The sequence below is a fragment of the Aegilops tauschii genome, chromosome 6 (genome assembly GCF_002575655.3).
Source record: "Aegilops tauschii subsp. strangulata cultivar AL8/78 chromosome 6, Aet v6.0, whole genome shotgun sequence".
Taxonomy (NCBI): Eukaryota; Viridiplantae; Streptophyta; class Magnoliopsida; order Poales; family Poaceae; genus Aegilops; species Aegilops tauschii.
Genome location: NC_053040.3, coordinates 411,930,425 through 412,002,513, shown reverse-complemented (window position 1 = coordinate 412,002,513; position 72,089 = coordinate 411,930,425). Strand labels below are relative to the sequence as shown.

Genomic DNA, 72,089 nt, shown 5'->3' with positions numbered 1-72,089 from the left:
TAGGACTTCCCATATATAAATATTTACCTCCGGACCATTCCGGAACTCCTCGTGACGTCCGGGATCTCATCCAGGACTCCGAACAACTTTCGGTTAACCGCATACTAATATCTCTACAACTCTAGCGTCACCGAACCTTAAGTGTGTAGACCCTACGGGTTCGGGAGACATGCAGACGTGACCGAGACGACTCTCCGGTCAATAACCAACAGCGGGATCTGGATACCCATGTTGGCTCCCACATGTTCCATGATGATCTCATCGGATGAACCACGATGTTGAGGATTCAATCAATCTCGTATACAATTCCCTTTGTCAATCGGTACGTTACTTGCCCGAGATTCGATCGTCGGTATCCCAATACCTTGTTCAATCTCATTACCGGCAAGTCACTTTAATCGTACCGTAATGCATGATCCCGTGACCAAACACTTGGTCACATTGAGCTCATTATGATGATGCATTACCGAGTGGGCCCAGAGATACCTCTCCGTCATACGGAGTGACAAATCCCAGTCTCGATTCGTGCCAACCCAACAGACACTTTCGGAGATACCCGTAGTGCACCTTTATAGCCACCCAGTTACGTTGTGACGTTTGGCACACCCAAAGCACTCCTATGGTATCCGGGAGTTGCACAATCTCATGGTCTAAGGAAATGATGCTAGACATTTGGAAAAGCTCTAGCAAACGAACTACACGATCTTGTGCTATGCTTAGGATTGGGTCTTGTCCATCACATCATTCTCCTAATGATGTGATCCCGTTATCAATGACATCCAATGTCCATAGTCAGGAAACCATGACTATCTGTTGATCAACGAGTTAGTCAACTAGAGGCTCACTAGGGACATGTTGTGGTCTGTGTATTCACACATGTACTACGATTTCCGGATAACACAATTATAGCATGAACAATAGACAATTATCATGAACAAGGAAATATAATAATATCCATTTTATTATTGCCTCTAGGGCATATTTCCAACAGCTCGGACACCGGAAGTGTTTCGGGAGGTTTCGGACATATACCGGAGTACCGGGGGATTACCGGAACCCCCCGGGGAGTATAATGGGCCTATTGGGCCTTGGTGGAGAAGAGGAGGGGCGGCCAGGGCAGGCCACGTGCCCTCCTCTTGGCCGGCCGCCTCCCCCCTAGCTCCTTTATATACGGGGGCAGGGGGCACCCCAAGACACAACAATTGATCATTGATCTCTTAGCCGTGTGCGGTGCCCCCTCCACCATAAGCCACCTCGGTCATATCGTAGCGGTGCTTAGGCGAAGCCCTGCGTCGGTAGCATCATCATCACCGTCACCACGCCGTCGTGCTGACGAAGCTCTTCCCGGAAGCTCTACTGGATCATGAGTTCGCGGGATGTCACCGAGCTGAACGTGTGCTGAACGCGGAGGTGCCGTACGTTCGGTGCTGAGGATCGGTCGATCGTGAAGGCATACACTACATCAACCGCGTTGTTATAATGCTTCCGCTTACGGTCTATGAGGGTACGTAGACGACACTCTCCCCTCTCGTTGCTATGCATCACCATGATCTTGAGTGTGCGTGGGATTTTTTTTGAAATTACTACGTTCCCCAACAAGACAACACCTGCTTCGTTAGTAACATCAGCAGTGCCCTGTATACATACAAGAAGAGGTGATCCATCGGAATAAGTTGCCAGGCGCCACTGAGTATATAGGTGTTGGAAATATGCCCTAGAGGCAATAATAAAATGGTTATTATTATATTTCCTTGTTCATGATAATTGTCTATTGTTCATGCTATAATTGTGTTATCCGGAAATCGTAATACATGTGTGAATACATAGACCACAACGTGTCCCTAGTAAGCCTCTAGTTGACTAGCTCGTTGATCAACAGATAGTCATGGTTTCCTGACTATGGACATTGGATGTCATTGATAACGGGATCACATCATTAGGAGAATGATGTGATGGACAAGACCCAATCCTAAGCATAGCGCAAAGATTGTGTAGTTCGTCTGCTAGAGCTTTTTCCAATGTCAAGTATCTTTTCCTTAGACCATGAGATCGTGTAACTCCCGGATGCCGTAGGAGTGCTTTGGGTGTACCAAACGTCACAGCGTAACTGGGTGACTATAAAGGTACACTACAGGTATCTCTGAAAGTGTCTGTTGGGTTGACACGGATCGAGACTGGGATTTGTCACTCCGTGTGACGGAGAGGTATCTCTGGGCCCACTCGGTAATGCATCATCATAATGAGCTCAATGTGACTAAGGAGTTAGCCACGGGATCATGCATTATGGTACGAGTAAAGAGACTTGCCGGTAACGAGATTGAACAAGGTATTGGGATACCGACGATCGAATCTCGGGCAAGTAACATACCGATTGACAAAGGGAATTGTATACGGGATTAATTGAATCCTCGACATCGTGGTTCATCCGATGAGATCATCGTGGAACATGTGGGAGCCAACATGGGTATCCAGATCCCGCTGTTGGTTATTGACCGGAGAGTCGTCTCGGTCATGTCTGCGTGTCTCCCGAACCCGTAGGGTCTACACACTTAAGGTTCGGTGACGCTAGGGTTGTAGAGATATTAGTATGCGGAAACCCGAAAGTTGTTCGGAGTCCCGGATGAGATCCCGTACGTCACGAGGAGTTCCGGAATGGTCCGGAGGTGAAGAATTATATATAGGAAGTCCAGTTTCGGCCACCGGGAAAGTTTCGGGGGTTATCGGTATTGTACCGGGACCACCGGAAGGGTCCCGGGGGTCCACCGGGTGGGGCCACCTATCCCGGAGGGCCCCATGGGCTGAAGTGGGAGGGGAACCAGCCCCTGGTGGGCTGGTGCGCCCCCCATGGGCCTCCCCCTGCGCCTAGGGTTGGAAACCCTGGGGGTGGGGGGCGCCCCACCTGGCTTGGGGGGCAAGTTTCCCCCCTTGGCCGCCGCCCCCCCCCCCCCATGTAGATGGGATCCCAGGGCCGGCGCCCCCCAGGGGGCCTATATATAGTGGGGGGAAGGGAGGGCAGCAGTACCCTAGCCCCTGGCGCCTCCCTCTCCCTCTCGTGACACCTCTCCCTCCCGCTTGCGCTTGGCGAAGCCCTGCCGGGATCCCCGCTACTTCCACCACCACGCCGTCGTGCTGCTGGATCTCCATCAACCTCTCCTTCCCTCTTGCTGGATCAAGAAGGAGGAGACTTCTTCCCAACCGTACGTGTGTTGAACGCGGAGGTGCCGTCCGTTCGGCGCTCGGTCATCGGTGATTTGGATCACGACGAGTACGACTCCATCAACCCCGTTCACTTGAACGCTTCCGCTCGCGATCTACAAGGGTATGTAGATGCACTCATTCCCTCTCGTTGCTAGTAGACTCCATAGATGAATCTTGGTGATGCATAGAAAATTTTAAATTTCTGCTACGATCCCCAACAATAGGTGTTGCTCGTCCTCATGCTCATGATCATCACCATCGTCATCTCCTCCTTGGTTATAAAAAATTTCAAGTATAGGTGGTGGAATGTTCACAGGACCTTGGAAACACAAGAAGGTTAATTAGTAAAGGGAAACTAGCTAACCCACATGCATGTGGATGAAACAATTATAATTACGGTGGAAGACAAACGTACCGAAACCATAAGGATTCCTTGCAAAAACAGTGCCACGAGTGGTGGCAGCAAACACAAGACCCTCGTACTGAATTGCATCACAGTACTCATCCGTGTACAAAAATTGATTTTTGAGCAATATCCATCGAGGCGTGGAAGTAAGGACGGCAACAAGCTTGTTGAATATATCAACAACTTCATAGTTCTTGTAATCCCAAGAGCGGTTGGGAATTCGACAAATTGCTATCTTCTGTAGACGACAGTCACCATGATCGTATTTGAACGTACGTAGACCAGCGTCATGGCGAAGAAGATAGGGGAGATCAAACCAAATCTGAACCCTTGGGTTCTTTGCAATGATGTTATTTGTTGAGTCGAGAATGACCTTGAACGAACCTGCCATGCTAGCCGAGGTGATGACGTCGCATCGATCAATGAGTTCCTCCACCACGTCATCTTTTAGATCGGTGCAAGAATAACGGGGTCGTTTCTGGCCTGTTCCCTCCATGGAGAAGACGATCAAACAATGGCAGAAGGAAGGGTGAAGGCAAATGGAGGAAGGAAGAGCGTGCGCCGGTAGTTCCAAATTGAGAGGGAAAGGCGAAGAGGCGGTGGACGGTTTCCATGGTACACGAAGAGGCTAGTGGGGAGCGAACGGTTGCCACAGAGGTCACACACTGATGACAAGGCCAAGTGAACCACACGCCATATATCGCACACACCTTGATCTGGCCGACCATTTCTTTTGTGTTGCCTAATCACAAACAGTTCATGCGAGTGAACCGTATGCTGTATATCGCACACACCTTCATCTGGCTGCCCGTTTCTTTTGTTCCTCCTCATCGCAAACAGTTAATTGAACTGGACCGTATGCCCTGCATCGCACACGCAACTAAAATCCGAACCGTGTTTGATGCATCCGTCATCGCAAACGTTTTGCACCTTTTTATGGTTTTTTTTACACCACCGTTTGCGATTATTGCATCGCACACAGTTTCGTCGAAGGGTCTCTGATCGTAGTGTCGCGTTAGCAGCATCCTGCAGTAGTGATCATAAGCTTGCAAGCAAATGACTAACGAGTTAGTTACGAGGTGATGTATTACAGAATGAGTAAAGAGACTTGCCGGTAACGAGATTGAACTAGGTATAGAGATACCGACGATCGAATCTCGGGCAAGTAACATACCGATGGACAAAGGGAATTACGTATGTTGGCATAACGGTTGGACCGATAAAGATCTTCGTAGAATATGTAGGAACCAATATGGGCATCCAGGTTCCGCTATTGGTTATTTACCGGAGAGGTGTCTCGGTCATGTCTACATAGTTCTCGAACCCGTAGGGTCCGCACGCTTAACGTTCGTTGACGATATAGTGTTATATGAGTTATATGATTTGGTGAATGAATGTTATTCAGAGTCCCGGATGAGATCACGGACATGACGAGGAGTCTCGAAATGGCCGAGAGGTAAAGATTGATATACATGACGATGGTATTCAGACACCGGAAGAGTCTTGGAGTGCACCGGGTAGTCATCGGGGCATCGGAAGGGGTTCCGGACACCCCCGACAAGTGTATGGGCCTTATGGGCCAAAGGGGGAGAAGCACACCAGCCCCTCGCTCCCGTTCCACCCCTGGTCCACGTGCCAAAGAGGGAGGGAAGGAAGGGGAAGGCGTCCCAAAGGCAGCCAACCCCCCCCCCCCCATACACAAATATGGAAAAGGGGGATTCCGCCAGGGCAGGCGCCCTAGGGCAGCCGCCGATCACTTGGGGCGCCCTAGGGGCTGCCTCCCTTCCCCCTCCACCTATATATATGAGAGGAAGGAGAGGGGCAACACACACCACAATTCCCTAGCCGTGTGCGGCGCCCCTCTCCCTCTAGTTCGTCCCTCGGTCATATTTTCGTAGTGCTTAGGCGAAGCCCTGCGGAGATAACTTCACCATCGCCACGCCGTCGTGCTGCCGGAACTCATCTACTACTTCGCCCGTCTTGCTGGATCAAGAAGGCGAGGACGTCACCGAGCTGAACGTGTGTAGAACTCGAAGGTTCCGTACGTTTGGTACTTGATCGGTTGGAGCGCGAAGAAGTTCCACTACATCAACCGAGTTACTAAACGCTTCCACTTACGGACTACAAGGGTACGTAGACTCACTCCCCCTCTCGTTGCTATGCATCTCCATGGATAGATCTTGTGTGTGCGTAGATTTTTTTGTTTTCCATGCAATGTTTCCCAACAGGAGTAATTCCAGGATGGATGAGCGACCGGGAAGTTGGTCCCGGGTACGCACAAGTGAGGACAAAGTGCGCAGAAAAGACTAGTGTTAATCTATGGGGACAGTCTTGATCCCAGACGTAACAGGGCATTAGAGCATGTATAGTTGGGTGCCCTATATCCGTCTCATACGCCTAGGCACGCCCTCCGGTCAATGACCGGTCATAAAATACCGACCCAAACGAGACTCAAACGCCTGGGCTGACCGGCACCCCTCATATCCCTCCCAAATGTAGGGCGGATATGAGGCGGTCCGGGCAAACTCGGGCGCGCCCGCCACATCAGCCCGACCCACCGCTAGCCCACCCCAATCCCACGAAAACCCGTCAGGCAGAAACCCTAGCTCACTCCGCTCCCCCCTTCCCGACGCTCCCATTTCCCCAATCTGCCCAATCCCTAGCGCCAGCGAGCATGTCCAGCACCGGCAGCCACTCCGACGGCAGATCCGGAGATGAGGAGGAGCTGGCGCGCCGTATCGCGCTCGAGCGCTCGCGGGTTGATACGGGCGGCAGCTCCGGGTTCGATGCGACGCCCCCCTGTCGCTTGTCAAGCCAGCGCCAATGCCGGCGCCGGCCCTTCCTGCCCCACGCGCGGATCTGCGAGGCCTGCCAGATCTGCTCCTCCCGCCCGACGGCCTCCTGCACCTCCGGCCGCTCAGCCGACGCCGCGGATGCGGACTCCGGAGTAGGAGGCACGAGCTGCCCGCCGCGAGAGGCAGAGGGCTAGGGAGATGGCTGGCGGGTCCGACGGGTCTGCATAGTCCGCCCGCCAACGCCGGGTGCACGACGAGGAGGACCGTCTCTTCGAGTGGGTGTGCCGCCGGTCACTGACTGAGGCGGAGACGAAGGCTCGACGGCTCCGGAGGCTCAACGCTAAGCAGCTCCGACTCACCATTGAGCAATCCGAGCGGGAGGCGGCGGAGGCAGCGAGGGTGGCCAAGCTCAAGCGCCAGCAAGACTGCGTCGTCCGGCGCTTGCAAGCTTCATCGTCATCTCCGATTCCTCCTCCTCTGACATGGACCCACCTCCTGCCGTGAACTCCTACAGCTGCGCCGGCAACCGGAAGGGCAAAGGGCCGGCGAGGAAGTGGTGAAGATTCGTCTTTATTTCAAATTTTTAGTTGTAGTTTGAACTTGTCCACCGTATTATGTGTATTATGTAAACTTTGGCTATTTTTCGATAATCCGGCTGTGATTTTTTGATGAACTGATTGTGCATTTGTATGTCCGCTCATGATCTACGTAGTTTTAATCAACGTTGCATGGTTTAATATGAAAATATGAGACGGAATATGAGATACGTGGATGTGGAGACGCGGATATAAAAAATGTCCGCTCAGTGTCCGCGACGCGTCCGTGGGCGTTCGAGGACTGTAGATGCTCTTACACCCCCACGCGCCCGACCGGAGCGAAGCAGAGCAGTATTGTACAGAAAGCGGTGGGCGGTACCGCGCCGCAGTCCGGTGAATGTGAATCCGGCCATGGTACATACGTGGGCCCCGGCGCCCTCAGGCAAGTCGGCCTCGGCAACTGTCAGTTCAGTCCAATAAACCAGCCGTACGATGGCCGTGCTATGCAGAACGTGCAGTGTTTTGTACCCAACCGGATGCATGGATCAATATTCAAGGCGCAAGTGTATAGTACTGCAACGCTGATGCTTTGCTTCTTTTCTGTCATGCCTCATTTTTTTAGTCTGCATATAATTTTTGTCTGAAGTCAAAGTATCTCTAGTTTGACTAAATTTATAAAAAAAGTATTAACATTTATAATGCCAAAGGAATATCTTTAGATTCATTATGAAATGTAGTTTCATATTATGTATATTTGACATTATAGATGTTAAAGTTCTTCTATATAAATTTAGTCAAAGTTTATAAAGTTTGACTCGACCCAAATCTTATATGCGGAGTAAAAAGGAACAGAGGGAGTAGTTGCTTCGCGTGAATGCGAGCTTTTTGGTTGAAGCATGCAATTAAACCTCGGAGTAGGTGGCTAGCTGACTGGCTGTCCGTGGTCCGATTTTCTTTTACAAGGCACCACCCTCGTCGCATCAACGTCCGGTACCAGGCTACCAGCAAGTCCCAAGACTCCCCAAGGGCCCAAAGTCCAGAGATGGCTCCAAATGAAAACCTCGTTCCCTTGACGAAACGCAAGAGGAGAAAACGTCACACATTGAAACGACAGTGTGATTAAGCAAGACTGCACGCAAGTCAAGCATAGCGATCGGCCAACGTAAGTTTACATGAAAGGGCTTGCTTGCTGGCAAGAGCAAGACCGACGACTCGAGACTTTGAATATCAAACAAGACTGATATTTAACCAAGTCTAAGTCAAATGATAACATGCAAGAAAGAAAAAGAAAAATTAAAAGAAATACACGGATCTCAACGTAAGATTCTACGAATATAGTCTCAATCGACTGAGACTTAGCAATCTCGATCAAACAGTCAACGATAGTCCTACCATAACCTTGCACTCCTGTTCTACTGGTGCTCCAAGTCCAAGTCCCAGCTCCCAACCAATGGCGACCCGGACCTCGTGATCCCCAGATCCACTGCACTGTACAGCGACGTGGCCGCGTACGGCGTAGGCGATGCGTACCCGCGTCAACCACCGCACGAGACGGCGACGCTGCCAACCAATCGGTAGGGTAGACCCGCGCTCGCTGCTTCAGCGAAAGCGATCGGGAGATTTGGAATCTGCGTACGCGGCAGCCACTTGCGTTACTCCTCCTTGGATTGGATGAATCTTCTCCCCCGCGACAAGAGAAGACTGCGAAAGGAACGTCCGTCCACCTTGCGTGATCACCCACCTCGCCGTCTCAGGACTCGGGAGGTAGAAATTAGATGCAAATTAGTATATGTGAGCACGCAGGTCTGAACGCTCTCTGGTGGTTTCTTTCTAGGGTGGATGCTAGGCGGTTTTCAGTCAGGTCCATCTCGGACGAGAAGGCATCGTTGTGGCGATCGATAGTGCTGATGAAAACAACTGAAACTTCGATGTCTCCAGAAGATATGTTTGGCCGTTGGCTCCAAGGTGTTTGTGAGATTAGCAAAGGAAAATAAGCACATCCTTTACTGACGATAATGTCAAGGGTGGTGGTTAGGATAATGCAGAACGAACAGATCAATGGCATCTCAAGATGATAAGATTAACATAGCTGGCATGCATGCATTCAGCTGTATGTACTCCTACATCGCACCTTGGATCCGCGTATGCGGACGCAGCCACTTGCGCTGCTCCTTGAATCTTCTCCCCGGCGACAAGGAAAAACTGCGAAAGGAACGTCCATCCACCTCGCTTTCTCAGGATCTAGAAAATTATCTGCTAGCTATATGTGAGCACGCAGGTCTCAACACTCCTTTTCTGTCCGGGTTTTAGTCAGTCAGGTCCATTTCGGACTAGAAGACATCGCTGTGGCGATCGATAGAGCTGACGAAAATCTCTGAAACTACGATGCCTCCTCGAGATAATTTTGGCCGTTGGCTCCAAGGTGCTAGCCACGATTAGCAAAGAAAAACATAACGCATCTCTGTAGACTAGACGATAATAATATTAACAAGCACTGAGACAGGAAAATTCAGAAGAAAACAGCTGGCAAGCATGAGGGCCATACGCGGCGAGACACAAGAGAAATGGCAGTACGAATGAATGTGCAATTCTGCTTGACGAACTCTCCCTGCTGAATATTTGTATACCTAGCCAATCTGCATTATATTCCAGTCCACTGTCCCAGTTGTAGTTTAAGAGATCTGGATCCGGCAATCTCTAGGTTTCGTTAACTAAACACAGCGCCCAATAGTTTTTGCACATCATGGCCATTCAGATTCAGAGGTAACGTTGCATGCACGATTCATGGCCAACTAAAACCCATGTGTCCAACTGTCCATGTGACTCGAATGACGGTGGTGCAACTCAGAACCCCAGATGCTTCGTGTCTCCCGGGAGGACCAGGCAACTGAAGATCTAGATCCGCAACCGATCGATTTCGTGGGCGAATCAGTCGCTCCGGGCGTGCTCCACGTTACGCGTGCGTGCGACCGGACGCTAATTATGTACTGTACTGTCTGCCGTACGCGCAGCCCGTGCGGGCTCCTCCATTGGTTCAGCCCGGCAAAGCGAGATCACAAGCTTTTCAAGTTCTGTCCTAGTGGGATCCCTGCTCATCGATGGGTTATCTGAAGCTCCCACGCATTTCACCTAGGAGCAGACGGTGGCTGACAGCAACAATGCTTTGCGGATTTACTACTGAAACGCCTCCTGGATCCAAGTCTGAAGTGGACAGCAATGCGCGCAATCCGCTCTGCTGAAGTGCTTCACGAATCGGCGGGGCTAATTTTCTTGTCCTGCGCTATGTTCAGTATATATTGTTTTTCACTGTCTTCCTCTGCAACTTTTATATTTTTCCTGAATTTGTCAACAGCCAAGAAAGCAACGCCCGCTTTTTCTTGTTCCCGGCGAGCACGAAGCCAGCGCCGCATTGGCCAGCAGACCCAACTCCGATACAACCAAGGACTTGAGCCTATCTCAATCCGATCGACATGCCGTCGATTCGCCGTAGAAGAAGAAGAAAAAAAAAACACCCAGTTAGTAGTAGTGTATGTCATGTTTCCAGAAGAAACTTTGGATGCTCTAGAAGGAGGAATAAAAGATTCAGGAATATCACCACTCGATCGTCACGGCCTAATAAATCCCGCGCACGTTGGAACTGGATGTGAGGCACGATCTAGTCATGTCGCATTGCTGCGGTATTGGGGCGCGAATAGGTCCAGCACCGGGGGAAGTAGTACTAGTAGCAGGTGATTCTGATGCAATTGCCAACAAGTTGCGGTACACTCATCTCCCATGGATGATGGAAAGCAGCTGACGTACCAGCATGAGATACTGCCGCCCATTCGTGGTTCAGTTATGCTCTCGACGGCGGCAAAGGCAGGGACTTCGAAGAACATCGCAGGATTCTCCTCAAATCAAATGCTAACAGGAATATCTGCGAAAATCCTGTCGAGATTTAGGTGAATAAAATTTGTTCTCCAAAAAAAAAAAGAATTGCCACTGGCCGAGTAATTTCGTCCGTCGCTGGAAAAACGTCGTGTCAAATACTACGCAAAATTTGTAGCGACGAAGTCAGGATTTTCTATCGTACGGACGCACGCCGAGTGCAAATCTTTTCAACGATGGCAGCGCGCGTGCGAGTTGTTGGGGCGCCAACGTCAGGAGTTGATTCCGTGATCGTGGGCCGTTGGAGGACCACAAAAGCACGATTTCACACAATTCCAGCTCGCTATACAGATGTTCCTGTGTTCGATTCAAAATGGGTATTCCGGCTTAGCATAACAAGTTTATTTAAAGTATAAGAGCAACTCCAATGGGGCGACCTAAATGGACGGCGATTTCGTCCGTTTTTTGTCTGTTTGGGTCCGGCCGCCCGCCCGGCATCCGCCCTGTTTTAGATAACGCGCTGACTCATATGTGCCGGGCGGCCGGCTGGCCGCTCTATTTTTACATTGATACAAATTTGCATTTAAACATATAGTCAAATAACATAGTTTGAACCGAATAAAATAGCATAGTTTTACAAGCCGAATAAAAATAAAAATGTCTCACATAGTTTTGCAAACGAATAAAAGAAGATACATCAATTGGTTGCCAACATGCGCCCATATATGCTCAACCAAATCATTTTGCAGTTGCACGTGAGTTTCCAAATCGCGCATGTTATGATGAAATTGGGTGAACCGTTCAAATGTTGCCGCTCCTCCATGCTCAGTCACAACATTCTCACCCTAAACTGAAAGCCTTGATCGTACAGACGTTCCGGGCGCTCGTCTTCTACGATCATATTGTGCATGATCACACAAGCAGTCATCACGTCCCACAATTTATGCGTGCTCCAAGTATTAGCAGGATACCGAACGATGCCCCATCGAGATTGCAAAACACCAAAGGCATGCTCGACATCCTTCCTAGCACTCTCTTGCTCTTGGGCAAATCTTTTCCTCTTCTCTCCGACAGGGTTGGGTATTGTCTTGACAATAGTGGTCCACTGATGATAGATACTGTCACCCACGTAGTATCATTTGTCGTAGTTGTGGCCGTTGACAGTAAAGTTCACCGGTGGGCTGTTGCCTTCGGCAAGTCTAGCAAACACTGGCGAGCGCTGAAGCACGTTGATATCATTGTGTGATCCGGCCATGCCAAAGAAAGAGTGCTAGATCCAGAGATCTTGAGACGCCACGGCCTCTAGTATGACAGTGCAAACCCTGACATGGCCCTTATACTGCCCTTACCAAGCAGAAGGGCAGTTCTTCCACTCCCAGTGCATGCAGTCTATACTGCCAAGCATCCCTGGGAAGCCCCTGCTGGCATTCATCGCCAACAAACGGGTTGTATCTTCAGCAGTCGGCTCTCTCAAGTACTCAGGGCCAAATATAGCAATAACAGCCTTGCAGAACTTATACAGGGACTCTAGGCATGTAAACTCGCCCATACGGATGTACTCGTCAATGAGATCACCGGGCACTCCGTATGCAAGCATTCGGATGGCGGCAGTGCATTTCTGATAAGAGGAGAAACCAATCTTGCCAACGGCATCCTCTTTGCACTCGAAATAGTCATCATAGCCGACCAACCCCTCTCTAATACGGTTGAAAAGATGCCTACTCATACGGAAACGGCGGCGGAATTTTTTATGTTTGAACAACGGGTTTGTTGTTGAAGGAAATATGCCCTAGAGGCAATAATAAAGTTGTTATTTATATTTCCTTATATCATGATAACTATCTATTATTCATGCTAGAATTGTATTAATCGGAAACTTAGTACATGTGTGAATACATAGACAAAACAGAGTGTCCCTAGTATGCCTCTACTTGACTAGCTCATTAATCAAAGATGATTAAGTTTCCTGACCATAGACATGTGTTGTCATTTGATAAACGGGATCACATCATTAGGAGAATGATGTCATGGACAAGACCCATCTGTTAGCTTAGCATAATGATCATTTAGTTTTATTGCTATTGCTTTCTTCATGACTAATACATGTTCCTCTGACTATGAGATTATGCAACTCCCGAATACCGGAGGAACACCTTGTGTGCTATCAAACATCACAACGTAACTGGGTGACTATAAAGATGCTCTACAGGTGTCTCCGAAGGTGTTTGTTGAGTTGGCAAAGATCGAGATTAGGATTTGTCACTCCGTGTATCGGAGAGGTATCTCTGGGCCCTCTCGGTAATGCACGTCACTATAAGCCTTGCAAGCATTGTGACTAATGAGTTAGTTGCGGGATGATGCATTACAGAATGAGTAAAGCGGTAGCGAGATTGAACTAGGTATGATGATACCGATGATCGAATCTCGGGCAAGTAACATACCGATGACAAAGGGAACAACGTATGTTGTTATGTGGTTTGACCGATAAAGATCTTCGTAGAATATGTAGGAGCCAATATGAGCATCCAGGTTCCGCTATTGGTTATTGACCGGAGATGTGTCTCGGCCATGTCTACATAATTCTCGAACCCGTAGGGTCCGCACGCTTAACGTTCGATGACGATTTGTATTATGAGTTATGTGATTTGATGACCGGAGTTTTGTTTGGAGTCCCGGATGAGATCACGGACATGACGACGAGTCTCAAAATGGTCGATAGGTAAAGATTCATATATTGGAAGGCTATATTCGGACATTGGAATGGTTCTGAGTGATTCGGGTATTTTTCGGAGTACCGGAGAGTTACGGGAATTCTCCGGGGGAAGTTAATGGGCCTTATTGGGCTTTAGTGGAGAGAGGGAAGAAGGGCCACGAGGTGGCGCGCGCCTCCCCCCTGCCCAAACCGAATTGGACAAGGGGTGGGGCGCGACCCCCCTTTCCTTCTCCCTCTCCCTCCTTTCTTTCTTTCCCACTCGGAAATGGAAAGGGAATCCTACTAGGAGTTGGGAGTCCTAGTAGGACTCCCTGCACTTGGCACGCCCCTAGGAGGGCCGGCCTCTCTCCATCTCTCCTTTATATACGTGGGTAGGGGGCACCCCAAAGGCACCCCAAGATTTGTCTTAGCCGTGTGTGGTGCCTCCCTCCACAGTTACACACCTCGGTCATATCGTTGTAATGCTTAGGCGAAGCCCTGCACCGGTAACTTCATCATCACCGTCACCACGCCGTCGTGCTGAGAAACTCTCCCTCGTCCTCAACTGGATCAAGAGCTCGAGGGACGTCATCGTGCTGAACGTGTGCTGAACACGGAGGTGCCGTACGTTTGGTACTTGGATCGGTTGGATCGCGAAGACGCTTGACTACATCAACTGCGTTATTAAACACTTCCGCTTTCGGTCTACGAGGGTACGTGGACACACACTCTCCCCTCTCATTGCTATGCTTCTCCTAGATAGATCTTGCGTGATTGTAGGATTTTTTTTGAAATACTACGTTCCCCAACAGTTGTATCAAAGTAGTCCTTCCAAAGAAAGAAATGCCCGCTCTCTCGGTTGCGATTCAACGCCGGAAGGTGGCCCGGAATGGAGCCACGGAACAACGGCCGCTGGCGGTTGAGGTGGTGATGGACCAACATGGCAGCCAATATCTCCTCCTCGTCATCGGACGATGAATCGTCGAAGTCGCAAAGGAAATTGTGAAAAAAGAACTCGTCAGCGGAGTCCATTTTGTACCTTGGGAAACTGTCGAACAACTTGCGGGCGTCGACGAAGGAGACGGCCGGCGAAGGGAGTCGCGGCGCGCACGGACCAGCTAGCTGCCCTGCCGGCGTCCGACGAGTGGGCCGGCATCCGACGAGCGTACCGATGAGGATCTGGCCGGGGCGGCAAGGCGACTTCTTGGTCGGGGGGCGGCTGTGTGGTGGGGGCATGGGGGTGGGAAGCACTCGGCTCCCCGGCGGCAAGACGGTGGTGGCGGGGGACCTGGGAGTGGGCGGCGTTGCTGGTCGGATGTGGAGGCGCCGGCAGCTGGCAGAGTCACCGGCAAAAATGGGCGGCGGCGTCGGCGACGAAGGAGGCGGGCGAGGGTTGCTGTTGGATGGGGGAGGCGAATGTGCCACCGACCAGCGGGCCCGAGGGAGGAGAAGGCGAGCGTGCGCGCGTCCGTCGAGTGTCCGCGCCGACGCAAATCCGGCTCAAAAATGGGCCAGAAATGGGTCGCCTGCGGATGAAAAGCAGATGCGCGTCCGTTTGGGTCGGCGCATTGTGCCGCCTTTTGTGTCCGCGCCGACCCAAACGGACGGTAGCGGACAAAATCGGTCGGCCCATTGGAGTTGCTCTTAACGCACTGAACCATTTGATCCGCGCGCGTCCGTTTGGGTCGACACGAACAGAAAAGTCGGCCCAACGCGCCGACCCAAACGGACGCGCATTCGCTTTTCGTCCGCCTCCCTGCCCATTTTTTAGCCTCATTTGCGTCCGCGCGGACACGAAACAAACGCGTGCGGCGCCCGTCTCCTCCTCCCCCTGGCCCGCTAGTCGGTGGCACATTGACCATCCTCTCCCACCCAAGATCGACAGTGAACCCTCGCCCACCTCCGCCGCGTCGCCACCGCCACCCATTTGCGGCGCCTCTGCCAGCAGCCGGTGTCGACACACCTCCCCCCAACGCCGCCGCCGCCACCTCCCACATCGCCCCCACCACCGTCTCGCCGCTGGGGCACCGAAGCTTCCCACCCCCACCACCCGACGCCGACGCGGGCAGGAAGCAGCCTCGCCTCCCTGGCCAGCTCCTTCGGCCTGACGCCGGCACGCTCGTCAGACGCCTCCGGGGCGGCCACCTGGTCCAAGGGAGGCGCGCATCTCCTCGCCGGCCGGCTCCTTCGACAATGCCCGCAAATTGTTCGACAGTTTGCCAAGGTACAAAATGGACTCCGCCGACGGGTTCTTTTTTCGCAATTTCCTTTGCGACTCAGACGATTCCTTGTCCGATGATGAGGAGTAGATCTTGGCTGCCGTGTTGGTCCATCACCACCTTAATAGCCAGCGGCCGTTGTTCCGTTGCTCCATCCCAGGGCACCTTCTGGCGTTGAATCGCAACTGAGAGAGCGGTCATTTCCTTGTTTGGAAGGACTACTTTGACACAACCAACCCACTGTTCAAACAACAAAAATTCCGGCGGCGTTTTTCATATAAGTAGGCATCTTCTCAACCGTATTAGAAAGGGGGTAGTCGGATATGATGACTATTTCGAGTGCAAAGAGGATGCCGTTGGAAAGAATTGTTGGGAAACGTAGCATGCAATTTCAAAAAAATTCCTACGCTCACGCAAGATCTATCTAGGAGATGCATAGCAACGAGGGGGGAGAGTGTGTCCACGTACCCTCATAGACAGAAAGCAGAAGCGTTTGACAACGTGGTTGATCTAGTCGAACTTCTTCTAGCTCAGACCGATCAAGTACCGAACGTAGGACACCTCCAAGTTCTGCACACGTTCAGTGCGATGACATCCCTCGCCTTCTTGATCCAGCAAGGTGTCGAGGAAGTAGATGAGTTCCGTCAACACAACAGCCTGGTGACGGTGATGGTGAAGTGATCCGCGCAAGGTTTCGCCTAAGCACCGCGAGAATATTACCGGGGTTGTAAACTATGGAGGGGGCGCCGCACACGGCTAACAATTGATGTTGTGTGATCTAGCAGTGCCCCCCCAGATATATATATAGGTTGGAGGGGAGGAGAGGCAGCCAAGGGGTTCCCCAAGTAGGATTCGGCCTCCCCCTTTCCTTATATGCATGAAGGGGGAGGAAAGAGAGGGGTGAGGGAAGGAAGTGGGAATCCTAAGCCACACTTTCCTTTCCCTTTGAAGGGGGAGGAAAGAGAGGGGTGAGGGAAGGAAGTGGGAATCCTAAGCCACACTTTCCTTTCCCTTTCCCCCTTTCCTTCTCCTCCTTCCTATGGCCTTATAGGACGCACTAGCCCCTTGTGGGCTGCTGTGTTCCTTCACAAGGCCCATATGGCCCATAGGATTGTCGGGGTACCCGAAACACCATCCGGTGACCCGATAAGTACCCGATACTCTCCGGAACACTTCCGGTGTCCGAATATCATCGTCCTATATATCAATCTTTACCTGCCGACCATTTCGAGACTCCTCGTCATGTCCGTGATCTCATCCGGGGCTTCGAACAACATTCGGTCACCAAATCACATAACTCATATAATACTATATCGTCATTGAATGTTAAGAGTGCGGACCCTACGGGTTCGAGAACTATGTAGACATGACCGAGACACCTCTCCGGTCAATAACCAATAGCGGAACCTGGATGCTCATATTGGCTCCTACATATTCTACGAACATCTTTATCAGTCGAACTGTTATGACAACATACGTTATTCTTTGTCCATCGGTATGTTACTTGCCCAAGATTCGATCATCGGTATTCATACCTAGTTCAATCTTGTTACCGGCAAGTCTCTTTACTCATTCCGTAATACATCATCTTGTAACTAACTAATTAGTCACTTTGCTTGCAAGGCTTCTTATGATGTGTATTACCGAGAGGGCCCAAAGATACCTCTCCGATACTCGGAGTGACAAATCCTAATCTCGATGTATGCCAACCCAACAAACACCTTCGAAGATACCTGTAGAGCATCTTTATGATCACCCAATTATGTTGTGACGTTTGATAGCACACAAGGCATTCCTCCTGTATTCGGGAGTTGCATAATCTCATAGTCGAAGGAATATGTATTTGACATGAAGAAAGCAATAGCAATAAAACTAAAGGATTAATATGCTAAGCTAACGAATGGGTCTTGTCCATCACATCATTCTCCTAATGATGTGATCACGTTCATCAAATGACAACACATGTCTATGGTTAGGAAACTTAACCATCTTTGATTAACGAGCTAGTCTAGTAGAGGCTTACTAGGGACACGGTGTTTTATCTATGTATCCACACAAGTATCAAGTTTCCGGTTAATACAATTTTAGCATGTATAATAAACATTTATCATGAAATAAGGAAATATAAAATAACAACTTTATTATTGCCTCTAGGGAATATTTCCTTCAAGAATGGCTTCTCATCTTATCAGAAATGCACTACAGCCGTCTGGATGCATGCATACGGAGTGCCCGGTGATCTCATTGATGAGTACGTCCGTATGACCGAGTCTACATGTCTAGACTCTATGTACAAGTTCTGCAGGGCTGTGATTGATGTGTTTGGCCCTGAGTACTTGAGAGAGAGCCGACTACTGAAGATACAACCCGCTTGTTGGCGATGAATGCCGGCAGAGGATTCCCAGGGATGCTTGGCAACATAGACTGCATGCACTGGGAGTGGAAGAACTGCACTTCTGCTTGTAAAGGGCAGTATAAGGGCCATGTCAGGGGGCTTGCACTGTCATACTTGAGGTCGTGGCCTCACAAGATCTCTGGACCTGGCACTCTTTCTTTGGCATGGCCGGATCACACAATGATATCAACGTGCTTCAGCGCTCGCCGGTGTTTGATAGGCTTGCCGAAGACAACAATTGTTGGGGAACGTAGTATTTCAAAAAAATTGCCTATGATCACGCAAGATCTATCTAGGAGAAGCATAGCAACGAGCGGGGAGAGTGTGTCTACGTACCCTCATAGACCAAAAGCGGAAGCATTTAGTAACGTGGTTAATGTAGTCAAACGTCTTCGCGATCCAACCGATCCAAGTACCGAACGCACGGCACCTCCACGATCTGCACACGTCCAGCTTGGTGACGTCCCTCGAACTCTTGATCCAGTTGAGGCCGAGAGAGTTTTGTCAGCACGATGGCGTGGTGACGATGATGATGAAGTTACCGGCGCAGGGCTTCGCCTAAGCACTACGACGATATGACCGAGGTGTTGAACTGTGGAGGGGGGCACCACACACGGCTAAGAGATTGTCTGTTGTGCCTTTGGGGTGCCCCTTGCCCCCGTATATAAAGGAGGGGAGGAGGAGGCCGGCCAACAAGGGGCGCGCCAGGGAGAGGGGAGTCCTACTAGGACTCCAGTCCTAGTAGGATTCGGCCCCACCATTTTTTTCCTTCTACCGGAGGGGGAAAAGGGGAAGGAGAGGGAGTAGGAGAAGGAAAGGGGGTGGCGCCCCCTTCCCAAGTGCAATTCGGCCTCCTCCCTTGTGGGGGGCGCACCAGCCCCTTGTGGGCCGGTTAGCCTCCCTCGTATGGCCCATAAGGCCCATATCTTTCCCCGGGGGGTTCCGGTAACCTCCCGGTACTCTGAAAAAATGCCCCGAATCACTCGGAACCATTCCGATGTCCGAATGCAACCTTCCAATATATGAATCTTTACCAGTCGACCATTTCGTGACTCCTCGTCATGTCTGTGATCTCATCCGGGACTCCAAACAAACTTCGGTACATCAAATCACATAACTCATAATACAAATCGTCATCGAACGTAAGCGTGCGGTTCGAGAACTACCTACACATGTACGAGACACATCTTCGGTCAATAACCAATAGTGGAACCTGGATGCTCATATTTTCTCCTACATATTCTACGAAGATCTTTATCGGTCAAACCGCATAACAACATACGTTGTTCACTTTGTCATCGGTATGTTACTTGCCCGAGATTTGATTGTTGGTATTATCATACCTAGTTCAATCTCGTTATCGGCAAGTCTCTTTACTTGTTCCGTAATGCATTATCCCGCAACTAACTCATTAGTCACATTGCGTGCAAGGCTTATAGTGATGATCATTGCCGAGAGGGCCCAGAGATACCTCTCCGTTACTCGGAGTGACAAATCCTAATCTCGATTTATGCCAACTCAACAAACACCATCGGAGACACCTGTAGAGCATCTTTATAATCACCCAGTTACGTTGTGACGTTTGATAGCACACAAGGTGTTCCTCTGGTATTCGGTAGTTGCATAATCTCATAGTGAGAGGAACATGTATAAGTCATGAAGAAAGCAATAGCAATAAAACTAAACGATCATTATGCTAAGCTAACGGATGGGTCTTGTCCATCACATCATTCTCTAATGATGTGATCCCGTTCATCAAATGACAACACATGTCTATGGCTAGGAAACTTAACCATCTTTGATTAACGAGCTAGTCAAGTTGAGGCTGCTACCTCTTGAGCATGCGTTGGTTTTCCCTTGAAGAGGAAAGGGTGATGCAGCAAAGTAGCGTAAGTATTTCCCTCAGTTTTTGAGAACCAAGGTATCAATCCAGTAGGAGACTACACGCAAGTCCCTAGTACCTGCACAAACAATTAAGAACCTTGCAACCAACGCGATAAAGGGGTTGTCAATCCCTTCACGGCCACTTGCAAAAGTGAGATCTGATAGAGATAATAAGATAAATATTTTTGGTATTTTTGTTGTATAGATTGAAAAGTAAAGATTGCAAAATAAAATAGATTGGAAACTTATATGATGGAAAGTATACCCAGGGGCCATAGGTTTCACTAGTGGCTTCTCTCAAGATAGCATATTCTACGGTGGGTGAACAAATTACTGTCGAGCAATTGATAGAAAAGTGCATGGTTATGAGAATATCTAGGCATGATCATGTATATAGGCATCACGTCCGTGTCAAGTAGACCGAAATGATTCTGCATCTACTACTATTACTCCACACGTCGACCGCTATCCAGGATGCATCAAGAGTATTAAGTTCATAAAAAGAGAGTAACGCATTAGGCAAGATGACATGATGTAGAGGGATAAACTCAAGCAATATGATATAAACCCCATATTTTTATCCTCGATGGCAACTATACAATACGTGCCTTGCTGCCCCTACTGTCACTGGGAAAGGACACCACAAGATTGAACCCGAAGCTAAGCACTTCTCCCATTGCAAGAAAGATCAATCTAGTAGGCCAAACCAAACTGATAATTCGAAGAGACTTGCAAAGATATCAAATCATGCATATAAGAATTCAGAGAAGATTCAAATATTGTTCATAGATAAACTTGATCATAAACCCACAATTCATCGGATCTCGACAAACACACCACAAAAAGTATTACATCGAATAGATGTCCAAGAAGATCGAGGAGAACTTTGTATTGAGATCCGAAGAGAGAGAAGAAGCCATCTAGCTAATAACTATGGACCCGAAGGTCTGTGGTAAACTACTCACACATCATCGGAGAGGCTATGGTGTTGATGTAGAAGCCCTCCGTGATCGATTCCCCCTCCGGCGGAGCGCCGGAAAAGGCCCCAAGATGGGATCTCACGAGTACAGAAGGTTGCGGCGGTGGAAATAGGGTTTCGTGGTGCTCCTGAATGTTTTCAGGGTATATGAGTATATATAGGCAAAAGAAGTAGGTCGGTGGAGCCACGAGGGGCCCATGAGGGTGGGGGCACGCCTACCCCCCCCGGGCATGCCTCCCTACCTCGTGTCCGCCTCCTTGCTTCCTTGAAGTCCAGTCCAAGTCTCCTGGATTACGTTTGTTCCAAAAACGATCCTCGCGAAGGTTTCATTCCGTTTGGATTTGATATTCCTTTTCTGCGAAACACTGAAATAGGCAAAAAAAAATAGCAATTTGCACTGGGCCTTCGGTTAGTAGGTTAGTCCCAAAAATAATATAAAAGTGCATAATAAAGCCCATTAAACATCCAAAACAGATAATATAATAGCATGGAACAATAAAAAATTATAGATACGTTGGAGACGTATCAAGCATCCCCAGGCTTAATTCCTGCTCCTCCTCGAGTAGGTAAACGATAAAAACAAATTTTTTGATGTGGAATGCTACCTAACATAATCTTCAATGTAATTTTCTTTATTGTGGCATGAATGTTCAGATCCGAAAGATTCAAGATAAAAGTTCAATATTGACATAAAAATAATATTACTTCAAGCATACTAGCTAAGCAATCATGTCTTCTCAAAATAACACGGCCAGAGAAAGTTCATCCCTATAAAATCATATAGTTTGGTCATGCTCCATTTTTGTCACAGAAGAATGCTCTCTTCATGCACAACCCCGATGACAAGCCAAGCAATTGTTTCATACTTTAGTAATCTCAAACTTTTTCAACCTTCACGCAATATATGAGTGTGAGCCATGGATATAGCAATATGGGTGGAATAGAATATAATGATGGGGGTTGTGTGGGGAAGACAAAAAAAGATAAAGTCTCACATTGACGCGGCTAATCAACGGGCTAGGGAGATGCCCATCAATTGATGTCAATGCAAGGAGTAGGGATTGCCATGCAACGGATGCACTAGAGCTATAAATGTATGAAAGCTCAACAAAAGAAACTAAGTGGGTGTGTGTCCAACTTGCTTGCTCACGAAGACCTAGGGCATTTGAGGAAGCCCATTGTTGGAATATACAAGCCAAGTTTTATAATGAAAAATTCCCACTAGTATATGAAAGTGACAAAATAAGAGACTCTCTATCATAGAGATCATGGTGCTACTTTGAAGCACAAGTGTGGAAAAGGATAGTAACATTGTCCCTTTTATTTATTTATTTTTTGGGCCTTTCCTTTTTTGTATTTGGCCTTTTTTCGGGACAATGCTCTAATAATGATGATCATCACACTTCTATTTATTTACAACTCAAAGATTACAACTCGATACTAGAACAAAATATGACTCTACATGGATGCCTCCGGCGATGTACCGGTATAGGCAATGAATCAAGAGTGACATGTATGATAAATTATGCATGGTGGCTTTGCCACAAATACGATGTCAACTACATGATCATGCAAGGCAATATGACAATGATGAAGCGTGTCATAATAAATGAAACGGTGGAAAGTTGCATGGCAATATATCTCAGAATGGCTATGGAAATGCCATAATAGGTAGGTATGGTGGCTGTTTTGAGGAAGATATAAGGAGGTTTATGTGTGATATAGCATATCATATCACGGGGTTTGGATGCACCGGCGAAGTTTGCACCAACTCTCAAGGTGAGAAAGGGCAATGCACGGTACCGAAGAGGCTAGCAATGATGGAAGGGTGAGAGTGCGTATAATCAATGGACTCAACATTAGTCATAACGAACTCACATACTTATTGCAAAAATCTACAAGTCATCAAAAACCAAGCATTACGCGCATGCTCCTAGGGGGATAGATTGGTAGGAAAAGACCATCGCTCGCCCCCGACCGCCACTCATAAGGATGACAATCAAAGAACACCTCATGTTTCAAATTTGTTACACAACGGTTACCATACGTGCATGCTACGGGACTTGCAAACTTCAACACAAGTATTTCTCAAATTCACAATTAATCAACTAGCACAACTTTGATATCACCATCTTCATATCTCAAAACAATCATCAAGTATCAAACTTCTCATAGTATTCAATGCACTCTATATGAAAGTTTTTATTATACCCATCTTGGATGCCTATCATATTAGGACTAATTCTTTTTTAACCAAAGCAAATTACCATGTTGTTCTAAAAGACTCTCAAATTAATATAAGTGAAGCATGAGAGATCAATAATTTCTATAAAATAAAACCACCACTGTGCTCTAAAAGATATAAGCGAAGCACTAGAGCAAAATTATCTAGCTCAAAAGATATAAGTGAAGCACATAGAGTATTTGTAAGGGCATTTTTATCCCTAAGATGTTTTGGTGATTGATGACAATGCTTTTGCGGACTAATTGTGTGCATTGAGTTTTTCAGAGATTCATCCTTTGGCACGAGACGATTCCCTCCCCTCGGAGTTTGAAGCGAAGAAGGTGTAGTCCTTTCTAATTAGTTTGGTGGACTAGTTTTGTAGGGTTCACCGTACTATCAAGAGGAGGTCCGCTTTGGAAAGGCTAGGGTGGAATCATCACGTACACTTCCTTTGCACACCCTCCGAGCCTTTCCGCTTCGATGATGAGCTCGTTCCCCTCTCTCCGTGTGCCCTCTTTGGTCCCAGCGGTAGTACCGCGGGCCGGAGCGGTAGTACCGCTTGGGTGCTACAAGCGGCAGTACCGCTCCACAGCGGTAGTACCGCTGTAGCCCCCAGCCGTAGTACCGCTGCGGTTCATGCTAGTACCGCCTCGATTCAAGGGGTCTTTTTCCGTGTCGGGTTTTACGGTACTAGCCACAGCAGTGGGGGCGGTAGTACCGCTCGTGTGCGGTAGTACCGCTCTGGGCCCAGCGGCAGTACCGCGAGGGGGAGCGGTAGTACCGCTGGCCAAGCGGTAGTACCGCTCTCTGCGGGGCTGAAGTGGGTAACGGTTGGATTGCTCCCCCCACTATAAAAGGGGGTCTTCTTCCCCAAAGTTGACCTACCTCTTCCCCCAAAAGCTCCATTGTTGCTCCAAGCTCCATTTTCGCCCGATCTCTCTCCCTAGCCAATCAAACTTGTTGATTTGCTCGGGATTGGTTGAGAAGGCCCCGATCTACACTTCCACCAAGAGAAATTTGGTTCCCCCCCTAATCCCTAGCGGATCTTGTTACTCTTGGGTGTGTGAGCACCCTAGACGGTTGAGGTCACCGCGGAGCCATAGTCCAATGTGGTGAAGCTTCGTGGTGTTGTTGGGAGCCTCCAATTAAGTTGTGGAGATTGCCCCAACCTTGTTTGTAAAGGTTCGGTCGCCGCCTTCAAGGGCACCAATAGTGGAATCACGGCATCTCGCATTGTGTGAGGGCGTGAGGAGAATACGGTGGCCCTAGTGGCTTCTTGGGGAGCATTGTGCCTCCACACCGCTCTAACGGAGACTTACTTCCCCTCAAAAGGAAGGAACTTCGGTAACACATCCTTTTCTCCACCAGCTCCACTCTTGGTTATCTCTTACCTTTACTTGTGCACGCTTATATTGTGTTGTATCCCTTTCTTACTTGTGCGCTTGTTGTTGTTGCATCATATAGGTTGCTCACCTAGTTGCATATCTAGACAACCTACTTTGATGCAAAGTTTAAATTGGTAAAGAAAAGCTAAAAATTGTTAGTTGCCTATTCACCCCCCCTCTAGTCAACTATATCGATCCTTTCAGTATTCTAATAAATTCCGATTCATGTGTGTCTCTCCAAAAGGTGTGTACAGCAAGGATGATTGTGGTAAACTAAAAAGCAAAGACTCAAATCATACAAGACTCTCCAAGCAAAACACATATCATGTGGTGAATAAAAATATAGCCTCAAGTAAAGTTACCGATGGACGAAGACGAAAGAGGGGACGCCTTCCGGGGCATCCCCAAGCTTAGGCTTTTGGTTGTCCTTGAATTTTACCTTGGGGTGCCTTGGGCATCCCCAAGCTTAGGCTCTTGCCACTCCTTATTCCATAATCCATCAAATCTTTACCCAAAACTTGAAAACTTCACAACACAAAACTCAACAGAAAATCTCATGAGCTCTGTTAGTGCAAGAAAACAAAACACCACAATAAAGTACTGTAATGAACTCATTATTTATTTATATTGGTGTTAAACCTACTTTATTCCAACTTCTCTATGGTTCATACCCCCCGATACTAGCCATAGATTCATCAAAATAAGCAAACAACACACGAAAAACAGAATCTGTCAAAAACAGAACAGTCTGTAGTAATCTGTACCAAACGCAAACTTCTGTAACTCAGAAAAATCTACCAAAATAGGAAAACCTATATAATTTGTTTATTGATCTACTGCAATTGGAATCAGTATTTTTATCATGTTCTGGTGATTTTTAACAATTGTTTTCATGAGCAGAAAGTTTCTGACTTTTTCAGCAAGATCAAATAATTACTATCCAAGAAGATCCTATAGGTTTTACTTGGCACAAACACTAATTAAAACATAAAACCAAATATAACCATAGGCTAGATGAATTATTTATTCAAAAATAGAAAGGAAATATATTGGGTTGTCTCCCAACAAGCGCTTTTCTTTAACGCCCCAAGCTAGGCATTAATAATTTTGATGATGCTCACATGAAAGACAAGAATTGAAGCGCAAAGAGAGCATCATGAAACACGTGACAAACACATCTCAGTCTAACATACTTCCTATGCATAGGCATTTTATAAGCAAACAAATTATCATAGCAAGCAAAAATTAGCATATGCAAGGAAGAAGAAAGAGATGATAGCAATCTCAACATGACGAGAGGTAATTTAGTAAGATAAAAATTTCTACAACCATATTTTCCTCTCTCATAATAATTACATGTAGGATCATAGGAAAATTCAACAAAATAGCTATCACATAACATATTCTCAACATGATCCACATGCATGCGAAGTTGACACTCTTGCAAAATAGTGGGATCTAAAGTCGACACTTTTCCAAACCCACTTTCAATTTTATTGCAAACATTATTATCAATCTCATATTCATCATGGGGCTTAAATAAATTTTCAAGATCATAAGAAGAATCACCCCAATCATGATCATTGCAACAAGTCGTGGACATAGCAAAACTAGCATCCCCAAGCTTAGGGTTTTGCATATTATTAGCACACAATTGACATCAATAGAATTTATAATATCATCATTGCAATCATGCTTTTTATTCAAAGATCTATCGTGAATCACTTCATAAAGTACTTCATCACAATTTTCAGATTCTCGAATTTCAAGCAAAACTTCATAAAGATAATCTAGTGCACAAAACTCACTAGCAATTGGTTCATCATAATTGGATCTCTTAAAAAGATTAGCAAGCGGATGAGGATCCATAGATTTTAGGTTCTCTATTTAGCAATAAATAAACAATTATTCCAACCAAATGAGCAAACGAGCCAAGTAAGACATCAAGGCAAACGAGAAGACGAACAGAAAAAGGGCGAATAAAACGGCAAGGGTGAAGTGGGGGAGAGGAAAACGAGAGGAAAATGGCAAATAATGTAATGCGAGGGATAAGAGTTTGTGATGGGTACTTGGTATGTCTTGACTTGTGCATAAATCTCCCCGGCAACGGCGCCAGAAATCGGCTCGTTGACGGGAGATCAAATCTTGACTTGACTTGGCGTAAACCTCCCCGGCAACGGCGCCAGAAATCCTTCTTGCTACCTCTTGAGCATGCGTTGGTTTTCCCTTGAAGAGAAAAGGGTGATGCAGCAAAGTAGCGTAAGTATTTCCCTCGGTTTTTTGAGAACCAAGGTATCAATCCAGTAGGAGACTACACGCAAGTCCCTAGTACCTGCACAAACAATTAAGAACCTTGCAACCAACGCGATAAAGGGGTTGTCAATCCCTTCACGGCCACTTGCAAAAGTGAGATCTGATAGAGATAATAAGATAAATATTTTTGGTATTTTTGTTGTATAGATTGAAAAGTAAAGATTGCAAAATAAAATAGATTGGAAACTTATATGATGGAAAGTAGACCCGGGGGCCATAGGTTTCACTAGTGGCTTCTCTCAAGATAGCATATTCTACGGTGGGTGAACAAATTATTGTCCAGCAATTGATAGAAAAGCGCATAGTTATGAGAATATCTAGGCATGATCATGTATATAGGCATCACGTCCGTGTCAAGTAGACCGAAACGATTCTGCATCTACTACTATTACTCCACACATCGACCGCTATCTAGCATGCATCTAGAGTATTAAGTTCATAAGAAGAGAGTAACGCATTAGGCAAGATGACATGATGTAGAGGGATAAACTCAAGCAATATGATATAAACCCCATCTTTTTATCCTCAATGGCAACAATACAATACGTGCCTTGCTGCCCTACTGTCACTAGGAAAGGACACCGCAAGATTGAACGCAAAGCTAAGCACTTCTCCCATTGCAAGAAAGATCAATCTAGTAGGCCAAACCAAACTGATAATTCGAAGGGACTTGCAAAGATATCAAATCACGCATATAAGAATTCAGAGAAGATTCAAATATTGTTCATAGATAAACTTGATCATAAACCCACAATTCATCGGATCTCGACAAACACACCGCAAAAATTATTACATCGAATAGATCTCCAAGAAGATCGAGGAGAACTTTGTATTGAGATCCAAAGAGAGAGAAGAAGCCATCTAGCTAATAACTACGGACCCGAAGGTCTGTGGTAAACTACTCACACATCATCGGAGAGGCTATGGTGTTGATGTAGAAGCCCTTCGTGATTGATTCCCCCTCCGACGGAGCGCCGAAAAAGGCCCCAAGATGGGATCTCACGGGTACAGAAGGTTGCGGTGGTGGAAATAGGGTTTCGTGGTGCTCCTGGATGTTTTCAGGGTATATGAGTATATATAGGCGAAAGAAGTAGGTAGGTGGAGCCACGAGGGGCCCACGAGGGTGGGGGCGCGCCTACCCCCCTGGTCAACCTGGCAGTCGGGTCGGGTATCACCGGGTCGACCTAACCAGACCCATGCCCGAGTTCACTATCGGGCAGAGCACCCACCCGCTACCCTACCCGTAGGTCTCAACTCGGCCCCATGCCCGAACCCGACGGGTCACCCTACCCTATCGGGCACCTAGCGGGCACGCACGCAATAGCACACACAGGCAGCGACCTGCTGTATTTATAGCCTTGCTGCTGCTCCCTTCCTTGCTACCTTGGCGAGGTGGTACTAATTCTTCTAGGTGAAGCGAATGCATCAGCGTGTGTAGCTGGTCTTTGCATGGGTCGATAGAAAAGGAAAAGAACAGCGTATAAAAAAGAGCAGCAAGGGCCTGCTACTACTAGCGTGCTAGCGTACTACCAAGTGATGTGGGCTGTGACTACTAAAAAAAGTGATGTGGGCTGTGTGATCTACTAAAACAAACTGGGTTGTATATTGAGTGGCTAGCAAATGGCAGCAGTGAGCCATATTTGTCTCAAAAAATGCACTGAACCATATATGTAACATACAGAAATAGGGGCATGCGAGGCCAGGTCACTAGTTTAGGGTCTTTTTATACCGAGACCCACACGTCTGTTAATCGGGCGACCCATCGGGCAACCCATGAGCATGACCTTATGCCCATACCCTACCCATGACTAATCGGGTTACCCATCGGGCTTACCCACGGGTGAAAATGGCGACCCATACCCTACCCATTCGGGTCGGGTGCCCATGGGCGCGGCCGCCCATGGGTCGGATTGCCAGGTTGACCCCCTGGGCGCGCCTCCCTACCTTGTGGCCACCTCGTTGCTTCCTTGACGTCCACTCCAAGTCTCCTGGATTCCGTTTGTTCCAAAAACGATCCTCGCGAAGGTTTCATTCCGTTTGGATTCCGTTTGATATTCCTTTTCTGCGAAACACTGAAATAGGCAAAAAAAACAGCAATTTGCACTGGGCCTTTGGTTAGTAGGTTAGTCCCAAAAATAATATAAAAGTGCATAATAATGCCCATTAAACATCCAAAATAGATAATATAATAGCATGGAACAATCAAAAATTATAGATACGTTGGAGACGTATCAGAGGCATACTAGGGACACTCTGTTTTGTCTATGTATTCACACATGTATCAAGTTTCTGGTTAATACAATTCTAGCATGAATAATAAACATTTATCATGATATAAGGAAATATAAATAACAACTTTATTATTGCCTCTAGGGCATATTTCCTTCAGTCTCCCACTTGCACTAGAGTCAATAATCTAGTTCACATCGCCTTGTGATTTAACACCAATAGTTCACATCGTCATGTGATTTAACACTCTATAGTTCACATCGTCATGTGACCAATACCCAAAGGGTTTACTAGAGTCAATAATCTAGTTCACATCTGAAGGAAATATGCCCTAGAGGTAATAATAAAGTTATTATTTATTTCCTTATATCATGATAAATGTTTATTATTCATGCTAGAATTGTATTAACCGGAAACATAATGCATGTGTGAATACATAGACAAACAGAATGTCACTAGTATGCCTCTACTTGAATAGCTCGTTAATCAAAGATGGTTAAGTTTCCTAACCATAGACATGAGTTGTCATTTGATTAACGGGATCACATCATTAGGAGAATGATGTGATTGACATGACCCATTCTCTTAGCTTAGCACATGATCGTTTAGTATGTTGCTATTGCTTTCTTCATGACTTATACATGTTCCTATAACTATGAGATTATGAAACTCCCGATTACCGGAGGAACACTTTGTGTGCTACCAAACGTCACAACGTAACTGGGTGTTTATAAAGGTGCTCTACAGGTGTCTCCGAAGGTACTTGTTGAGTTGGCATAGATCGAGATTAGGATTTGTCACTCCGATTGTCGGAGAGGTAACTCTGGGCCCTCTCGGTAATGCACATCACTATAAGCCTTGCAAGCAATGTGACTAATGAGTTAGTTGCGGGATGTTGCATTACGGAACGAGTAAAGAGACTTGCCGGTAACGAGATTGAACTAGGTATTGAGATACCGACGATCGAATCTCGGGCAAGTAACATACCGATGACAAAGGGAACAATGTATGTTGTTATGCGGTTTGATCGATAAAGATCTTCGTAGAATATGTAGGAACCAATATGAGCATCCAGGTTCCTCTATTGTTATTGACCGGAGACATGTCTCGGTCATGTCTACATAGTTCTCGAACCCGTAGGGTCCGCACGCTTAAAGTTCTGTGACGATCGGTATTATGAGTTTATATGTTTTGATGTACCGAAAGTAGTTCGGAGTCCCGGATGTGATCACGGACGTGACGAGGAGTCTCGAAATGGTCGAGACATAAAGATTGATATATTGGAAGCCTATATTTGGACATCTGAAGAGTTCCAGGTGAAATCGGGATTTTACCGGAGTGCCGGAGGGGTTACCAGAACCCCCTAGGGGTTAATGGGCCTTGTTGGCCCTAGTGGAGAGAGAGAGGGGCCGGCCAGGGTAGGCCGCGCGCCCCCTCCCCCTCTGGTCCGAATTGGACTAGGAAGGGGGGGCAGTGCCCCCCTTTCCTTCTCCTTCTCCCCCTTCCTTCCCCCTCCTAGTAGGACTAGGAAATAGGGGAGTCCTACTCCTACTAGGAGGAGGACTCCTCCTCCTGGCGCGCCCTACAGGGCCGGCCGGCCTCCCCCTTGCTCCTTTATATACGGGGGCAGGGGCACCCTAGAACACACAAGTTGATCATTGATCTCTCCCAGCCGTGTGCGGTGCCCCCCTCCACCATAATCCACCTCGGTCATATTGTAGCGGTGCTTAGGCGAAGCCATGCATCGGTAACTTCATCAACATCGTCATCACGCCGTCGTGCTGACGAAACTCTCCTTCGAGCTCTACTGGATCGTGAGTTCGCGGGACATCACCGAGCTGAACATGTGCTGAACACGGAGGTGCCGTGTGTTCGGTACTGAGGATCGGTCGATCGTGAAGACGTACGACTACATCAACCGCGTTCTCATAACGCTTCCGCTTTTGGTCTACGAGGGTACGTGGACACACTCTCCCCTCTCGTTGCTATACATCACCATGATCTTGCATGTGCGTGGGAATTTTTTTGAAATTACTACGTTCCCCAACAGTGGCATTCGAGCCAGGTTTATGCGTAGATGTTATATGCATGAGTAGAACACAAGTGAGTTGTGGGCGATACAAGTCATACGGCTTACCATCATGTCACACTTTGGTTCGGCGGTATTGTTGGATGAAGCGGCCCGGACCGACATTACGCGTACGCTTACGCGAGACTGGTTTTACCGCCATGCTTTGCACACATGTGACTAGCGGGTGTCAGTTTCTCCAACTTTAGTTGAACCAAGTGTGGCTATGCCCGGTCCTTGTGAAGGTTAAAACAACACCAACTTGACGAACTATCGTTGTGGTTTTGATGCGTAGGTAAGAACGGTTCTTACTCAGCCCGTAGCAGCCACGTAAAACTTGCAACAACAAAGTAGAGGACGTCTAACTTGTTTTTGCAGGGCATGTTGTGATGTGATATGGTCAAGACATGATGCTAAATTTTATTGTATGAGATGATCATGTTTTGTAACCGAGTTATCGGCAACTGGCATGAGCCATATGGTTGTCGCTTTATTGTATGAAATGCAATCGCCATGTAATTGCTTTACTTTATCACTAAGCGGTAGCAATAGTCGTAGAAGCAATAGTTGGCGAGACGACAACGTTGCTACGATGGAGATCAAGGTGTCGCGCCGGTGACGATGGTGATCATGACAGTGCTTTGGAAATGGAGATCAAAGGCACAAGATGATGATGGCCATATCATATCACTTATATTGATTGCATGTGATGTTTATCCTTTATGCATCTTATTCTGCTTTGATTGACGGTAGCATTATAAGATGATCTCTCACTAAATTTCAAGGTAAAAGTTTTGTCCCTGAGTATGCACCGTTGCCAAAGTTCGTCGTGCCGAGACACCACGTGATGATCGGGTGTGATAAGCTAAACGTTCATCTACAACGGGTGCAAGCCAGTTTTTGCACACGCAGAATACTCGGGTTAAACTTGACGAGCCTAGCATATGCAGATATGGCCTCGGAACACCGAGACCGAAAGGTCGAGCGTGAATCATATAGTAGATATGATCAACATAGTGATGTTCACCATTGAAAACTACTCCATTTCACATGATGATCGGTTATGGTTTAGTTGATTTGGATCACGTGATCACTTAGATGATTAGAGGGATGTCTATCTAAGTGGGAGTTCTTAAGTAATATTATTAATTGAATTTCAATTTGTCATGAACTTAGTACCTGATACTATTTTGCTTGTCTATGTTGTTGTAGATAGATGGCCCGTGCTGTTGTTCCGTTGAATTTTAATGCGTTCCTTGAGAAAGCAAAGTTCAAAGATGATGGTAGCAATTACACGGACTGGGTCCGTAACTTGAGGATTATCCTCATTGCTGCACAGAAGAATTACGTCCTGGAAGCACCGCTAGGTGCCAAACCTGCTGCAGGAGTTGAACCAGATGTTATGAACGTCTGGCAAAGCAAAGCTGATGACTACTCGATAGTTCAGTGTGCCATGCTTTACGGCTTAGAACCCGGACTTCAACAACGTTTTGAATGTCATAGAGCATACGAGATGTTCCAGGAGTTGAAGTTAATATTTCAAGCAAATGCCCATATTGAGAGATATGAAGTCTCCAATAAGTTCTACAACTGCAAGATGGAGGAGAATAGTTCTGTCAGTGAGCATATACTCAGAATGTCTGGGTATAACAATCACTTGATTCAACTGGGAGTTAATCTTCCGGATGATAGTGTTATTGACAGAATTCTTCAATCACTGCCACCAAGCTACAAGAGCTTCGTGATGAACTATAATATGCAAGGGATGGATAAGACAATTCCCGAGCTCTTCGCGATGCTAAAAGCTGCGGAGGTAGAAATCAAGGAGCATCAAGTGTTGATGGTCAACAAGACCACCAGTTTCAAGAAAAAGGGCAAAGGGAAGAAGGGGAACTTCAAGAAGAACAACAAACAAGTTGCTACTCAGGAGAAGAAACCCAAGTTTGGACCTAAGCCTGAGACTGAGTGCTTCTACTGCAAACAGACTGGTCACTTGAAGCGGAGCTGCCCCAAGTATTTGGCGGATAAGAAGGATGGCAAGGTGAACAAAGGTATATGTGTTATACATGTTATTGATGTGTACCTTACTAGAGCTCGCAGTAGCACCTGGGTATTTGATATTGGTTCTGTTGCTAATATTTGCAACTCGAAACAGGGACTAGACATTGAGCGAAGATTGGCTAAGGACGAGGTGACGATGCGCGTGGGAAATGGTTCCAAAGTCGATGTGATCGCCCTCGGCACGCTACCTCTTCATCTACCTTCGGGATTAGTTTTAGACCTAAATAATTGTTATTTGGTGCCAGCGTTAAGCATGAACATTATATATGGATCTTGTTTGATGCGAGACGGTTATTCATTTAAATCTGAGAATAATGGTTCTTCTAGTTATATGAGTAATATCTTTTATGGTCATGCACCCTTGAAGAGTGGTCTATTTGTGTTAAATCTCGATAGTAGTGATACACATATTCATAATGTTGAAGCCAAAAGATGCAGAGTTGATAATGATAGTGCAACTTATTTGTGGCACTACCGTTTGGGTCATATTGGTGTAAAGCGCATGAAGAAACTCCATACTGATGGACTTCTGGAATCACTTGATTATGAATCACTTGGTACTTGCGAACCATGCCTCATGGGCAAGATGACTAAAACGTCGTTCTCCGGAACAATGGAGCGAGCAACAGATTTGTTGGAAATCATACATATTGATCTATGTGGTCCAATGAATATTGAGGCTCGCGGCGGGTATCGTTATTTTCTCACCTTCACAGATGATTTGAGCAGATATGGGTATATCTACTTAATGAAACATAAGTCTGAAACATTTGAAAAGTTCAAAGAATTTCAGAGTGAACTTGAAAATCATCGTAACAAGAAAATAAAGTTTCTATGATCTGATCATGGAGGAGAATATTTGAGTTACAAGTTTGGTCTACATTTGAAACAATGCGGAATAGTTTCGCAACTCACGCCACCCGGAACACCACAACGTAATGGTGTGTCTGAACGTCGTAATTGTACTTTACTATATATGGTGCGATCTATGATGTCTCTTACTGATTTACCGCTATCGTTTTGGGGTTATGCTTTAGAGACAACTGCATTCACGTTAAATAGGGCACCATCGAAATCCGTTGAGACGACACCTTATGAACTTTGGTTTGGCAAGAAACCAAAGTTGTCGTTTCTTAAAGTTTGGGGCTGCGATGCTTATGTGAAAAAGCTTCAACCTGATAAGCTCGAACCCAAATCGGAGAAATGTGTCTTCATAGGATACCCAAAGGAAACTGTTGGGTACACCTTCTATCACAGATCCGAAGGCAAAACATTCGTTGCTAAGAATGGATCCTTTCTAGAGAAGGAGTTTCTCTTGAAAGAAGTGAGTGGGAGGAAAGTAGAACTTGATGAGGTAACTGTACCTGCTCCCTTATTGGAAAGTAGTTCATCACAGAAACCGGTTCCTGTGACACCTACACCAATTAGTGAGGAAGCTAATGATGATGATCATGAAACTTCAGATCAAGTTACTACCGAACCTCGTAGGTCAACCAGAGTAAGATCCGCACCAGAGTGGTATGGTAAACCTTTTCTGGAGGTCATGTTACTTGACCATGACGAACCTACGAACTATGAGGAAGCGATGATGAGCCGAGATTCCGCGAAATGGCTTAAGGCCATGAAATCTGAGATGGGATCCATGTATGAGAACAAAGTATGGACTTTGGTTGACTTGGCCGATGATCAGCAAGCCATAGAGAATAAATGGATCTTCAAGAAGAAGACTGACACTAACGGTAATGTTACTGTCTACAAAGCTCGACTTGTTGTGAAAGGTTTTCGACAAGTTCAAGGAGTTGACTACGATGAGACCTTCTCACCCGTAGCGATGCTTAAGTCTGTCCGAATCATGTTAGCAATTGCCGCATTTTATGATTATGAAATTTGGCAAATGGATGTCAAAATTGCATTCCTTAATAAAGTTATTATTTATTTATTTCCTTATATCATGATAAATGTTTATTATTCATGCTAGAATTGTATTAACCGGAAACATAATGCATGTGTGAATACATAGACAAACAGAATGTCACTAGTATGCCTCTACTTGACTAGCTAGTTAATCAAAGATGGTTAAGTTTCCTAACCATAGACATGAGTTGTCATTTGATTAACGGGATCACATCATTAGGAGAATGATGTGATTGACATGACCCATTCCGTTATCTTAGCACTTGGTCGTTTAGTATGTTGCTATTGCTTTCTTCATGACTTATACATGTTCCTATAACTATGAGATTATGCAACTCTGATTACCGGAGGAACACTTTATGTGCTACCAAACGTCACAATGTAACTGGGTGATTATAAAGGTGCTCTATAGGTGTCTCCGAAGGTACTTGTTGAGTTGGCATAGATCGAGATTAGGATTTGCACTCCGATTGTCGGAGAGGTATCTCTGGGCCCTCTCAGTAATGCACATAACTATAAGCCTTGCAAGCAATGTGACTAATGAGTTAGTTGCGGGATGATGCATTACGGAATGAGTAAAGAGACTTGCCGGTAACGAGATTGAACTAGGTATTGAGATACCGACGATCGAATCTCGGGCAAGTAACACACCGATGACAAAGGGAACAACGTATGTTGTTATGCGGTTTGACCGATAAAGATCTTCGTAGAATATGTAGGAACCAATATGAGCATCCAGGTTCCGCTATTGGTTATTGACCGGAGACATGTCTCGGTCATGTATACATAGTTCTCGAACCCGTAGGGTCCGCACGCTTAAAGTTCTGTGATGATCGGTATTATGAGTTTATATGTTTTGATGTACCACAAGTAGTTCGGAGTCCCGGATGTGATCACGGACATGACGAGGAGTCTCGAAATGGTACAGACATAAAGATTGATATATTGGAAGCCTATATTTGGACATCGGAAGAGTTCCGGGTGAAATCGGGATTTTACCGGAGTGCCGGAGGGGTTACCGGAACCCCCGAGGGGTTAATGGGCCTTGTTGGGCCCTAGTGGAGAGAGAGAGGGGCCGACCAGGGCAGCCCGCGCGCCCCCTTCCCCTCTGGTCTGAATTGGACTAGGAAGATGGGGGGCGGCGCCCCCCTTTCCTTCTCTTTCTCGCCCTTTCTTTCCCCCTCCTAGTAGGAGTAGGAAAGAGGGGAGTCCTTCTCCTACTAGGAGGAGGACTCCTCCTCCTGGCGTGCCCTACAGGGCCGGCCGGCCTCCCCCCTTGCTCCTTTATATATGGGGGCAGGGGAGCACCCTAGAACACACAAGTTGAACATTGATCTCTCCCAGTCGTGTGCGGTGCCCCCCTCCACCATAATCCACCTCGGTCACATCGTAGCGGTGCTTAGGCGAAGCCCTGCGTCGGTAACTTCATCAACATCGTCATCACGCCGCCGTGCTGACGAAACTCTCCTTCGAGCTCTACTGGATCGTGAGTTCGCGGGACGTCATCGAGCTGAACGTGTGCTGAACACGGAGGTGCCGTGCGTTCGGTACTGAGGATCGGTCGATCGTGAAGACGTACGACTACATCAACCGCATTGTCATAACGCTTCCGCTTTCGGTCTACGAAGGTAAGTGGACACACTCTCCCCTCTCATTGATATGCATCACCATGATCTTGCGTGTGTGTAGGAATCTTTTTGAAATTACTACGTTCCCCAACAACATCGCCATGTGATTAACACCTAAAGAGTACTAAGCTGTGATCATGTTTTGCTTGTGAGAGAAGTTCAGTCAACGGGTCTTCCACATTCAGATTCGTATGTATTTTGCAAATTTCTATGTCTACAATGCTCTGCACGGAGCTAATTTAGCTAATTGCTCCCACTTTCAATATGTATCCGGATTGTGACTTAGAGTCATCCAGATCGGTGTCAAAGCTTGCATCGACGTAACTCTTTACGATGAACTCTTTATCACCTCCATAACCGAGAAATATTTCCTTAGTCCTCTAAGGATAATTTTGACCGCTATCTAGTGATCTACTCCTAGATCAAAATTGTACTCCTTTGCCAAAATCAGGGCAGGGTTTACAATAGGTCTGGTACATAGCATGGCATACTTTATAGAACCTATGGCTGAGGCATAGGGAATGACTTTCATTCTCTCTCTATCTTCTGTCGTGGTCAGGCTTTGAGTCTTACTCAACTTCACACCTTGCAACACAAGCAAGAACTCTTTCTTTGACTATTCCATTTTGAACTACTTCAAAAACTTCTCAAGGTATATACTCATTGAAAAAACTTATCAAGCGTCTTGATCTATCTCTATAGATCTTGATGCTCAATATGTAAGCAGCTTCACCGAGGTCTTTCTTTGAAAAACTCCTTTCAAACACTCATTTATGCTTTCCAGAAAATTCTATATCATTTCCGATCGACAATATGTCATTCATATATACTTATGAGAGAGGCTGTAGTGCTCCCACTCACTTTCTTGTAAATACAGGCTTCACCGCAAGTCTGTATAAAACTATATGCTTTGATCAACTCATCAAAGCGTATATTCCAACTCCGAGATGCTTGCACCAGTCCATAGATGGATCGCTGGAGCTTTGCACACTTTGTTAGCACCTTTAGGATCGACAAAACCTTCTGGTTGCATCATATACAACTCTTCTTTAAGAAATCCATTAAGGAATGCAGGTTTGACATCCATTTGCCAAATTTCATAAAATACGACAATTGCTAACATGATTCGGACAGACTTTTAAGCATTGATACAGGTGAGAAAATCTCATCGTAGTCAACACCTTGAACTTGTCGAAAACCTTTTTCGACAATTCGATCTTTGTAGATAGTATCACTACTATCAGCGTCTGTCTTCCTCTTGAAGATCCATTTATTCTTAATGGCTTGCCGATCATCGGGCAACTCCACCAAAGTTCACACTTTGTTCTCATATATGGATCCTATCTCAGATTTCATGGCCTCAAGCCATTTCACGGAATCTGGGCTCATCATCGCTTCCTCATAGTTCGTAGGTTCGTCATGGTCTAGTAACATGACTTCCAGAACAGGATTACCATACCACTCTGGTGCGGACCGTACTGTGGTTGACCTACGAGGTTCGGTAGTAACTTGATCTGAAGTTTCATGATTATCATCATTAGCTTCCTCACTAATTGGTGTAGGAATCACTAGAACTGATTTCTGTGATGAACTACTTTCCAATTCGGGAGAAGGTACAGTTACCTCTTCAAGTTCTACTTTCCTCCCACTCACTTCTTTCGAGAGAAACTCCTTCTCTAGAAAGTATCCATTTTTAGCAACGAATATCTTGCCTTCGTATCTGTGATAGAAGGTGTACCCAACAGTTTCCTTTGGGTATCCTATGAAGACACATTTCTATGATTTGGGTTCGAGCTTATCAGGTTGAAACTTTTTCACATAAGCATCGCCACCCCAAACTTTAAGAAACGACAGCTTAGGTTTCTTGCCAAACCACAGTTCATATGGTGTCGTCTCAACGGATTTAGATGGTGCCCTATTTAATGTGAATGCAGTTGTCTCTAATGCATAACCCCAAAACAATAGTGGTAAATTGGTAAGAGACATCATAGATCGCACCATATCTAATAAAGTACGGTTACGACGTTCGGACACACCATTTCGCTGTGGTGTTCCAGGTGGCGTGAGTTGCGAAACTATTCCACATTGTTTCAAATGAATACAAAACTCATAACTCAAATATTCACCTCCACGATCAGATCATAGGAACTTTATTTTCTTATTATGATGATTCTCCACTTCACTATGAAATTCTTTGAACTTTTCAAATGTTTCAGACTTATGTTTCATCAAGTAGATGTACCCATATATGCTCAAATCATCTATGAAGGTCAGAAAATAACGATACCCGCCGCGACCCTCAACACTCATCGGACCGCATACATCAGTATGTGTTATTTCCAATAAGTCAGTTGCTTGCTCCATTGTTCCGGAGAACGGAGTCTTAGTCATCTTGCCCATGAGGCATGGTTCGCAAGCATCGAGTGATTCATAATCAAGTGATTCCAAAAGCCCATCAGCATGGAGTTTCTTCATGCGCTTTACACCAATATGACCTAAACGGTAGTGCCACAAATAAGTTGCACTATCATTATTAACTTTGCATCTTTTGGCTTCAATATTTATGAATATGTGTATCACTACGATCGAGATTCAATAAACCATTTATATTGAGTGTATGACCATAGAATGTTTTATTCATGTAAATAGAACAATTATTCTTTGACTTAAATGAATAACTGTATTGCAATAAACATGATCCAATCATATTCATGCTCAACGCAAACACGAAATAACATTTATTTTAGGTTCAACACTAATCCCGAAGGTAAAGGGAGTGTGTGATGGTGATCTTATCAACCTTGGAATCACTTCCAACGCACATCATCACCTCGCCCTTAACTAGTCTCTATTTATTTTGCAACTCCCGTTTCGAGTTACTACTCTTAGCAACTGAACCAGTATCAAATACCGAGGGGTTGCTATAAACACTAGTAAAGTACACATCAATAACATGTATATCCAATATACCTTTGTTCACTTTGCCATCCTTCTTATCCGCCACGTATCTAGGGCTTGGGTCTAGCTTTGGGCTTCTTCATGGGAGTGGCAACTTGCTTGCCATTCTTTCTTGAAGTTCCCTTTCTTTCCCTTGCCCTTTTACTTGAAACTAGCGGTCTTGTCAACCATCAACACTTGATGCTTTTTCTTCATTTCTACCTTCACCGATTTCAGCATCGCGAAGAGCTTGGGAATCATTTCCGGTATCCCTTGCATATTATAGTTCATCACGGAGTTCTAGTAACTTGGTGATAGTAACTAGAGAACTCTGTCAATCACTATCTTATCTGGAAGATTAACTCCCACTTGATTCAGGCGATTGTAGTACTCAGACATTCTTAGCACATGCTCACTAGTTGAGGTATTCTCCTCCATCTTGTAGGCTAAGTACTTTGTTAGAGGTCTCATACCTCTCGATTCGGGCATGAGTCTGAAATACCAATTTCAGCTCTTGGAACATCTCATATGCTCCGTGGTGTTCAAAACGTTTTTGAAATCCGGTTCTAAGCCGTAAAGCATGGTGCACTAAACTATCAAGTAGTCATCATCCCGAGCTTTGTCAAACGTTCATAACGTCTGTATCTGCTCCTGCAATAGGTCTGTCACCTAGCGGTGCATCAAGGACACAATTCTTCTGTGCAGCAATGAGGATAATCCTCTGATCACGGACCAAGTCCGCATCATTGCTACTATCATCTTTCAACTTATTTTTCTCTAGGAACATATCAAAAATAAACGGGGAGCTACATCGCGAGCTATTGATCTACAACATAGTTATGCAAATACTATCAGGACTAAGTTCATGATAAATTAAAGTTCAATTTAATCATATTACTTAAGAACTCCCACTTAGATAGACATCCCTCTAGTCATCTAAATGATCACGTGATCCATATCAACTAATACATGTCCGATCATCACGTGAGATGGAGTAGTTTTCAATGGTGAACATCACTATGTTGATCATATCTACTATATGATTCACGCTTGACCTTTCGGTCTCAGTGTTCCGAGGCCATATCTGCATATGCTAGGCTCGTCAAGTTTAACCCGAGTATTCTGCGTTTGCAAAACTGGCTTGCACCCGTTGTATGTGAACGTAGAGCTTATCACACCCGATCATCACGTGGTGTCTCAGCACGAAGAACTGTCGCAACGGTTCATACTCAGGAAGAACACTTATACCTTGAAATTTTAGTGAGAGATCATCTTATAATGCTACCGCCGTACTATGAAAAATAAGATGCATAAAAGATAAACATCACATGCAATCAAAATAAGTGATATGATATGGCCATCATCATCTTGTGCCTTTGATCTCCATCTCCAAAGCACCGTCATGATCACCATCGTCACTGGCTTGACACCTTGATCTCCATCGAAGCATCGTTGTCGTCTCGTCAACTATTGCTTCTACGACTATCGCTACCGCTTAGTGATAAAGTAAATCAATTACATGGCGATTGCATTTCATACAATAAAGCAGCAACCATATGACTCCTGCCAGTTGCCGATAACTGTTACAAAACGTGATCATCTCATACAACAAATTATATATCATCACTTCTTAACCATATCACATCACAGCAAGCCCTGCGAAAACAAGTTAGACGTCCTCTACTTTGTTGTTGCAAGTTTTACGTGGCTGCTACGGGCTTCTAGCAAGAACCGTTCTTACCTACGCATCAAAACCACAACGATTTTTCGTCAAGTGTGTTGTTTTAACCTTCAACAAGGTCCGGGCGTAGTCACACTCGATTCAACTAAAGTTGGAGAAACAGACACCCACTAGCCACTTGTGTGCGAAGCACGGCGGTAGAACCAGTCTCATGAACGCGGTCATGTAATGTCGGTCTGGGCCGCTTCATCCAATAATACCGCCGAATCAAAGTATGACATGACGGTAAGCAGTATGACTATTATCGCCCATGACTCTTTGTGTTCTACTCGTGCATATAACATCTACGCATAGACCTGGCTCGGATGCCACTGTTGGGGAACGTAGTATTTCAAAAAAATTGCCTACGATCACGCAAGATCTATCTAGGAGAAGCATAGCAATGAGCGGGGAGAGTGTGTCTACGTACCCTCGTAGACCGAAAGCGGAAGCATTTAGTAACGCGGTTGATGTAGTCGAATGTCTTCGCGATCCAACCGATCCAAGTACCGAACGCACGGCACCTCCGCGATCTGCACACGTTCAGCTCGGTGACGTCCCTCGAACTCTTGATCCATTTGAGGCCGAGAGAGAGTTTCGTCAGCACGATGGCTTGGTGACGGTGATGATGAAGTTACCGGCGGAGGGCTTCGCCTAAGCACTACGACGATATGACCGAGGTGTTGAACTATGGAGGGGGGTACTGCACACGGCTAAGCGATTGTCTGTTGTGCCTTTGGGATGCCCCTGCCCCCGTATATAAAGGAGGGGAGGAGGAGGCCGGCCAACAAGGGGCGCGCCAGGGAGAGGGGAGTCCTACTAGTACTCCAGTCCTAGTAGGATTCGGCCCCACCCTTTTTTTCCTTCTACCGGAGGGGGAAAAGGGGAAGGAGAGGGAGTGGGAGAAGGAAAGGGGGTTGGCGCCCCCTTCCCAAGTCTAATTCGGCCTCCTCCCTTGTGGGGGGCGCACCAGCCCCTTATGGGCTGGTTAGCCTCCCTCCTATGGCCCATAAGGCCCATATCTTTCCCCGGGGGTTCCGGTAACCTCCCGGTACTCCGGAAAAATGCCCGAATCACTCGGAACCATTCCGATGTCCAAATGCAACCTTCCAATATATGAATATTTACCTCTCGACCATTTTGTGACTCCTCGTCATGTCCGTGATCTCATCCGGGACTCCGAAAAAACTTCGGTACATCAAATCACATAACTCATAATACAAATCGTCATCGAACGTTAAGCGTGCGGACCATACGGGTTCGAGAACTATGTAGACATGTCCGAGACACATCTCCGGTCAATAACCAATAGCGGAACCTAGATGCTCATATTGGCTCCTACATATTCTACGAAGATCTTTATCGGTCAAACCGCATAACAACGTACGTTGTTCCCTTTGTCATCGGTATGTTACTTGCCCGAGATTCGATCGTCGGTATCATCATACCTAGTTCAATCTCGTTACCGGCAAGTCTCTTTACTTGTTCCGTAATGCATCATCCCGCAACTAACTCATTAGTCACATTGCTTGCAAGGCTTATAGTGATGATCATTACCGAGAGGGCCCAGAGATACATCTCCGATACTCGGAGTGACAAATCCTAATCTCGATTTATGCCAACTCAACAAACACCATCGGAGACACCTGTAGAGCATCTTTATAATCACCCAGTTACGTTGAGACGTTTGATAGCACACAAGGTGTTCCTCCGGTATTCGGGAGTTGCATAATCTCATAGTGAGAGGAACATGTATAAGTCATGAAGAAAGCAATAGCAATAAAACTAAACGATCATTATGCTAAGCTAACAGATGAGTCTTGTCCATCACATCATTCTCTAATGATGTGATCACGTTTATCAAATGACAACACATGTCTATGGCTAGGAAACTTAACCATCTTTGATTAACGAGCTAGTCAAGTAGAGGCATACTAGGGACACTCTGTTTTGTCTATGTATTCACACATGTATCAAGTTTCCGGTTAATACAATTCTAGCATGAATAATAAACATTTATCATGATATAAGGAAATATAAATAACAACTTTATTATTGCCTCTAGGGCATATTTCCTTCAACAACCCACCGGTGAATGTTACAAGATACTACCTAGGTGATGGTATCTATTCTCAGTGGACCATTATTGTGAAGACAAACCCCAACCCCGTCGGAGAGAAAAGCAAAAGATTTTCCCAAGAGAAAAAGAGTGCTAGGAAGGACGTCGAGCGTGCCTTTGGTGTTTTGCAATCTCGATGGGGCATCGTTCGGTATCCTGCTAGGACTTGGAGGATGAAGAAGCTGTGGGAGGTGATGACTGCTTGTATGATCATGCATAATATGATCGTAGAAGATGAGCGTCCGAAAGGTATCTATGATCAAGGGTTTCAGTTTCAGGGTGAGAATGTTGTGCCTGAGCATGGAGGAGTGGCAACGTTTGAACAGTTCACTCAATTGTCGTCATGACATGTGTGATTGTTAAACTCACATGCAATTGCAAAATGATTTCGTTGAGTATATGTGAGCTCATGTTAGCAACCAATAGATGTATCTTTTTTATTGGGCTTGCAAAACTATGTGACACTATTTTTTTATTCGGCTTGTAAAACTATGCTATTTATTTGGTTTGAAACTATATGTTTGCTTGTGAAAATTTGTGCATATTTGTTGAAAAAGGGCAGCCAGATGTCCACGCCGGCAAATATGGGTCGGCGCCTTAGGCGCACTGTCGACCCAAATCTCAAACCTAGCGGACGCCGAGCGGGCGACCGACCCAAACGGACAAAAGCGCCGTCCGTTTGGGTCGGCGTGTTGAAGTTGCTCTAAGACCAACCCTTTTGGCGGAGTATTCAGAGACAAAGCTGAAGTAAACGTGCATTAGAAATGTACCCAGTGAAAATAGAGATACATTTTCATGTCTGATACTCCTTCCATCCCATAATGTAATGCGTATCCAACCGAGGCTCATAAACTCTACTCTGCCCAAGATTATTGCAAAAACCATCTATATTTACAATATCAAATATATACCATGTGAAGATATATTTCATGCTGAATCCAATGATGTTGATTCTGGTATTCTGGATGCTGATTAGTTTCTCTATAAACTTGGTCAAAGATTACAATATTTGACTTTGAAGGGACGGAGAGGGTATTATTTTGGATGCATTATTCCCTCCGCTCTAGCGCACTTGACATCGACCTCACTTGGGAGTGATTACAAGGTGGAAGTGTTGACTCCACCAAAATATGAGAACTCGACAGAGCGGTTAGGATCACGCGATGGGGCCACCGTCTACATGTGAGTGTTAATGGTGGCGGGGTCAAGAGGAACAAGCAAAATATTAAAATGAAAAGTTGAGTAATATAGATATATGTATTTCTTGGTTTTCCTCCTCCTAAAATCAGAGTCATGGCAAATCCTTCTCCTTCCTTCTCGACCTTCTTCTTTTTCTTTCTTCTTCTTCCTCTTTCTTCAAGATATATGATTTTCATATATGTTTGTATCGGTTTGAAAATTATCTCATTGGTTACATTGGCCCTCACATTTTCATATTACTACAATGTTTTTTTTACTTACAACGGAGATGTAGTTGAAGGTACTAGTGGACAAAAAGGCGGAAGCATCGGCACCACCGAGGTAGAAGACCTCCATTTAGCGATTAGGATCATGACGTTGAGCCACCGACTGATCGATGATGACAATGGAGCTGAGAGAAACGAATAAAATATAAAATGCGACCAAGATTTCATGGTCAATCCTTCTTCCTCCTTCTCGACATCTTCTTCCTAGCGTCATCACCGTTGCCTTCTTAGTCCAACCTGGCATCATAGGCACCGCATTCTTAGGCTCGCCGTATAGGGGCCAATCCTTCTTCCTTCTCAGCCATCTTCTTCCTTTCATCATCACCGCCTCATCCTCAGTCCAGCCTTGCATCATAGCTAGGCACCGCCTTCTCAGGCTTGTCATATATGGGCCTTTGGCTTCGATGAACGCTCCAACCATAGCCGCCCTAAACCCTGACCCCTAACTCTGATGGGGTCTCCTCTTCGGGACCAACACATTCACACGTGGTTTCCTCTCAGCTCTGTCGGCACCCTCGGCAAATTTAGCGTTCTTGCAACCCTAACCGAAGCCGATGGAACCCAAATATTTTTTCACCACAACAAAGGAAAAAAGAGAGGCAATCAGCTGAATAATAATTTTTTTTTTCAAAATAGCTGAATAATAATATCAAATGCAACCTTTCATATATATCGCTTGGGATAAGTAACCGATTGGGGCAGATACCCACACCGAATGAGCAGCCGGCATGCCAACCAAGATTCACATCAATCAAACTTGGAAAGATAAGATCCTCGGCACTGAATGCGCAAATGGGTCACGTGTGTGCTGCCGTCGCACCAGTTCATACCTCAGCTTTTTTTTCCTGAACCGGCGATCGATTCACCGCACCTTTCCTTTTTGCTCACCTCACGTGCGCTCCACCTCGTCATTTCCCCTCCTCGTGGCTCTTGCGGTTACAAACCCCGATTTTGGGGTAATTTTGGGCTTTTCAAAAAGCACACCGCCGGAGAAAAGATTCTCCCGTGTTTCAAACGTGGTTCTCCGGAGTAATATAAGGAAAAAAACAATGAAAGCACTGGACGAATTAAAATTTTGCTGGTGAGTCGCTTCCTTCTTTGCACCTCAATAAATCTGCAAGAATTTATGTGTGCACGCAGAAATGCGCGAGATTCCCTGGCGGGTGAAGATTCTCTGAATCTGCACCCCCACTCCCACTGGCGCATGAGGTGGGCAGCATTAGGTGGTAGCATGATTAAATTCCAGCAAATATTCAATCAATCTATTCCAGCTTTGGACTCCTCTCCAGCTCCAAAGCAAAACGTTGAAAAATAAAAGAAAGAAAAAACCTCCTTTACTTTACTTTACCCCTATGCTCGGAACTGATAATCAATCTCCCATCAGCACCACACCATCGACAAAGCTGCCGCCCGCAACGCATAAAATATTTTATTCACCTTTTTCCATCAACAAACAACCCCCCGTTTTTCCAGACTCCGTACTCCGTACCGTACGGCTGACAGCCGGGCCCATGCGCCGCGTCGGACCCGCTGGTCATCGTCGTGGGAGCGCCGGCAGCAGGTGCGGGGGACGTAACATCGCGCACCTACGCCCGGCCGATCGATCGATCGAACAAACTACTTATACCGGAAATAAAATATTTTCTTATTATCCGAGCCCGCGAAGGAGACGTCGCCACGGCGGAGTCCGCAGAGATAAACATATCTTTCTGAGAGAAAGTTGGTCGAGAACCCCGCACGTATAGCGGCGGTACACGGATACGCACTGCGCGCAACGGGTTTGGTTTGCCTGTAGCTCCTGCCGGGTGCGTGCGTGCTGGGTCGTCGCCATTATATAGCCGCCCTCCCGATCTCCCCTTGGACTCGCACCACCCCCACCCCACCCCACCCCACCCCACCCGCCTTCCTTCCTCCGCGACTCTGCGCGCCCTCAGTCAGCCGGCCATGGCGCTCCTCACCGATCTCCTCAACCTCGACCTCACCGACTCCACGGAGAAGATCATCGCCGAGTACATATGGTACGTCCTCCTCCCTTCCCCCGGACGACGGGGCTTCGGCCGTTCCTTCGCTGCGTCCGCGTTGGCCGCCGGCCGGGACCGCGCGGGCTCATCATGCCGCCGCCGCCGGCTGGTTCGCGGAGAGGAGGAGGGATCGCTCGGGGGACTGGGTTTTTTCTCTCGATGCTAAATTCATGGGGCCGTCGTCGTAGTTTGCGCTGTCGCGGGGATTCGTCCTAGTGTTTATTTTTTTATTTAATCAAACGCTTTTCGCCCTCGCGATCCCGTGGGTGCAGGAGCGGCGGTGCTCGCTCGTGTGGGTGGTAAACGCCACCTTTTTCTCTTGTTCAGTTCAGTTCCGTCCCGTTCCGTTCGGTTCCGTTCAGAGAGAGTTGGGAAATACACTAGGTTTTTGGCATGGCAGCGCGACGAGAAGAGGTTTTTGGTTTTTTGGTGGCGATTTATCACTCCCCATCACCCTTCCGGATATGCGCAACGCGAGGATGGATGTGCCACTGCCATATTCGTACCGGCAGTACGTTTTGTCCTGTTGGGGGAGAATCTCTGCGGTGGCATCCTCTGCCCCCCGGTCCCTCCCCTGCGCAACATGGCCCCGGCCCGGCGCGGCCAGATGCTCTGTTCCACTCCATGAATTTCCCACACGCGAGCTTTCGATCTTCACCATGTCGGAACCGAGGCCAATACCCATATTTTCACTGTGCCCGGCAAAAAACCGCGGTGAACAGTACAAAACACGCGGTCATGAGTTTTGCTTCTGTGGGCTGTTTCTGCTGGTATATTCACCGTCAATTTATTTTGGATTTATTGCAGGATCGGCGGATCTGGCATGGATCTCAGGAGCAAAGCCAGGGTAAGATACAGATGCAGATTCCACACCCTCCCCGGCCGGCATGGATCCCATGACCCTCCTTGCCGTGTCCTATCACTTTTCTTATCCACTACTGAGCTGTTCTTGTGCTTATATATCAGAGGTTGCGAGATTCCCTTTGGTTAACTGTGTGAATTTACTGTTGTTGCTCTGGTTGGTGCAGACCCTCCCCGGCCCGGTCACCGACCCCAGCAAGCTGCCCAAGTGGAACTACGACGGCTCCAGCACCGGCCAGGCCCCCGGCGAGGACAGCGAGGTCATCCTGTAGTAAGTGCCATTTGTCATGCCACTCCAAAGCTATTTACCTCTGTGAAGGGCAATTCCATCTTTTTTACTTTGGACCCAAGGAGTAATTTTTGTTTCCCTTGGGGCATGTGCCTTTGCTGCAGCCCACAGGCCATCTTCAAGGACCCGTTCAGGAAGGGCAACAACATCCTTGTAAGTGACCACCCCACTCATGTAATAGACTGTAGCACTACCACCGTGCAAGTGATCTGCACCTGTAGGCTCTAGTGTGGTAGTATTTGTCACTGCAGTTGATCGATCTAGCTCCTCTGGTCAACTAGGAGAGAGCAACGAGTTCCATTAAGAGGGGATATCAACTTAAACATCTTCTGATGCAGAATTTGAATGATTTTGGTCCAGTATTCTTTAGCTGCTACTACTCCTATTTCTGACGCAAATTGTATCCTAGTCAAGGATCCCTCAGGGTTCTGAATTTTTTTGTAGATATTTTTGGTTATTAGGTGTGCTTGTCTGGTCTACCTAACTAGTACAGTGCAGTAGAGAGGGAATCCAATGATCATCATCTTGTCAACATCCTTAGTAATCAAGATCCCCTTTACTAAATTCGAACCACTTGCAGGTCATGTGCGATTGCTACACCCCAGCTGGAGTGCCAATCCCCACCAACAAGAGATACAACGCTGCCAAGATCTTTAGCAACCCTGATGTTGCCAAGGAGGAGCCATGGTATATATAAAAATAACACACGAACTTGATCGATGATTACGAACACTAAAAAATAATGATCTAGTAACTGTTTTATGATGATTGATTGACTGGTCGTGTTGTTTTTGCGATGATAGGTACGGTATCGAGCAGGAGTACACCCTCCTACAGAAGGACATCAACTGGCCTCTCGGCTGGCCTGTTGGTGGATTCCCTGGTCCTCAGGTACGTCTCTTTCGGCTTGACCGACTGAATTTGGACTCTTGGCCCTAATTTTGGTGAAGTGTGCACTTACCAATCTCTTCTTTATGTGTGTAGGGTCCTTACTACTGTAGTATTGGTGCTGACAAGTCGTTTGGGCGTGACATAGTTGACTCCCACTACAAGGCCTGCCTCTTTGCCGGCGTCAACATCAGTGGCATCAACGGCGAGGTCATGCCCGGACAGGTGAAACACCGCTACAACACAGGACATTCCTATTTTCTGTATCTTGGAGAATTACTGTCTGTCTGACCATGGTAGAATTATGTTTGGTTTTCAGTGGGAGTTCCAAGTTGGCCCGACTGTCGGCATCTCTGCTGGTGACCAAGTGTGGGTTGCTCGCTACCTTCTTGAGGTAATGATAATAGTCATGTGATCTTATTCTGATAAGGGAGGCCTTTTGTGATGGAAGGACATCGTGTTCGGTTAAAATTCTTGTGATTAAATGGTGCTCTCCCTTTCTTCAGAGGATCACTGAGATCGCCGGAGTTGTCGTCACATTTGACCCCAAGCCCATCCCAGGCGACTGGAACGGTGCTGGTGCTCACACAAACTACAGGTAATTGAGATGAGATACTCGAACAGATCGATATGATCCGTTCATCTTGCCGTGCTATTTTGCTGATCACGAACGACTCTGCTGCATTCAGTACCGAGTCGATGAGGAAGGACGGCGGGTTCAAGGTCATCGTGGACGCTGTCGAGAAGCTCAAGCTGAAGCACAAGGAGCACATCGCCGCCTACGGCGAGGGCAACGAGCGCCGTCTCACCGGCAAGCACGAAACCGCCGACATCAACACCTTCAGCTGGGTACGCGCCCCTCGCCTTCTAGTTCTGAATCATCTGAATGGCTGAATCTTTCCATATCTCGTTACTCCGACAGTGGTTCTAAACACCATCTTGTTCCGCAGGGTGTCGCGAACCGTGGCGCGTCGGTGCGCGTGGGCCGGGAGACGGAGCAGAACGGCAAGGGCTACTTCGAGGACCGCCGGCCGGCGTCCAACATGGACCCCTACGTGGTCACCTCCATGATCGCCGAGACCACCATCCTGTGGAAGCCCTGAAGCCGAGCAGCGCCGACCGCCGTGCGATGATCAGTGATGGGTTGGGTTTGGTGGTGGCCACTGGAGGATTTGGACGAAATTCTTCCAAGATATTTCCGTTTCCGTTTGGTTGCATACTACGCGTAGTCCGCTTAGGTAGGTCACATCGTCGTCGTCGTCTGTCATCAGGGTGTCTGGTCTCTCTTCTCGTCTTTGGGTGGGTGGGTGGGTGGTGGCTAGAGGCGTGTCAAACACACAAGACTACTATTGATTGTTTTCCCTTGCCGTCTGGGTGCCCTGGTCTCGTGTAATCATCAATTGATATGGTAATAAAATGGTCCGTACCGCTGCCGTGGTACCACGCACGCCGCTTGTCTCATGCTACGGATGGACGGATGGTATTAGTGCTCATAATCATGCAACTTTGTGTAAAGCGGTTGTTGCGCTTCCAATGGTCGTGGATGAAGCTTAAATGACGCTAGACCATTAGTGCGCCAAGAGTGGGGAGCTACATTATCATACCATGGGATCGCTTTTCCTGAATTTCTAGTACTACTATAAATCGATAGATTCTACTAACAATTACTTTTCTTTCAAGACAATTATATAAGAAAAAGACAGTGTGATGGTAATTGGTTTGGTTTTCAAGGCGGTAGAGTGATAGGGAAAGAGAGCGCTCGGCTCAGCTGATAAGGGATGGGGACGCTGGCGTACCGGAAAAGCCTCGGCAGCATGCTCGTCCCGTAGCACAGCGAATCAATCAATCAGAGATTGCGATAAGCCTGCACGTTGCTCATCCGGTACAGTGCACGCGCTTTTGGCCCCCATGAATGGTGTCCCACAGGGCCGCGACTACAAGTGTGGACGTAGACTTGTGACTCGCCCCTCATTCCTGACCGTTCGTCCATACTTGTCACGACCCACAGGTAGGTCGCTAGGCCCCATGTGACGGCACAGTGCTACAGTGGTATGCACGGCAACGTGCCCCCAACCGCTCTTTCTCGAACATCGACCACGCCCCTCTTTCGTCCATGTACAGCGCCCTCACCAACTTTTGTTGTACTGCTAGTGTCACTTTTGATCACAATGTTTAAATGGCCGAGACCAAAGAGCCCATTTCTTTCTTCACCTGGTCAGCCCGCTGCCTGCCACTTTGCTGGTGAGCATCGGTCTATCAACGATGTCCGGCGTTCAAGCACGCCTCTCGGAATCTCGCCGATCCCAGCTGCGTTCGCGTGCCCAACGCGACGATGGCTTGGTCAAAAGAAGGCAGCGGATGCATCGGCCGCGCACGAATGAAACCGCGACCCAACCGGCGACCCGAGGGCCGCCATCCTTTAGCTGCCGGAAAGGTCTCTCCGGTCCCTCGATCGCCGGTCCAAAGTCCAATCCTGCACTGCTCTGCAGCATTGCACTGCACGAATCATGATCGATCGCCATGGAAGCAACAAACAAACGAACCAGGGAGCGACACTTCGCGCCGCGAAAAGCTAACATAACCACACTACACCCTCGGCTTAGCTGCAGTTTAGTAATGGCCTTATGGTAAACTATTGCGATTACGAGGAGGAGGGGAGTAGGAGTGTATATTGTAGTACAGTATATGGCAGCAATTTGCAGGTACGATAGGGGAGGCGCCAAGGGAAGGGAAAAGACGGAGGAGGTCGATGGGCCGGAGAGGAGCGTAGGATAGGACTAATCTAATCGCCCAGATAGACAGGCGGCTCTTCAAGTAACCTGACGCTCGTGAGCGACGGACGGGACCAGCAGTGCGTCGCGGAAACCGACGACGCTGATGCCATGCCAGCGAACGAACGTGGTGGCCGCGTGTGACATCGGCGACCGGGCGGTGATGGATGGCGAAACATCACTCGCCGTGTCACGACGGGTGCCCCGTGCGATTAGGAATCTTGAGCAGGTAGAGGTAGTAGGCAGGAGTGTCCCCGATCGTGTCATGGGATGGGTGCATCTATTACCATTGACTAAATACGAAGCGCAGAATCACGTCAAAGGTTGCAAGCAAGCCAGGGTGATTGAGGTCTGCAGATTATTCAGTCATGGACCTACCAACCTTGTGATTGACTGACTAACTTCAAGCTAAGATCATTTGAATATTCCATGAGCAGCCGTGTACGATTTCGGATGCCCGTGCAGTTTGGAATCTCGGGCAGGCATATCGAGTGGTTCTCGGAGTGGGTGTATCTACTGACTAAATACAGTACCAAAAATAAAATTAGCACGTCGGGATAGTGGCAACTAGCAAAGCCGGAATAATTGAGGTTTGAAGGGTATTCATCAGTTATAATAGGCCTTGCGAGTTGTGATTGACTGCTTCAAACAACGATACTATCTGACTATTCCGTGACCAGCTAACTACTACACTAGCTGGCGTAGATGACAAAAACTAACCAACGTGACGATCATCAACACCGATAACCCCAAGGAATATGGGACTATAAAACCTGCTCTTGGAAGACAATTATTAACAGAAACTCTTCTCCTATTCCTTTTTCGCTCCTAATCACAAATGAAGCAGCTCGATCACATTCTGCTACGAAAATGTGACTGATTCACACGAACAGACAATAACAAGGCACAGAACGAACATCTTCAAACACAGAATACACTCTTCTCACTGGCCTTCACCGTGCAGGTAACAAAGGGCATGTTCCCGTGCCAGGCACCGCGCCACCAAACGACTTACCAAGCAGCCGCAGGCAGGAGGGTTCGAAGCTGCAACCTACAGGAAACCTTCGGTCCCGTGGCCGGCGCAAGCTTCCCTGTATAGCTGCATCGCCTCCTCCATTACCTTGGCTCGAGACAAGAGCTCGGACCGCTTCTTACTCGAAGGATGAGTAGAGAGGTAGCTTTTCAGTACTGACTGATTGCCCGCGATTTGTCCTAGCTTCTCGTAGACCTTGGGAGCTGTGCGTGGGTCGAAACCAGCAGAAGCTTGAAGCATGAGCCCGATGTGATCTGCCTCTACCTCCATCCTGCAAACATGTAGCATACATCATCAGAAGGGCTTCTAACAAGAATTCCTTGCATGTGTTTGATGATGAGATAACAAGAACAACAACTGTACGATACACAGCTATTTTTCTTTTTTGAGGTCACACACGAGCTAATTCAGCAAGGACTGCAGCGAACATATACTGAACATCAAGAAGTGATTCATGCGGGGAAGGTGCTATGCAACTCATCGCCCAATCATATGAAATTTTATTGTATCTTTGAAGCAATGAAGGCTGTATCTTTGAAGCAATGAAGGCTACATCAAGAAGTGACAGCTGGGGTGGGGTTTTAGAAAATCATGTCCACAGAAAGTGGCATCGGCGGATCCTGATTGGAAAAACGCATGGAGATACAGTCAGCTATTCAATAATGCAACAAGGAGTGGAGTAAAGTCGGAGATAGATAATGTGTGGCAGATCAGATTGCCAAGATGGATCAGTAGCTAGTCCATATATCAGAAGATGTCTTCAGTTACTTGTCCTCTCCTTTCAAGGAAACTGATGGATACAGCTCCGGATAGCTAAACATCCTACCTCCTGTGATGCATCATTTCAGATGCACTAGGCAGAAGCACTGAATGTCTGCACTTGGTGGCTTTGCTTGGTAGAAGGTGCAAGGAAGTTTTGGCCATGTCATACATCAACCAATTCAAAGATGAACTTTGATCACAGAAAGGTTGTACCAACAAGGCTCAACAGCTAAGCAACACTAATTAGTCCATTATAATTGAGTGTGTGTCTGAAAAGATATTATTTTTCTGGAAATTGCCGTACAGAGTATTTATTTCCGAACAAACATACCTAAGATATGGTTTTTATAAAGGTATCTGAACATACAGAACTACTTTCCCCCTTGAACCATTTGGGGATTTTTTTTTTTACTTCTGCATAAAATTTCCCCAATTTAGTCAGGTCTGGGAAGTTCAAGTTTCCCCATCACCGACGATCCTAACTGACCAGTGACCACCACTGCTTCATACTGGAAAAGTAAGCACTGGTGACGAGGACTGATTTTACAGCAGGTCAGAAATGCAAACTTGCCAAATATTAAACCTTGTATATTTCAAATACAGACTACCCCATCCTCACAAATCACACATATGTTGTAAAACGATTCTTACATGCGAATCTGATAAAAAATCAATGGACAATAGAATAGTCACGCACAATGCATTGGTGATGAAATTTTAGTAGTTGCACAAGAAGGGGCATCATCCTAGTCAACTTTGGTAGGATTTGTAAGAGATGAACAAGAAGGATATCACATTATCATTCCAGTCAATTTGGTGTTTTGGGATCAATTCCATGCAGATCCAGAATTCTGTACATAAGAGTACATGACATATGCTATAGTAAATCTGATTTCATCTACTTTCTAAGAACCTGTGTGAATAGCTAATAAGTCCATCAGAATAGACTCTGGCAACCACTGAAAAAAGTGAGAGAACAGAGAACTAGATGTCTCTCCAAGCTCCAATGCCCTGTTGGGGACAAGAATTACCAGTAATAATCTCATCTGCAGGGCAATCAAGAGCCATATGTTTTATTACTAGAATTTTCACCGCTGTTAGTTAAGTCTGTAGCGAAATTAAATGGTACTCCCTCCGTCCCATAATGTAGGACATCTTTTGACACTACACTAGTGTCAAAAAATGCCCTACGGTATGGGACGGAGGGAGTACTAGATGATACCCCGCACATTGTTGCGGGTTTTGCAATATAATTGAATGTGATTTGGTTGCATGGAACATAAATATTGTGAGCAATAATGAGAAATAAACTGAAAATACATATGATATTGTGTTTGATCATTGTATAGTTGCACAATATTTATTAAGTAAAAATAGAAAACATAAAAAAATTATCATGCATGTTTTCATGTTGATATGAGCTTTTTCCTATGAATGGTTGATCACTTTACCTAGATAGATTCTCACTGATCTGTGGTACATTAAGCTGAAATAATAGGTTGGCTCAGAATAGTATAGAATGGCCCACATGGAGGCACTTGAAGCAGGAGTCATATCATAACTTATAGCAAAACGAGATACCTAGACAAAACAAGCCCATTGGTGCCAATTTATTGGCTTTTGCCAGATCTGGTAGCATCTCATTTCAGTCATATATGCAGCTTATCATGTGTAGAATGTAAATAATCGTGATTCCACGAACAATATGAAATGCAGAAATGATACCTTCGTGAGAAGGGCAGTCTGAGGAGTAAAGTCGACATTGCATTAATTAAGTCTGGCATGTAAATAAACTGTAGGACGATAAGCTGCAGGATAGTAAACCACATGCCCTTGGTGATCATCTCTGGCAAGTGCCTCGCGATAGCGTGCCCAATCTAAAACATAGAGGTACCAATATCAGTTCCAATGCACTGTAAAACCACCACAAAGTACATATGAGCCCACAACCCAATTAGTAAACCCACCTCATGCGAAAGCACTGTCGCAATCTCAGCATCCGTCTTGAAATGGTCGAGCAATCCAGTGAAGACTACAATTTTACCACCGGGCAAGCACATTGCATTGATGAGCTTATCTCTGACGACGATCACCTCCCAATTGAGCTCATTGAGGTGCTTCGTCTGTGGCTGCGCTCCGCGTGCCTTCCCCCGTCTACGGCTCTCGGCGACCCACCTGTCATCGAGAAGCTCGTCGTCTCGCTGAGCCCTCGCGGCCGTGCCCGCGGTCTTGCCAGGCGAGACCCGGTGCATCACGTCCTCGGCATCCAAGTCGCGGGCCTTGACGGCGATGTCGGTGGAGATGTCGCCGTAGGAGGCGTCATCGAAGTCGTCACTGCGGCGGTCGGCGAGGCCGCGGTGGAGCGCGCGGACGATCTCGGAGGCGATGAGGCGGACGCGGACGCTGTCGGGGTGGAGCGGGGGCAGGATCTTGGGGGCGAGCTCCTTCTTGAGATCGGCGAACTGGGACTCGCCGAGCTGGCGCTCGAGCTGGGGCGAGACGAGGACGAAGTGGGTGCGGTTGGTGTAGGGCACGGTCTCGAGGTTGCCGAAGTAGACGACGATGGTCCCGCCGCCGGCGAGGAGGACCACCGCGGCGACCTTCCGCCTGTCGTGGTACCACCGCGCCCCGCCGCGGCGGCGCGCGAAGTGGATGACCTCCGGGCGGCGGGAGGAGGTGAAGTAGTGCCGGGGAGGAGGCACCTGCGCCTGCGCCGGCGGCGGCCGGAAGAGGGCGGCGGGCTCGTGGCGGAGGGGCCCTCGGCTGAAGGACTGAATGAACCCTGGGCGGCGCGGGGCGGCGTGGTAGTGCCGAGCGGCCGTTTCCCGCACCACCGGCGGGGGCGGGGGCGGGGGCTGCGGCCGGACGGCGGCGGGCTTGTGGCGGAGGAGACGGGAGAGGGCGGAGCGCGAGTTCTTGAGGGGGTTCATGTCGTTTTAATTTTCGCTTCTTTTGTGTGGGATTTTCGGGAGTTCGTTTGATCGTCCAGCGGAGAGGCGAGGATGGATTTGGGGGTTTTGCCTTCTGGAAGCCTCCAGATGGCAAAGTAGGAAGAGCGGTGGGCGGTGGGGAAATCGCGCCGCAGCTCGTTATGGGGACGCTATCGGGCCCATCTGCAAGGGTGTGTGTTGGTGGGCCAACCGGATTTTTCGGTTTTGAGAAGGTATTACGTGGTAATTTTTTTCCCTTTCTTTTCTGTATTTTCAGCGGTTTTAAAAGTTTCAATTTTTTTCCCTGTTCGTTTTCAATTTTTCCCCGTATTATATTTCTTTCATTTTTATTTTTCACATACTAAATTATGAATATGTATCAAAATTCGTGGACATTTTAAATCTTGTGAACATTTCTCCGAATTCATGGATATTTTTAACATTCACAAGCATTTTTTTAAGTCGCTGAACATTAAAATTTTACAGACCTTTTTCAAATTGTGGATATTGTTTGACATCCATGGATATTTCTAGAATTCACAAATATATTTTTTAAACTCATGTTTCTTATTTCGTAGTATTTTTTAAATCCAAGATTTTTCTTAAACGTGAGCTTCCTTTGATTTAGTGAACTCCTTCAGGTAAAAAACGATAGTAGATTTTTTCTGGGCTAGGAGTGGAGCAAGCAAAAAAGATTAAGCGAGCGAGCAGAGTAGGGAGCTGAGCTAAGCGAATGAGAGATCCATGGGCGGCTCATGTGACCATTATAACAGCAATCCCATGATTTGAACAGGGAATAAGAGCTCCAAGAGGCTCTCACAACCAGCACCACCTAGTCACTTTATTCTCCTCATCGTTTCCTACAGCAGCCCAACACGATATACGAATAAAAAACATAATTAAAACCCAAGCAAGCGTGTGAAGAGTTTATAGCCTCTAGTTAACCATATAGGATATGAAGCATGTCATATTCCATAATTTAATCTTACCATCAAAGATATAGGACTCGACTTGCTCTCGTCCCGCACAAACACACCATCCATAACAACACTACTACACCAACACCAATAAGAACTGAATGATGTCACTCTAATTTCACTTATTTGTGTACTACTTACAATTTAATATTCAACCATTACCAAAATCATACTCCATCCGTTTCAAAATAATTGAAGTTATATGACTTTCCTAAGTCAAACTTTTAAAGTTTGACCAAGTATATATAGAAAATACCCATAAAGATTGTTGATATCAAATACATATAATATGAGAACATATTTCATAGTTAATCTAAACGAGTAAATTAATTTTTTTAGATGTTTGTATATTTTCATAGACTTGGTCAAACTTCATCAAGTTTGATTTAGGAGAATCATATAACTTCAATTATTTTGAAACAGAGGGGGTAGTAAGCTAATAACGAATCAGTAGGTACCACGAAAATATCACTTCGGCGAATTCACATAAATAACCTTCATGCTATAATTCTAGCAGAGGGGCTAGGACGCGGAGGAAGAGCGGACATGTGATGCGATGATGTTTTGCCGCTGCACATTATTTGCCCATTATTTGTTGCGTGAGATGTGCATGAGATATAAAGCGGAGAAAGCAGTTGATATCGCTACGGAAGGAAGGTCCCTTCGGGAAAGAGCGCGTGAAGCGGCTGGCAGACCCGGATCAAGATATTTTTCACCAAACTGACCTACCTCGGTTGCAAGGCGCACCAAAAGTATCCCCCATCTGATCCCCTACTAATTGTACATATCAACACCCGATTAAGCATTTAAAGACCGCAAAATAACTAAAAAAATACACAAAAAGGAATCATATCAGAAAATAGAGCAGACAATATAGCTTTTCCAGTAACATAGAGCCCTCATTTCTAATTCACCCACTGAATGCTCTGAAATTCGCCTACTGGACGCTCATAATTCACCTATGGACGCTCCTAATTTGCATGCAACACAGAGTCCTCACTCCTAATTCGCATGCCGAATGTTCATAATTTGCGTGCAACACGGCTCACCCCTAATTCGGCCTACCGAACGTTCCTCATTTGCCTGCAACATGCAATCCTCACTACTAATTCACCTACAAAACGCTCCACCAAGCTGAGTACATATTTTTTGATATGCACCAAAAAAACACATATTAATTTGCCTACCAACACCGCTAACTTGGGAAGTCAATCACATATTCTTTGAGGAAGAACTTAAATCCCATAGATATAAAGCAACAACACTAATACTTACTAACAATACGGAGGCACTTTTAAATTGCCTTTTCAAAACATGATAATGTGCATGCAACTTCTTTGAGTTTTTGCTTCACACCATCTACTCCTTTTTTTGCAAGGGCCAGAAGAAATACATTAACATACAACAAGAGTGGTTAGCGAGCATTTGTTTTTGCAAGGAACTTGACGAAATGCGCAACAAAACATTAGGTTTCACATGGACAAGAACATGAAAAAACTACCAGATTCAAAGCAAGTTTTGTAGTTCGGATCCTCTAAAAAAAGTCAAGAGAAACAACTTATTCTTTTACCCTTCTATTTTGCCTGCTCCTCCCCCACCCAACCCCACCCCCGGCGTATAATATTGTTGCACAGTTCTTTTTTTTCTTGATGTATGTAATGTTGGATATGAGAGGAGAGGGTGGAGGGGTGATCAATCAGGTCTTTTGGGTAGGCTTGGGCGAGAGTTTTTTTTTTTCAATAATGAGGTTCACGTGGACGCGAGGACCCGGTTGTTTTTTCTTTGCAGGAGCTACTAAGAGCGAGGGGCAAATAACTTTCCTTTTTTAGTCCCGCTAGGTACCAAGTGATTGCTGCCTAGCAACGTCCTTCCGATTTTCAAAATGTTAAACAAAGCATTTGAAAAAAAGTCAAACAAGTATTTGAAAAATGTTAGTCAAGCATTTAAAAAATATTATTTGTGTATAGAAAAATTATTGACCATGTACTGGAAACATGTTAATCAACCATGTAAAAAATGTTAAATGTGTATATAAAATAGTGTCCATGTATTTTAAAAAAATTAATCAAGCATTTGAAAAAAATGTTAAATATGTATGGTTTCTTGACAATGTATTAAAAAATGTTATTTTTTTAATTTGTATTAGATATATAGCAATAATGTACAACGTGTATGAAAAAAATTATACATAAAAATACATGTTTTCAAATAATGTTAATCATATATTTAAAAAATGTTAAACATGTATATAAAAAATCTGATCTATAAGAAAATTACTGAATGTGTATTGAAAAAGTCGGCATGTGTTGGACAAAAACCCCAATGGAAATAGAAAAAGATACTCCCTCCATTCCTAAATATAGGGTGTATAGTTTTTGGCACGGAAATTAAAGAACACTCATGGAGGGAAAATTTTACAAGTTCTGGATGAGATTACACCTGACTAATGGACATGAGAAAATAGAGGAGCTTGCCTGGTATAAAAAAATGTAATCAAATCCCTAAAAAAATATCCAGACGAGTTGTGCAATGTAATACACCTTATATTTTGGATTTTTTTCTCAAAAATCTATACACCTTATATTAAGGAACAGAGGGAGTACTAAACAAACCAAGAACCCCAATAAAGACGAAAATAATAACCAAAGAAAACCGATGCCCAAAACGAAAATAGAGGAAGCCGAGAAAGAATCAAAGTAAAATGAAGAAAACTGAAGGAATCCAAGAAATAAAGAAAGATGAATGAAGAAAGAAAGAAAAGCATAAAGGCAGTGAAAAATGAAAAAAAAACAAATAAAAAAAGAATGAAAACCAGTACAAACTGTGAAGGAACAAAGAAACCCGATGAGAAAAAAAATAAAAAATAACAGAAAGATAAAACAATCCTGATATAGAAATAGGTAAAACCGAGAGAAAACATACAAAAAATGAAGAAAAGAATCAAACCTTTACTTGCACCGCGCGAGCCTACAGCCAGCGATCCTCGAACATATAGTTCCCAAGAAAGACCAGAACAAACAGACCGGCCCAGCTACAACAGGAAGGCGAATCAACCTGTGACTGGATGGTTAGAGGGACTGTGGTATCCGCAGCCCACCAAGGTTCAAATCTTGGTGCTCGCATTTATTCCTGAATTTATTTCAGGATTTCCGGCTATGCGCATTCAGTGGGAGGAGACGTTCCCGTCAACGACGAGGCACCTACGGTGACTTCGTAAATCTCAAGATGATATGCCAGCTCAGTCTTTCGGATGTGCTCATAGGGGTAAGATGTGCATGTGTGCGTTCATAGGGATGAGTGTATGCGCGTGTATATGAGCTTGTGTGTGTACTGATGTTAAAAAAAAAGCTACAACGGGAAGAGCCGAAAGCTTCAGACAAGACGGAACGAGCATTATGCGATCCCATGAAAAAAATCCTAAGAATTGAAGTGGAGAGGCCATCTCAATCCTTTAATTTTCCTATTTCTTTGTTTTGAAGATCCACTGAATGAGCCCTTAAACTGTCGATGTATATCATTCGAAAAAAAAACTGTCGATGTATATGCAGGCCCCACATATGAGGCCTACACTGTTGTCTTTCCATGGATGGTCAACACTTCTTATCTTCACGGTGCACTATTTACGTGCAAACATTTGTAGTTGTACACCATAGACCATAGTACACCGTACAAAGCTCTTGCTCACTTGGCCACCAGCGCGCTAGCTTCAATTAAACCATGTCGTCGTTATCTTCGTCGTCCGCCTCAGCCTCGGCGCCGCCGCCTCACGTGGTCGAGGACTGCCTCGGCGTCGTGCAGCTCCTCAGCGACGGCACGGTGACGCGTCCCACGCGAAGCTTCCTTTCTGACCCCCCGGTGCATGACGTCCGCCGCGACCTGCCCGTCCAGTGGAAGGACGTTGTCTACGACGAGGCCCACCGCCTCCGGCTCCGCATGTACAGGCCTACGACATCCATCGGCCTTGCCGGCGGAGGCGAGAAGAAGCTTCCGGTGCTCGTCTACTTCCACGGCGGCGGCTTCTGCATCGCCAGTTTCGAGCACCCCAGCTTCCATGCCGTGGCCCTTCGGATCGCCCACGACCTCCCGGCCATCGTGCTCTCCGCGGACTACCGCCTCGCCCCGGAGCACCGCCTCCCCGCGGCCCACCACGACGCGGAGACCGTCCTCTCGTGGTTACACCGCCACGCCGTGGCCGGCTCCGCTGCCGACGCGTGGCTCGCCGAGTCGGCTGACTTTGGACGAGTGTTCGTCTGGGGCGACTCGTCCGGTGGCAACATCTCTCACCACATCGCCGTCCGGTACGGCTCCGGCGGCCTCGATATAAACCCGGTGCGTATCGCCGGGTGTGTCCTGCTCGGTCCGTACTTCGGCGGGGAGGAGAGGATGGCGTCGGAGGCGTGTTCGCCTGCCGACGTGCTCATGAGCCTTGCGCTGTTCGACCAGATGTGGCGGCTAGCGCTGCCGGCGGGGGCGACGAGGGACCACCCGGCGGCGAACCCATTTGGCCCCGAGAGCGCGCCGCTCGATGACGTCGCGTTCCCACCGGTGCTCGTCCTGAACGCCGAGCATGACCTGCTGCGTGACCGGACCGCGGACTACGTCGCGAGGCTGAAGGCCATGGGGAAACCCGTGGAGCTGGTGGAGTTCGATGGGCAGGAGCACGCATTCTTCGTCTACGAGCCATGGGGCGCCGCGGCGGACGGGCTGATCCGAGTGGTGCGGCAGTTCGTGCACGGCGGCGCGCCGGACACGGCGGCTGCCTTGTCTGGAAGTCCCGAATTACATAGTACTAATTTTTTTTTCAGACATTTTTAGTGTCCAACTTATTAGAGCCTAACGCGTGCTTTGCCGCTCCATTTTTCAATCGTGGGATTAACTTTTTTTAAAGAAAAGCTTCGTGGCTAGCCTTATTAAATCACAAAACAATTACACTGTTCACTAATTGGCTGATAAGGAAACCCGGGAGGTTCATCAGTCCAATTATCACTACTCTTAGCATGTTATTATGGTCGTTTATTATGTTATATGGTTTTGTTAGCGTTGGCTTGGACTATAATTATGTTCTGGTGTATATCATGTGGGATTGTTAAAGACAATATTTGTTCTGAGATGAGAGTGAAATTATTCCACACGTGGTTGTAGTGCCCTTACACCTTTCGGCCTCAGTGGCAGCTAGTGTTGATTGTGTGAACCTCTTGGAAGGGAAAGTCCCCAACAACTCATGAGCTCAGCATGAACAGTAAATTTGAAAAAGAACATTCAAAAATTCTGAATTTTTGGTAAACTGTAACAAATGTTTTAAGAGCCTGCAATTTTTCACTTTGAAATGACATTCCAGGAAGTCGTAGGAAAAAAAAACAAAATCAACACTTCAAAATGCTTCTGAAAATGGCATTTTTTGAGCACTGATTTTGTTTATTTTTGCCACTACTTCCACAAATGTGATATCATGATGAAATTTTACAGGCATTCAGAACATTTGTCAATGTTTTGCACAAACAAAATTCAGAATTTTTTGAACTATTTTCATTTTTTTTACGATTTCACTGTTCATACGAGCTCATTTGAGTTCGAGCTGAGAATAGTTGCGTCCCCTTGGAAGCTCATATTCCACGCTGAAATGATGCAATTGTTGCTATAACGCTTACATGGGCTGGCCCATGAAGCTCTCGCTCGCTCAGCTCGTCTCTTTGCACGGCTCACTCATTTGTTTTGCTTACTTGGATACAATCTGCTATCGTTTGTTTATTTGAAAACGTTCCTTAAATCAAAAGATGTTCACGGATTTATAAAAAATGTTACGAATTAAAAAAACTCATAATTTTGGTAAACTTGTTCCCGAATCTAAAAATATTCGTGGACCTCAAGCAATGTTCGTAAATTTGAAAAAAGGTCTGCAAGTGTCCATAGACATTAAAAATGTTCATGGACTCTAAATATATTCACGAACTTTTAAAATACTAATGGATTTCAAAACTCTTCAAGATTTTTATTAAAATGTGAAAATAATAAATAAGTAAATAAATAAATAACAACCAGGAAAAGGCAAAAAATAAGACCAGTAGAGAAAACATATAAAGAAAGAAAAAACCCAAGAAATACCTTCTATAACCTTCTCAAAACATGGAAAACCGTCTGGTGAATTACGACTATATACATATGCATTACTCTGAACCTGCGACACACCCCCTTACAAGTGGCCCCCATAGAGACCGTCATATAACAGATCACACCAGGAGGCTCCATATATATCGAGGACTTAGTATCTGAATGAAAAATGCTCAATGTGTATTTAACAAATATATACCTTGTTTTTAAAAAGGATGTACCTTTGAAAAATGTTTAGCGTGTATCTGAAAAATGTTGAACATGTATACGGAAAAATTTCAACATGTACTAAAACAAAATCGACATGTATTTGAAAAGCAAAAAAACAATAAGAATACAAAAACCCCCAAAAGAAGAAAAACAATAGAGAAAACATAAAGAAACCAAAAAACCAAATAAAACCAATAAAGAAAAACACGGAAGAAGAAAAAAGAAAATGTCACACAAATGGTTCTAAGACCAGTCTGTACCGGTTTGTAGAACCTTCCCAAAATCGCTCTATCAGTCCAGCCCACTAAGAAGCACACAACGCAGAGACAAGAGGGCGCTACATCTCGTAGTAAGGGAGAATAGTACTGGCATTGAAATAAGGCCACGCGTGGCTGTTGCTGGGTCGGCGCACACCACACCCCAATCGTAGGCTGACAAGCCGGCCCATAAGCACGTCACCGAGAGTGAAGGAAAGCGCTCCAGTAGACCAATAAATTATGCTACGGAGGATAAGGGGTGGTCAATCCAGCAGACTACTATAGCATCTTCAAACGTAGTCGCCACCTCCTTTTTCAAAGAAAAGGTGCTTAGGATTTTTGTGCCTCCCGTTGCCACCACCGATCTGCCTCGTCTTTAGAGCCATGGAGGTGCGGTGGACCACGACCCTTGCCGGTGGGAGGGGTCTTGCTATAGTTTTAGGCCTTCTTTGGTTTAAAGGAATCTTGTAGGAATTTCATAGGATAGGATTTCTATAGTAAAGTTTTCTTTAGAGCCCTTTTGTTTGTAGGAATGTAATCTTATTCTTATGGAGGAATTCTTCTTATCCTTCACATTTCATAGGAAAATAAACATTAGCTAGACTCAATGGAGAAAATCCAATGATATGAATCAAACGACATCTCTTTTCCTATTACTACTCATAGAATTTGAGATATATGTCATCTCATTTCTTATAACTTTTCTATTCCTACTATTTTTATACCCTATGAACCAAAGGAGGCCTTAGGCTTTATTTGGTTCATAGGATAGGATTATCACAGGAATAGGAAACTTGTAGGAAATCAAATGACATTCTATCAAATCCTATGAGTATGATTAGGAAAAGAGATGTCATTTGGTTCACATCATAGGAATTTTTCCGTTGAGTCTAGGCTTATGTTTATTGTCTTTTGAAAAGTGGAGGATAGGAACCAATCCTATGTAGGAATAGGAATCCATTCCTATGAACCAAAGGGCTTTAAAGAAAAAAAATCCTACAAAAATCCTTTCCTATATAATTCCTGTGAAATTCCTCCAAACCAAAGGAGGCCTTAGGTATTCTTATGAGTTTGTTCAGAGTTTGTGTCCTTTTCAAAAAGGAGGCGGTGGCGGCTCTCTGAGGATGGAATAAGGTTTTCCCCGCCTAGCGCCTGTTCCGGTGATGCGTCTATTTCATCAAAGGGCATGCGAAGGTGTGTCTTTGAAGGATCCCGCAGGATTTGGTCGGTGCTGGTCTTCGGTGGATCTCTTTGGATCCATTCTTTGTTTGTGTGTCTACAAGTTGGATTTTTTGATCTATACTTCTCTTCATCAGGGACAGTTGTTGTTCTGGTACGTTGGTCATATGGGGCCTTAACACGGCGACTTCCTGACTGTCTACTACAACAAGTTTGTCCCGGCTCTCATGAAGGAGGGGCGATGAAGGTGGCGCACCTACGGCTCGCTCTAGTGCTTGTAATCGTCGCTATGTGGTATATGGACATGTATGTATTTTTTTGTTATTTCCGTGTTCTTTCTACTGCCATGGCATGATGAATGGATCAAAAGTTTTCTTGCAAAAAATCCCAATTGACTACACACTACGGTGCAAAGATAGGAATGCATAGTTCTTGTAGGTTTTTAATGCTTTCTTAATTCTGTACTGTGCACCTTAGATTTTCATACTTGTCACGCAGATAAGAGAAACTCACCAAGGAATCAATGTGTCGCTTCCCGCTAATGGTTGTCGCCGCCTGACATTGCTACTTTCGCTACTTGTTGTCATCCTCCCGACCTTTCTCATCAGAGAAACCAAACAAAGAAGAAGCTCGAAATGGGAAAGGATAAGCGGACCTCCTGTCTAGCCATGAACTTTGCAGGTGAGGCGGTTGAACTGGGAGCAAAGCTTGCGACAGATGACATAATCTGCTACCAGGGAAGAGGTCCCGAAAGTAGGCCTCGCCGGAGGCCAGTGAGAGGATGGATCTAGTCCCCGGGGTCCTCAACCCGCGGATCCTCGGAGTAGGTCTCAACCTACTTACCACCTCGGGTCCCCAAAATCACTAGAGAGGTTCTGCTTGGCTGAGTCTGGGTCCTCAGGCCCTTAAACCCAGGTACTTGGAGTCCCTGGGGGGCAACGGTCGCAAATGCCTAGGGGTATAAATCCTCCCTTCTTCCTCCTCCCACCTCTAACATTTTACTTGAGCTTGCTCCACCATTCCTAAGCCCTAAAAGCTCGATTGCTTTCCATCCCTCCACCTAGACACTCCTATTCTATAGGGATTGGAAGAGGTTCAACCGATCTATACTTTCACCAAATTGATTCATGATGCCCCAACTTGTTCTTCACCAACACTTGTTAGTCTTGGTGTTTTGGGCTCTTAGGCGATAGGAGTTAAGGCCCGGAAGTTTTCTTGCTCGTGGCGTGCTCTAGGAAGTTTGTAAAGGTGTTGTGGTCGCGTTCAAGATCAAACTCGAGTGATTTGAGGCTCATCCATTGGGGGTGACTCAAACAGAGCATAGGGTGAGACACTTGGTGGCACTCTGGAGCTTTGGCTTTGGCATTCCTCCAACAAAGATTAACACTTCCTAAAGAGTATGAACCCCGGGATAAAAGTCATGCCCTGCACTAACTTGTGGTTAATCCTTTCACGTATATTTACTTGCATTGTATGCTTGTTATCTTGCTATCTACTACCCCCGTCCTGGTTTATTGGACCTCTTAGTATTTTGTGCCAATTTTGACCATTGATTTACTTAACAAAATGTTATTGCATGTCACAAAAAATAGTATCATTAGAAACTATGTTTAAATACGAATCCAATGATATAATTTTTTATATGCATTAACATTTTGTCACTTAAATCTATGGTAAAATTTGGGCATAAAATACGAAGAAGACCAATAAACCAGGATGGAGGTAGTAGTTTGTTGCCTAGCATACCTTGCTTTTCTGCTTGCTTGCCATATAGGTTGTTCCCATCTACTCCCTCTGTTCTATAATGTAGTGCATATAGACATTTGAAAAGTCAAACTTAGTAATTTTGACCAAGTTTGTGGAGAAAAACATTTCCATCTAGAATGCCAACGATATATCATTAGATTCATCATAAGATGTAGTTTCATATTTTATATATTTGGTATTGTAAATATAAATAGTTTTATATACAAATTTGATCAAAGTTTGCAAACTTTGACTTTTCGAAAAATCTGTACGCACTATATTATGGAACGGACAGAGTAGTTGCATATCTAGATAACTTACTTTATCTGCATTACCCTAAAGTTGGTAGTTAAGTATTCACACCCCCAGTCGGCCTCTTGATCCTTTCACGTGTTGTCTAAAAAATTTATGCCCCCCCAGAATACACATTGTCTGTGGTTGCAAGCTCATGACCAAAGATAATATGAAAAAAGAAATATGGGTAAGTGTGAGGACTGCTTGTTCTGTATTGAACATGAATCCATTTTTCACCTGTGTAGTAGATACTAAATTTGGATTTTTATTTCTGCTTATTTCTATTTTTGTGTTGGTGTATCCTTTGAATCTGCTGCTAGATACTAGGTTGCTAACAAAAGAACCAGATGTTGTTGAAACTAGTTACTTTGTAGTTCTTTAGTGTATCCAAAAATATAAATATAGTATGGTTTTTATGGTGTGTTATGGATGGACATTAAGCAATTCTTGTAAGATTTTTTAGAACAATGAGGAATTGTGCTATCCCCTATCCAATTAAAAAGAAATAGGAGTTTGGTATTGTCTGTGAGCATCTGGCTACTATGTTCAGAGCACCGTTGGCAATCAAATGTAGCTGACAAATCCTTCTATGGACACCTAGGGATCATCTCTCCTCCCACCAGGTCTGGCCAAGGACATCTTGCAAGCACTCAAGTTTGATGATGGAGATGTTGGTCAAAGTTCCCCGTTGAGGGGCAAACAGACCGCAGATCAGGTCTTCCTGAGCTCAGCTTCTATCCTAGATGCTTGCTAGTTGTCAGCGAAGGAACTCCAGCCCAGAAGCCCAAGGTGACTCTGACAGCTCCACGACTTGTTCATTTTTTATTTTTGTGCTCAGTTGTTAGTTCCGTTGGAGGAGACTTTGGGTAGTTATGTTATGACATAGACTTTTCATTGTTCTTTGCCCTTCTGTGGCCTTTTAACTATAATTTGGACCATGTTTTGTTCTCCGATTTCTATAATGGAGCCGGAGAGGGTTTCTTCTTGATTTCTCTACAAAAAATCTCCTGTGTGAATCACCCGTCTCTGCTAGCCAACAGCAAGGAAGTGTTATAAAGAATGTCTTTCATTTATTTTTTTCTTCATAAATTCCAAACTCCATCGATCCTTTCTTTCAAAAAGACAAAATCGTCCAACTAGAAAAAAAGATGAAAGTGTTCAAAAAAATAAAGAAAGGAAAAGGGAAGAAAATGCAAAGCAACGGTGTCCCCTTCACCATGTGGTGCTTGGATCCCCAATGCTCACGCTATAACGGCCCCATACGACAATTATTCCCTTCACTCCACTCTATCTGCAATATCAATCATCCACTCCACTCTGCCTCTCCACTCTTACTCACTCCCCAACTCACAGATGGCACTGGTGTCCCTTGTTGCTTTATGTTTTAGGTAAACCTTGAGGATGCAATGCATGGGAATTTTGGAGTAACAACATCACCTTCTTCACTACAAAGTTCTCACATATACCCTTTCTAGCACCATGTGTTGAGGACTTAGTATAGCTTATAGTATAATACTATGCATGGTGGATTTTCTTGGAGTTCAAGAATTTCTCTTTCGATCTGTGTAGTTTAATTATCTTTCACTAAGACATGTTTTATTGCCTATGGTTATCAGAGATATTCTCGGTTATTGTTTTATCTTTTTTCTTGGTGTAACATGGTGTTTCTTTATTCTTGTGCTATATATCATATGAATCATGTCGTGGATGTCCTTCAAATAGAGGAGACTATGTCGAATATTTGTAGAAACCGGTGTTACCTTTCACTTGTCAGTTTATGTAGTAGCATTCCAAGCGCTAGCGCGCTTGGGGGTGTTACAATGGGTGTCTAGATCTTGCTAATAGCTATTGACCTAAAGGTGTTCTTGACATGTCCCCTATAGGGCCACACACTTAGCGACTAGCGGTATGTAGAAGAACTAGGAGATAATAGAGAATGGGAGGCTGGGCTTCCAATAGTACTTTGGATGGTTACAAAAATTTTCTAGAAGATCCTGGAGCTGTACCGGTGATATCCGGGAGCATCTTGGTATGCCCTGAAAGAGATATTCTAGAAGGTTCATTGCAGGCCAACCCACGCCGCCTCAGGGGACAAGGCACCACCAAGGGCCCAAGTCAGCCAGCCGTGAGAGGCTTGAGGGGCAAGCCTGGGAGTCTAAATCCGAGGAGTAATCCTTCCTGCATGGGGGAAAGCCCCCTCCCCCACCAAGTCAATGGACCCCCCTTGGTCCACCAATATAAAGGGTCAAAGTCCACACCAAGACCACCAAGTCAACCTCCCTTCTACCACGTGTCTCGTCTCTCTCCCGGTCTAGACTAGTTCTAGTCTGGCACGTCTCTAGGCTATCTCTATCCCTCTAGTTCTTTGTGAAGATTCTTTGTGCTGGTTCCACAGATTGTTGCGGACTTGCGGTACTACTAGATCGGTACATGTGGATACCTTGGAGATGTCATCTTCAAGACTTGATCAGTGGATTTGTTGGGGAACGCAGTAATTTCAAAAAAATTCCTACGCACACGCAAGATCCATCTAGGTGATGCATAGCAACGAGAGGGGAGAGTGTTGTCCACGTACCCTCGTAGACCAAAAGTGGAAGCGTTATGACAACGCGGTTGATGTAGTCGTACGTCTTCACAATTGACCGATCCTAGTACCGAAAGTACGGCACCTCCGCGATCTGCACACGTTCAGCTCGGCGACGTCCCACGAACTATAGATCCAGCTGAGTGTCGAGGGAGAGTGAAAGTGCTAGTTGTCGACTAGAGGGGGATGAATAGGCGATTTTTATGAAAGTCTTCAAAACATGAGAGTTTCGAAGACAAGCAATAGAAATGAACCTATTGATATGCAGCAGAAGGTAGACTACACTAGGCAAGCCATAGTCAAGTATTCAATGAAGTGAAAGTGCGAAGACTAATAGCAGCTAGGTAGTACGGATCAGGATGGAAGATGGTATGAAGCCAAACAATGATAGAAGTCACACAGTGAAGACAAATAGGTAAAGCAAACAAGCAATGACTTCACGAAGACAAACTGTAAGTAAAGAGAGGGAGAGGATAGAACCGGTCACTTGTTGAGGACACAGGATTTGTTGGACCAGTTCCAGTAGCTGTGACAACTGTACGTCTGGTTAGGGAGGCTGAGATTTAACTCAGAAGACCGCGTCTTCACCTTATTCCCCTTGAGATAAGGACACCCAGTCCTCGCCCAATTACTCTGGTAAGTCTTCAAGGTAGACTTCCAAACCTTCACAGACTTCGTTCACCGGCGATCCACAATGACTCTTGGATGCTCAGAACGCGACGCCTAACCGGCTGGAGGATTCACAGTCCTCAAGTGTAACAAGTCTTCAGGTCACGCGGACAGAAAGACTTCAGTGATGCCTAACACTCTTTGGCTCTGGGTGTTTGGGCTTTGTTCTCGCAAGGATTTCTCTCTCTCAAAAGCTTCGGAGGTGGGTTGCTCTCAAACGACAAAAGCCGTGCACTAACTCTGAGCAGCCACCAATTTATGGTGTAGGGGGTGGGCTATTTATAGCCACTAGGCAACCCGACCTGATTTGTCCGAAATGACCCTGGGTCACTAAGGAACTGACACGTGTTCCAACGGTCAGATTTCAAACACACGCGGCAGCTTGACTTGGGCTACAAGTAAAGCTGACTCATCCAGCTCTGGATAATATTTGCTCTCATTGTCTTCACTCGAAGACATAGGATTTTGGTTGAGCATCACTTCAGTCACTCTGACTTTGTTCACTGGGACCCCACTTAACAGTACGGTGGTTCCTACGACTCAACAAAGAAGAAAAGGAAACAACGAAACAACGAAGTCTTCGCGCTCCATAGTCTTCACGCGATGCCTTCTCTTGTCATAGTCTTCAATGTGAATATCTTCACATACCACCATTGTCGTCAATGTCTTCATACATTTTTAGGGGTCATCTCCGGTAGGTAAAACGAATCAATGAGGGACTACTACCTGTGTTATCCTGCAATTCTCTCAAACACATTAGTCCCTCAACCAGGTTTGTCGTCAATACTCCAAAACCAACTAGGGGTGGCACTAGATGCACTTACAATCTCCCCCTTTTTGGTGATTGATGACAAACTGGTTGAAGTTTTCAATGGGGATAAAAGTATGTGAAATTGTAAAGGATAGAGGTATTGTCTTCGTAAGTAGCAAAAGGCTCCCCCTGAAGATGTGCATATAAGTAATTTGCTTTTGGAATGCAAATGCACATGGCAGGTTGTACTTGTGGAGATCCTCTTCAACTTATGAAGACAATTCATCATGCATGATTTGATATAACAAGGATAATGACATGCATAATGAGAAATGGGCGTCCGCAAAATGACTAAGTGCGGAATTTATCATCGCACATGCGGAATTTATCATCGCATCACAGAATAGCAAACAAGTAGCAGACGACCATCAAGTTTAAGTGTTACAACTCAAAGAACCAACTGTATCAAAAGCGAGAGTTGTAAACACTAGGCAAAATATAAAGCAACCACCCATATGGACCCGCTTGAAGAATATCAACTCATATGCTTCTCCCCCTTTTGTCAGTAAGGACCAAAAAGGTTTGAAGACATAGAGCCTCTACTCTTTCCCGGAAGGAGTAGGAGAGGATGCAGGGTCGGCGTCGGGGCTTGGTGCAGTGTCGATACGCGCTGAAGTTGGAGGAGGTGAAGTTGCATCATCTTGATCATCGATTATTCTGGCAT

The 72,089-nt window shown here is 45.9% G+C and overlaps 3 protein-coding genes across 3 annotated transcripts; 2 read left to right on the top strand and 1 right to left on the bottom strand.

Annotated features, from left to right (window-relative positions):
- The first annotated feature begins 46,760 nt into the window (after positions 1 to 46,760).
- Positions 46,761 to 50,541, top strand: LOC109755589 (glutamine synthetase). Its single transcript, XM_020314490.4, has 11 exons — positions 46,761 to 47,053; positions 47,864 to 47,903; positions 48,085 to 48,188; positions 48,311 to 48,359; positions 48,787 to 48,893; positions 49,010 to 49,097; positions 49,191 to 49,319; positions 49,414 to 49,488; positions 49,601 to 49,692; positions 49,784 to 49,943; positions 50,045 to 50,541. The coding sequence occupies exons 1-11, from the start codon at positions 46,980 to 46,982 to the stop codon at positions 50,195 to 50,197; spliced, it is 1,071 nt and encodes a 356-aa protein (XP_020170079.1). The 5' UTR covers positions 46,761 to 46,979; the 3' UTR covers positions 50,198 to 50,541.
- Positions 50,542 to 52,624: 2,083 nt separating this feature from the next.
- LOC109755598 (mitochondrial metalloendopeptidase OMA1) lies at positions 52,625 to 56,719 on the bottom strand. The gene is made up of 3 exons (XM_020314497.4): positions 55,628 to 56,719; positions 55,386 to 55,537; positions 52,625 to 53,169 (listed from the first exon to the last, which is right to left on the bottom strand). The coding sequence occupies exons 1-3, from the start codon at positions 56,588 to 56,590 to the stop codon at positions 52,917 to 52,919; spliced, it is 1,368 nt and encodes a 455-aa protein (XP_020170086.1). The 5' UTR covers positions 56,591 to 56,719; the 3' UTR covers positions 52,625 to 52,916.
- A 4,477-nt stretch (positions 56,720 to 61,196) lies between these two features.
- LOC109755630 (strigolactones hydrolase CXE15) lies at positions 61,197 to 62,490 on the top strand. Its single transcript, XM_020314527.4, has one exon. The coding sequence runs from the start codon at positions 61,285 to 61,287 to the stop codon at positions 62,380 to 62,382; it is 1,098 nt and encodes a 365-aa protein (XP_020170116.1). The 5' UTR covers positions 61,197 to 61,284; the 3' UTR covers positions 62,383 to 62,490.
- Positions 62,491 to 72,089: the final 9,599 nt, after the last annotated feature.

Coding starts and splice junctions, on each gene's coding strand:
- LOC109755589 (XM_020314490.4), top strand. CDS start 46,980: ATGGCGCTCCTCACCGATCTCCTCAACCTCGACCTCACCGACTCCACG. Junction 48,189..48,310: donor GACAGCGAGGTCATCCTGTA/GTAAGTGCCATT, acceptor CCTTTGCTGCAG/CCCACAGGCCATCTTCAAGG. Junction 48,894..49,009: donor GTTGCCAAGGAGGAGCCATG/GTATATATAAAA, acceptor TTGCGATGATAG/GTACGGTATCGAGCAGGAGT.
- LOC109755598 (XM_020314497.4), bottom strand. CDS start 56,590: ATGAACCCCCTCAAGAACTCGCGCTCCGCCCTCTCCCGTCTCCTCCGC. Junction 55,538..55,627: donor CGACAGTGCTTTCGCATGAG/GTGGGTTTACTA, acceptor TCTATGTTTTAG/ATTGGGCACGCTATCGCGAG. Junction 53,170..55,385: donor AGACTGCCCTTCTCACGAAG/GTATCATTTCTG, acceptor ACATGTTTGCAG/GATGGAGGTAGAGGCAGATC.
- LOC109755630 (XM_020314527.4), top strand. CDS start 61,285: ATGTCGTCGTTATCTTCGTCGTCCGCCTCAGCCTCGGCGCCGCCGCCT.